Source organism: Ornithodoros turicata, unplaced genomic scaffold (assembly GCF_037126465.1).
Source record: "Ornithodoros turicata isolate Travis unplaced genomic scaffold, ASM3712646v1 Chromosome36, whole genome shotgun sequence".
Classification (NCBI taxonomy): domain Eukaryota; kingdom Metazoa; phylum Arthropoda; class Arachnida; order Ixodida; family Argasidae; genus Ornithodoros; species Ornithodoros turicata.
In genome coordinates this window covers 1,426,978-1,494,956 of record NW_026999366.1, presented here as the reverse complement: position 1 = coordinate 1,494,956, position 67,979 = coordinate 1,426,978, and the positions used below count along the sequence as shown (strand labels likewise).

At 45.9% G+C, this 67,979-nt stretch overlaps 1 protein-coding gene across 1 annotated transcript; it reads right to left on the bottom strand.

Moving 5' to 3' along the window:
• Positions 1-7,848: 7,848 nt before the first annotated feature.
• On the bottom strand, positions 7,849-65,042 carry LOC135373940 (uncharacterized). The gene is made up of 10 exons (XM_064606981.1): positions 64,924-65,042; positions 59,657-59,801; positions 59,119-59,249; positions 52,414-52,570; positions 50,243-50,376; positions 48,511-48,670; positions 45,608-45,732; positions 33,929-34,049; positions 17,334-17,467; positions 7,849-7,973 (listed from the first exon to the last, which is right to left on the bottom strand). The coding sequence occupies exons 1-10, from the start codon at positions 64,964-64,966 to the stop codon at positions 7,849-7,851; spliced, it is 1,275 nt and encodes a 424-aa protein (XP_064463051.1). The 5' UTR covers positions 64,967-65,042.
• Between the last annotated feature and the right edge of the window lie 2,937 nt (positions 65,043-67,979).

Here is a 67,979-nt window from a genome sequence, read left to right as displayed (position 1 = left end):
TCGTTGTTCGGGCGCCCCGTGGGCTTTAGAGATGCATAAGTGTATATATTTATGCATATGAATTTGATTTCATAAGACTTAGAAATGAAACAGAGCAAAAACCGAAGTCAGCAAAGTTCGTGGCATCTAGTAAACTTCTGCGATAGCGCAGGCGCTACATGCATTTCCTTTTTGTTGAACCACATATCGAACATAGTTATGTTCCCTATATGTATGTTTTGCGGGTAGTATTCAATGAACTGTTGATGTCATGACATGATTTTGTCTTCACATATTCCTTCACCTGTCAAGCTATGTGTTTCTCATTCACCGTTCTCACTTCCAATTAAGTATCGCCGTTCTTGACTACCAGAATATTCCTGTCACATACGAACACTTACGAACATTTAAATTTGTCTCGCACGAATGCTTGCTGGTGTTGCAGTGAACAAAAAAACCGAGTCAACACACATGGTTGACAGAATGTAAAATCTACGTTGAATATCGTTGAACAATGTGAAACGTGTTGAGAACGTGTTGAGAAACGTGTTGAGAATTCATGTTGAGAACATGAATTTCACGCAGATTTTACGTAAAATTTCGACATGCGAATTGTAATGCAGGAATTCAACGCTGATTCAACACTCATATACCAGCAGTGGAATGGAGCACGTTATGACAACGTTGATAGTTACGCTGGAATTTAACGTAACCGGAAACGTAGAACGAACAACGTTGTTTCTGCACAAGTTTTACTTCATGATTTCACATGCAAAGTGCACACGTAGAAATCACGTTGATTTATCATACGTAAAGCAACTGCATTATCCAATCCAATCCCATCCATGATCCAATTCAAGTCAGTTCCTTTCAAAGCGAGAATCGGGGAAGCCGCACCAGACGCCATTCTCCTCAGATCGTAACCGCCATGAACTGATGCTTGCGTTTCAAGTTTATTTCGCTTTTGCGGCTCCTTCTTTGTTTTGTAGCTTGTTTTGGTTTCGAACCGGTTTGTGCTGGTGACTGTGATATCGGTAAGCACAGGTTTCACTCACACTGCTGGGATATACGAATCGGGTATGACGGTCACGACGGGCTTTCTACTACCAGGAAGCTGACTCAGAGATTATCGCCGCTGCTAGCAAGTCCAGTGTGTGCGGTTTATGAGTGATTCGTAGAAAGCGCAGGTATGTGCACATCTGTTTTGAGTTCATAATTTTCTTTACATTTGTAGAGTGTGCAAATAGGGCCACTATTACATGGTGGGCTCCCGAATTGTTTTTCAGCGTTGTTGGCCCTTTCAAATTCGTGCGATAATTATCGTCACTTGTATTTCAGGACAGAGAGCGATGCGTGAAAGAAAGGCAGATGTTGAGGAAAGGGCGAGCCTGTACACAGATGTAACGTAAGTTTTCTCTTAGCTGTTCGAATTGATCTTTTGCTTTGTTTGTGTTCACTTTTATGCAGGCGTAGTCGCAAAGAAAGAAGACAGCCTAAATGCCGAAATGACGTTGCTTCCCGCGAGGTTCTAGTGCATTTCAACAATTAGAACGGTCAGTTAACTGCCTTTATTGTTCACAAGAGAGAGCATGGAAAAATGTAGTAGTGCTAATCAAATGTAAGGAGAGTAAAACCTTACGGCAAGCATATTCTTGTGTTATTATTTATGGCTATTATCATGACAATATGCCTATTTGTGAAATAAAAGCGTCGAGAAATAACATGTATTCAATAATAATTAAAAATGTAGTTACGTGTAATTTGCATTTTCATCGCACGTTAATTATACGTTGTCAGTTTGCTGTTGATTATTCCAGTTTTTCAACATTGGTAAACGTTGAATTCACGCGTAAACTACGTTTCAGTTACGTGGAATATGCGTTCTGGTCGCTGTTAATTTAACCCGTTTCTTCCTGTGACATCAGCCAGGCTGAATCAACGTTAATTGTTAACGTTGACCCTGCATTCACATGCAACCTGTTTTTAGCGTTGAATTTGCAATGTTGTGTTGACTGGGAATGACTGCTTTACATAATTAAATAAGTACACGTGTGAAGCAAGGACCCCACACTCTAACAGTAATATCAACAGCATCATTATTTCTGATTGTTGTTAATAGTTCATGGTGGAACAGGTCGTTAACTCATAATGCCCCATACTTCGATTTTTATGTCGCTCTTCGCTGGAAAACAGTCCGTCAACCGACCGGCATAAAAGGGTAAAGTTACACGACCAAAGCGCTGAGCGGCAAAGGAAGAAAGTTTGTTATCACTAATCCGCAATATGGAATGTAAAATGCTAACTCTGTTACGTTGCATGAACAAGATTTTCATAATTTGATTTGCCGAATTGCTTACTAAATTTTTTTTATGCTGTGCACACGCTAGGAATTTCGTAGTTCGCGATGAACACCAGGCAGTTCGCTGTGGATCCTCAGTTTAAATTTGCTTGAATTTTGAACAACGACAACTACTACGGTAAGCTTATTTGCTTATTTGGTGAAAGCATTGGTCTGTGTACACATTTGGCATTGAAATGTGTAATGAAACAATCTTCGGACTTAAAATAACGGTTTGCCGGACGCGCGGGCAAAATGAACTCGTTATTATATAATAATACTACACCAGAATTTCCTATTCGGTGAATACGTAAAACAACGTGCATCAACATGACAGCGGTTACGAATTCCCGACGCCTTTCAAGCACTGAGAACTCCGTGCAGCTGGTGTACACGCAATGCAATAGCCCTTTCGACTTCATTCGTATTACAAATCCCGTCCAACTGGACATTTTGCTTGCGTTTATTATTCGTATAATCAACCACGGAGCAGTGTGATCCAGATAAACATATGTTGTTGATTTAGAATAATCCAGGCCGTACGAAAATGCCACAAACCATCACCGCGCCTACTGTGAACTTGCATTCCGACAGCTTCACACGCAGTCCCCGCGCCGAACGTGCTCGCAGGTGGCGCGCTGTGTCAGGAGTACGGAGAGTGCCTCGTTCGCGCTGGTTCGTAGCTAAAATTCTGCTCTATACGGACATACACACACACACGTACATACATAGAGCTTTTTTCCATTTTGACGCTCCTAACGCTAACGCATTAAAGCACTGTATGACAGTTATAGGTGTGCGCCATAGAGTTAATATAGGAAGACTCTAGAGAACGTACTTGGCGCGCCGTCAATGGGATTTCTCCTATCCCCGAGCGTGACCGCCCGGGCGCAGCCATCCGTTGGTCATGGACAGTGTTAGTGGACGAATTTCAGCCCCCTAACCACAGCGGAGCTGCTCCGTTTGTTGCCAACCCTGTGCAGTCACGTCGGACGAAACACGGGGGAACGCGCCGACGGAGGCAACGGCGTCCACCGTTGGAAGCGAGGCTAGCCGTGTATTTCCGTTGAGTACGCACGAAGCTTCGGGATACATGCAGAATTGAGTAGTGCTATCGGAATCACAAGGTGAACGTTGCCATATCAAACGTGAATCATATATTATCTATGAGATTACCTGCGACATCGCCAACCCTTTGCTTTCCACCGACACGGATGAAGACGTTTACCTATGACGTATTGAAGTGGCGTTTGTATGCTTTGCGAGCGAGATCAATAAATCGTTAACCATCGTAACGAATGTAGGCATGTATTTCCGAAGGCAACAGAATTCCACAGATGAATACATACAGCATGGCACACAGTAAACCGTGATAATAAAGTGACGAACGAACGGCAGCGCACAAGCAAGTGTTGTAGTGGGAAAATATTCAATGCTTATTTGTTTAACGAATACATATGAGATACGCACACAGTACGCCGAATTTAGATAGCAAGTGATGAATTTAGGAAAACGAGCACGTCAAGTTTAGCGGAATGAAGCAGCCAACGGAATGCAACGCCTTCCATGACCAACGGATGGCAGCTGCTCCCGTGTGGTCACGCTTTTTTGAGCGAGTCCGACCCCCCCCCCCCCCCCCCACCTGGTGTGCGCCGAGCCGCCACGGTAAACTTGTGCTCGCCGCCACCGTCCGGTCGCTTCAAACGGCGCGCCGCCGCCGCCGGTTCTGCCGACCTGCGCCCCACTGTCGGGGTACAAAGTTTTAACTTTTACATTCGCATTTTAGAAACAATGGAAGAAGGCGTAAATCTGCCATCATCATATAATTTTTCTTATTTCTGTGGCAATAATAATCCGGCCATTCATTGTATGTAGCAAGCACGTCCATGGTGACCATGACATGATCTTCGACTCTCATATACGTAGTGTTCGCCAATTGTGTGATCAGTGGTGAAGTCGTAAACATTAAGCACAAAAATGGAAGATCAGCGACCAGTGAGTGCTTCCACAAACACTGAGGATAATGGGCGGAGGCAAAATATGTTAATGTGACATCTGCTGTGCATAGTCCTATTGTTGCCAGGAAAACACTTTCTGGAAGGTTTCAGGAATAAATAAGGTAGTAGTGGTACCTTCAGAGATTTATATTCATAAAATAAGGCAGCATGGCAACATTTTCATGAGTGTCACAGGGGAGAGTGTCACAATACAGAGGCGGAGTTTTCGAAAATTGAAGTATTTTGATAGAATAAGATAAGTATCTAAAGATATTGAAACATAAATAATGTATTTACTAAAATACAAGCTTTCGGACCGAGTCCGTCCTTCATCAATAAAATATACTTCTGGTGTGAAACGTAAAAACGTTGTAGCTCGGTAACCTTTAATCACATCTAAATGACCACTCTGTAGGCTCGGCTAAGTGTCATCAAATGCCTGCGAAATGACAACGAACAATGGCTTATGCCTGACTCTGACGGGGACGCGGAGAGTATCGGTTTCGCTGTGCCGACTCGTTTACCTTCAAAAACGGTAGGTTACCACAGAAAATGAAATCATGTTTGAGCATATCCAAACTAAATAATGCTCCACTGGTTTTTGCAAGATCTCTGTAAAAATGGAGAAAGCAGGGGGAGGAATCGGGCGGTTATGCTTAACCCATGTGTCTTGCCCAAGAACAGTGTATTCACGGGAATACTGCAGCTTCCTATGAAATGCGGAAAAGTTACAGTAGATAACCTATTGTTATACGTAACGAAAAATATGTTCGTAAATAGGATACGGTCCTGTCCCACGGGCCGAAAACTAGTGGATTAAAAAAATATACATGCACAGCACTTCCGCAGGACACTGGGGACAACGGTGAAACACTCAAAACGATAGAAGAAAAGGTGTGACCGTACGTCACACACACAAAAATAGTCGTTCAATTGTAATACTTATTCTGGTCAACGTATGATGTTAGGTTACCTCGGGTGCTGCCAGGTTGCCGGGCCTACTGGTGTGGTTTCAGTAGAACAAAATTTTTGTGTTCAGTGGGGTAGGTACCCTACTGTTCGAAGGCTGGTACCATTAAAACCGTGAACTATTCTCCTATCAAAAAATTGTTGTTTGGTGGACGTACTTCGTTCCGCCAAGGCAATTATTTAGCAAGACTGAGCTGTTTCCCCGATAATAACAACACAAAATAGGCAAACTGTTGTACGTGATTGAGGAGCCTGCCTTGGAAAGGGGAATTATTCTCGATCAGTTGACACTTGGCGCGAGAAAGTACCTTCTTTAGAAATTTATGGGTCTGGAAAACACGCACGCACATACTCTCGAATGTGTACGCATGGACCTGCATGTTCTTATTTGGCATCGTCCTAACTCGAAAATCAGCCTTGATTCCGATGCTTGTTCTGTGTTCCAAAAAAGCGGTTGTCAAGTTTCTATGATCATCGAGAACACCCCTCTGCTGTTTGTATTTTTTTATTTTGTTTGCCAGAACCCGGTTTACTTGGTTGCCTATTTCTTTCCAGTGGGTTTTGTTTAAAGTCACTTTCAGTGATACACTGCTCCGTGAATAGATGCGGATTATCCGTGTATGAATGGACATTGTGACATGCGTCTCCCCTCGGGGACTCGAGAAACATGCCATATGTAGGGAACTCGTTTCCTGCTAGCCCTTTCATGTGTTTGTATACATTTCGTTTTGAGCCACTAATGGGTTTTGGATTTGTAACATTCTTTATTTGTGACAATTATCTAATTCTGGGAAGTATCCTTTGTAATTTGCTCGCTTCAGGATTGGAGCATTTTGGAGACCTTCAGTAACGGACCAATCCTGGGGCTGAGAAGTGAGAAATTTACGTGTTTGATTTTGTTTGTGCAATTTGTGGGCGGCACCCTGATTTTGAACAAAAAGGCCCGTCGCCCATGTGTAGGGGTCTCGTGATCTGATCTTTTCCGGACTTTCTTGTCGGAAGTCGTCTTGCTGTATATAGATGTAAATAAACTTGTTCCGCTGCGACCTGGACTGGCCTGGCTCTCTCGCCGCGGACCAGACTCGCGTCGTCCCACCACCACCCTTCACGAAAACTCTCTTCCCAGGAACCCGAGGAAGGAGTTGACTGCAGTTATGTAAGCAACGAAATTAAACAGAGAAACACGGTAGTCCTGGGAAAATCGCGCCAAAAAAAAAAGACCCTCTCCCCGTCATTGGCTCCCTGTTTCCTTTTCGCTACCACTGTGTGCGCAAGCTCTAATTGTGCATTGACACAGGAGGACGTGTCGAATATCATTTTTTGGTTCTCTCACAATCATCTTAAAACCAACAGCGCTAAAACTAAGGTAGTTTAGTTCGCTCCTAAAAAGAATGCCACTATTTTTTGCAACTTATTGCCGCTTATTTCATGCATTGATGAGATATGCCGTGTGGACATTGTTTGTGATCTGTGTGTAACTTTCGACGCCAAACTCCATTTCCGCGAACATGTCATGGCAATTAGGTCCTCAGCGCTACGAGTGCTATACCCCGTGGGAAGAAAGAAAAAGGAGTATGGGAAACTCCCTTGGGGGTGTTCACGACCGTCACACATATGACTTTTTGCTCCCTTGCTTAAGGTGTTCTCTGGACTCCCTTTCCTTAGGGTGTTCCCCTGGCACCCTTCCTGCAGGTGTTCCTTCACTGCCCATTGCAGAGAACGCCAATGCATTCTGTTTTCCTCGTATGAAGAAGAGCTGCGTGCGTGCACGTAGTTCTCTTTTGGCTTTTCATTTTCCTCCGAAGCGGCTGCTTCCGTTCATCTCTATCTGGCTGCTATGTTTCATTAAATGCTTTATCATTCTTGCTACTGACACGTCTTGGGTCACCTCAACTGGCGACCAGAATGGCGACTCCACGTGCAGTAACCCAGCAAAGAGTGGCTGTAGAAGATAGCACTTGGAGGTTTTGCAGCTCAGGAGTGTTCGATCCCTCCAACGAAAAGTGGAATATGTACCCAGTATGGTTTGAAGGAGCTGTTCCTGTGGCTAGGTTCACCGAAGACGCGGACAAATGCAGCCTGCTAATAACGTCTCCGACTCAAGAGGTTTCCAAACATTTGTGCAACCTTGTTCTGCCTCACGAAGTTTTGACCGCGGCATATTTCAGGGCTGACCAGCAGACTTGCTGGTCATGATACTCCCAAAAACAGTTTGAACGCCTCAAGCTTTTCACGACAAAGCAAGGTGGTACGGAATCAGTCAACGCCTTTCGGCCATCATCGCTCACTGTGCATGTGAAACTGAAACGGATGTTCGTGCTTGCTCCTTGCTCACAGCATTCATTGAGAGCATTCGTTCTCTGCGAGACCAACGCGTTCGTGCCAGATTGGTACTGGAAAAGGGGCTGACGCTGGATAAAGATGTTAACTTGGCTGAGAACGTCAGAACCTAAAACAACAGCGCCTCTGCCCTGCCTTCCGCGAAGCCTTCCGCAACATTGTTTACGCATTTTCTTATTTATCACGATGCCGCTGTGAAACCGCCGCATGCACTCGGCAAAGAGCTTACCAGCACAGTCGTTTGTCATTGCCGGACATCAGGCCTCTAGAAATAATGCCATGTTCCTGTTCGTACTTCCTTAAGCACACATCTTCGGCATCGGATATAGTTTTTTGATTGCACTGCAAGCCTGAAAACGAATAAGACGACATATTTGGGTACTCATAAAGCAATTTAGAGTCCCCCTTTTATAACTTGCCTAGGGAATACCCCCTGTTAGTAGCTTGACTTGTCCCATACAGATATATCAGCGGTAAAAACCGGCGACGGATAAAAGCGCGGATATTTTTTGCTGCTCTCGTTAATTGCCTGCCAGCCTTATCCGCAGTGCCACCGAAACGTTAGCAACAACAATAAACAAAAATAACGGAGTAACGAGACAAATAAAATAAGTTCCATGCATGTGTTGACAAACGAAAGTGGATGCTTTTATTTGTTCTGTTTGTTGAGTGCCTCGCGAAAGTGTGTGATGGATAGAAGCGAGGTACTTAGCAATGTTGCCAAATTCGAAAGCGTGCCAGTGCTGCAGATTGCATCACTCTGCGTGCAACCGTCGGCGGCTTGATTGTGGCTAGAGTCAGGCGGACGCCGCTCTCTGGTTTTCGCGATGGTTTTCGGGGGGATTGTCCATGACTGACAGATTGCTACGGCGTGGCGTTGTCAAAGGCCAATGTCTAGACTGCTGGGCAGTATGAACGCGCAGTTGACATCGTGTAACTCTCACCGAACTCACTCGGGGCATCCGTGCACATTTGGCATCCGCCGATCAGTCATGAAAGTGCCGGTACGCAACAGGTGGGTATTGCATGGCTTTCGAGCACGTTTACCAATATTAACCATGCAAATATTAACCATGACCGTGCTTCCAGCACAACCAGCTCTTGTAGTTTGTTCAGACGAAGAAAACGAAGCTCTGTGCATCTATACTGGTAAATTAACCTTCTATGGTTAGGTTGTTACGTTATATTGGACTTCCGTTTAGTTTTTCTCAATGTAAAACTTTTCCTGCTTTCAGACTCAAGTGTCCTGGCCAAACATGACTCAGATAAAAAGGTGCCTTTTCGAGAAACGGGCGCGTAAAATCAGTTTTTTTCTCTCGAAATATTCCAAACGTGTGCCTGTTTCAGCGGATACCTGCACGAGCGATACATTAATTGAAAGAGGCAATAAAATATGAAAAAAAATTCATACCAAGTACAGCAATGGGGGACACCTACAGCCAGCGAAATCATGCCTCGAAGTAGGAACAAAATTCCGCTAGAGAACATATTCGCCACTTTCTATATGACAGAGTGTTCGACCTGCGCGCGTAAATTTGCGCTTGACCTGCTGACATGGATGCATACTAAAGAATAAAAAAAATCGCGTGTGTAATCACCTGCGAAATAATGCGGACAGCATTTCGAGTTTACAGCAGCGGGGCGCAGAATATATTCATTTAATAATCCCGCATTAAAGTATGGCGTTTACAATGAGGATGCAGTATATGGGCTTTCTTTATCTTTCACATTTTTGTAATATAACTCCGACTTCAGAACACAAGACATCTTGCATGACAACGGATGTAACTGCGGAACGACTAATCCTCAATTAACAATAACATCCATTAATTCACTTAATATATATAGTGTGGGAGGTGTCATGTCGCCGTGAAACCCGTTGATAGCACCGGCGCAATAAGAAAATCAGGCTGGGGGCAAACGTGTTCTCACCCGTGCGCATTACGGCCTGCAAAGGAGCCGAAGTGATAAGGAGCGCACTGTTGGGGCTCAGTTGGTGGCGGAAGTGCATGTCTCATGCAAGAAAATAAACCTCGTTCGCCGTTCTGTAGTTGTTGTGTTCGGCTTCTTCGGGGTTACGGCGGGTCGTATTCGAAATCACCACGGGTTTGTGGGCCGCGGACCCTACAAAATTGGCGCCCAACACTGGTGTTTTCGACCTGCCGTACCATTTCCCCGGGGATTCCCCGTGCTTATTTGTTCCCGTCAAATAAGCACACAGGACACAGCCGAAAGCAGCACACAATATTGGGCCCATATTGGCTGGTCATTGACGATACGGGTGGAATATGGGGCCCGTTTCGCCAAAATTGGGAAAATCTTGGCAATATTGGTCCCATATTGCTAAGTTTGAGCCAATATTAGGAAAATCCTGGCAATATGGGCCTCATAGTGCCTGTGTGCACCTCATATTGACTGATATATGAATATTAATTGAAATACAGAAAATGGCAAGTACTCGTGTTGCACAAATGCCCAAGCAGCACAGCAAGATTGGACGTTGAAGTGTGTGGAATGCCCAATTCAGTACATCGTTACATCCAGCAACTTCCCGCAGATGATACAATCGACAATCAACAATCCGAAACAATCAACACACATAGCAATCCCATTGTAACATTCACTCGACAACTCAACTTTCCACATACTGGAAGCAGCCGCCACCTTGATTCGCGATGCCAATGCAACTGGGTCTAACTGACTGAGAGCGAGCGTGGCCGTTTGAGCGAAATCACGCGTCCTACAGCTAATGCGCATGCGCGACAGTAGGATCGGACGTTTCATACCGGCTTCAATGTCTCTGGTTACTCAAATGATAACGGAATCGCGGCAGGTCAAGTAAAAAAACACAAGTTAATGCAAGCAATGTGAATTGCTCTGCAATTGCAAGTGTTTCGCTCCTGTGCACTCTCGGAGCGGGTTGGAAATTTTTGGTTTATAGACCGTTGCGATCCCAATGAAGGCTTCTGAGGGATGTTTGGCACTGGCAATTCCGTGGGACTGCCCGTGTCCTTCAGCAAGACGAGTGTAGCACCCGTTCTTTGTTTTTGGGGCGATGCAGTGTTTTTTTTTGTAAATCTATGGCAATGCGTATCAATGAGATTTGCAGAAATGAAAAATAAAAAAAGGGGGAAGAGAGAAATAATATCAGTTGTGAATGTTAAACCGGATAAAGCTTTATTATTACACGGTCTCCCCGTTGGCATTATCACAGAAATATGGGCAACATTGGCGCAAAATAGGCTTGCCAAGATAGGCAGCCAATATTGGTTCAATATAGAGCCTGGTTGCTCTCCCCATGTTGGTCCAGTATTGAATCAATATTTGAATCAATCAATATTGAATCAATACGCATATATCCCCATTTCTCTCTGAGCACATTTAAGCAGCAGTTTTGGGACGAGTTCCTCCCCCTAAACTATGTGATGCGTATGCGTGAAGAGCTTGCAGCCCGAACGCAGCATAGTGATGAGAGCCGTTTGGAAAACGTTCGGGCGATTCAGGAACTGTTCTCTCAATACAGATTTTTTGGGGGAATTACAGTACATATTTGAAATGCAACGTTAAATTGGTTCTGCCTTTGGATCGCAACGGCAAACCCCTTCCCGTTTCGTCCGCGAGAACGATCGTCACTGAAGGAATTTCGAATTGAGACAGGTTAAAATACTGGATGTTATCTAACATGTAGGTGACGACGTGCTTGTCTTTCTCGTAATAAAAGGGTAGCATTTTTCATATAGGTTTTTTCCCGCTCCCCACGTACGTGGGTTCAACGATACCCGTGTAGACGATTATATTGTGAAACGGGGGTTCCAGGAGCACCTCGACGGAGCTCGTGGCATCCTCCTCCTCCCCCGTGAACACGGTACGCGATTCGAAGTCCAAAAGCACGGCCAGGTACTCGGAAAATCCTAAGGTGGAGGTGCCCTCGGAAAGCCGAATTTTACATTTCTGTTCGGTTCTGTCGAAGCTGAAGCGCACGCGTTCGCCTACGCGCTGGTTAATCGCACCCAGAAGTGCTTGCGGCGTCGCATAATATCCGGAGGGAGGGGCATATGTACTTGCAAACATCGAGGAATTTTCGTCTTGGTCGTGAAAGAAAAGTGGCGCGCTGCGGGGAGAGAGACGCGTAGCGTTTCTCCGTGTCCCTCGACGGGTGTGAGACGTAGCAGGTTAAAAAAGGGTTCCAGTACGTGCAACCCTTTCGACGTTTTCACAGAGTAGATGTTATTCGCGAATTCTAGCGAGGCGTCCAGCTTGTGCGTCTGGAAATACTTGTTGAGTGTGTTACGTAGGAACGTGGTTTCTGAATTCAAAGTGACGTCGCCGAAAGCGACGGGTGCGGCGTGCTCCAATAAGATGGAGGTGGCTTCGCGTTCGCTCAATTTGGGAGGCTTCACCGCACGATCTGCTTCGTGGGACGCTAACGAGGCGTCGAGCGCCTGTGCGAGCCGAGGGTCCAATTCCACGGCTTACACGTCCACGGGTAAGACGAAGTCGTATCGCAATTTCTTGTACACGAAAGAAACGTTAAATTCCGAAAGGGCTTTTCCCAAATCCCTCTCGAGATCCGAGGTGACACAAAAAGTTCTCCCGAAAGTGTCCTCGAAACCTTGATTTCCCCATCTTGCCTTTCGTACCCAACATTTAAAGAATCGTTGCTTATGCTGAGATCCATCAGACCGACTTTATAGCGATTCGAGAGCTGAAGTGGACTATCGAAAGCTACCATGAAGGTGTTCAGTTTATTCGAGAGAAACTTATCCATGCTGGCATTTGACAGCAGGTGGAGGTAGATATCTGACGTCATTTCCCAATCTTGACCACGTCACTGCTTGGAACCCAACTGTCGTGTTCTTTGTCATAACCGAACCAGCGAACCAAGGAGAAGCTCTGATCGTTCACTTGCTTCTTTCTCAGCACTTTCGTTGCTGGCCAGGGCTGATTGGCGTCTCGGGGTATGACGAGAACCTCCTCCGGGTAGAAAGATCCGTCCACTTCCTTACCCTGGTAATCTTCCAGGTGCTGTCCTTGTGAAGCACGGAAACGAAGTGGTATTTTCCGGTTACTCTAAAATAGCGGAATATTCTGTCGCGTAAAGTGCGTATCACACGTTCTGCCTGCGATGCTTTGATTATTGGAGAGAAGGTGGAATACATGTGGACCTTCTTTTGGGACAGGTACTCCTTGACGGTCTTGTTGTAGAATTCCCCTCCAAAAGATGCGTGCAGTTGCATGCGTGCAGTTGCGTGCAAAAGATGCAAAAGATGCGTGCAGTTGCTTTACCTCCCGAAAAAGTCTTATCATGGCCCTTTTCATTTCGGCGGGGTGCTTCGTCTTTAGCGGGAGGGTGCGCAGAAAGCGGGAGAAGGAATCGATCACCACGATAATGTAGCGGTAGCCGCCGTTGAATCACTTGTATTTTGAAAAGTCGGCGAGGTCCATTTGCCACACGTCGTTGATCTTCAGCGTGATGATGCGTCTCCTATTAAACTTTCTTCTGACCGATGAAGCGTGTAGGCATTCAGCTTTCTGAGAATGGCGAGAGGCTTCTTTTTGCTCAAGTGATGCGCTTTTCTATAGCGGTCCACACACCCCAAACCACCCGCTGGTTTCTCATATCCCTCCGTAAGTTGTCCACGCAATGGAGGCTTGCTGCTGCTGTTGAGGCTCGCGAGATTTCGGCAGAGAAATCAGACGCAATAGTTTCGACACTTGGGGAACCAGGAAGGTTTCTTTCCCGTCTTACGTTGCAACAAATAATTGACGGGTTCGTAAACGGAGGACTGCCTGATGGGCTTGCCCGACACGGAGACACAACCCTCGCGATCCCAGGAAAGAACCTTCTTTAATTCCGAGACGACCCTTTCTGCTTCCTCTTCGTCCACCTCTGGAGAGAGGAGCGAGTAGTCAAAGTCATTTGTAGCATCAGACGCCTTGTTTTTATTGCCGTAGGGGTCAAATCCGTACTGCTTGAGTATGCGATACAGTGGTTGCAGTATGAGTTTCACTTTGACGTCGTCACTCTCCTTCGACGAAAGAATGTTTCCGATGGTGGAGGTGGTCACTTCAATTCTCTTGGCCATTGAAGAAAAGGCTCAACACGGCGGAAAATAGGAGAAGAAGAAGGCCCTGTTCTCGCTGCTGAGACAGATAGCTCTTCAAACGTTACGGATTCTTGTGAATCTTTTTGTAGGCGGGCCGTCACAAAAAGCGTTTGTGCTTCTTCAAACGCGCGAACGTGTATGGATCTAGAGCCACCTTTCCGTTTAAAACATTGAGTCAAATTTCGGAGAGGTGTTTCATGTCGGACGAGGAAGACGTCGCGACGCCGCGGAGGGGATAGAGTGGAGAGTACTTTGAGTAAAGTGAGGTGAGGGCGGAGACTCATTTCGGGGCGTAGATATATTAACATTCACCTGGAAAGATATTGCTACGCAACCTGTGATCCTCGTGCGTATAGTTGCAAAGATTCACGAGTAAATAAGCGTGGCGTGACGACATCGCTTGTTTATATGCGTCCAGAAAATACTCCAATATTTTTCTGCCAAATAGCTGTTACCCGAAATGTTCCTTCTTGTGCACGCTGCGCACGGTGCGCCACAGGACGACGTAACTGGCGTTGTAGGATATAGTTCTAAAATGGCTACTGTTGTAAAAGATGTTTTTAATGAGTAAGAAGATCGACGCATTGGCGTGGTGAGAACACCGAATGAAAAGATCGGTGACGTCCTTCAAGGAACCAGTGTCGGTCATGTGATCGTCGACGGCGATCAGCGTAGCGCGCAACGTGTCCCACTCTCGCGGTAGCTCCTTTGTAAATTTTACGGAGTCCCCGAATTCGTCCTGCGTGCTCGGCGAAGCATATTTCTGCACGTAGAATATTTGTGACTGACGCTTGTCCACCATGTCGTTCAGGTTCCTCAGCACGTTAGCAACGAAAGTAGATTCGCCGCACATGGACGGGCCGCTTAAGACACAGCGAAAAGGATGACGGAAACGAAAAGGTTTGGGGGAAGACATGTTGGGTGCGTACACACTGCACGAAGAAAAATTAAGAGACTGAGACTCGAAGAGAAATGCATCGCTTTTATTTACACGTTGTCTTCGTCCTCTAGATCGGAACTGCGTTCCCAATACAGATTATCCAGGCTAAGGTTGGACTTCTTTTTAGTCACCCTGTCCGCTGCTAAGATGCGGTCGAGCGTCTTCATCTTGTCCTGACATTTCTTGCCGTGCTTGCAACCATTCCAGGTGGTCGACTTGAAAGTCGACTGGTCGAAGTGGCGCAGAGGGCGCTAGGAGCGCGCGCGCGAACGCATGCGTAGCTGCCGCGGCGCGTTGCCCCAGTCAGTTGCTGGAGAGCAGACATGTGCTCGGTTGCTCCGCAGTCCCCGCGCCCGCTCAGTTTTTGCCTGGCTGATGAGCAGTCGCCGCGAGGGAAGAGGTGAGTGATTTGCCGCGTTGTTTTACCGCGCTCCTTTTCTCGCATGTTTGCCATGCCCCCCCCCCCCCGTGTTTAGCGGTGACCAACGAGTGATTTGCCGATGTTTGACTGCACTCGTGTTAAGACTTTTCTCGCATGTTTAGACTTGTTCAGCAGTGACCAAGCGTTTTCTCCGTGTTGACGCACGTTTAGCGTTTCCTGCCTTGTGTTAGCTGCATAGTGTTGGGACGCTGTGGTTAGGCCTAACCGATCGCTCCTATTAAGCCTTTTCCCCAATGTGTACTGTTTTCTCCGTGCTGTTTAGCAGTAGCAGTTAGACCTTTTCTCTCGCATGGCTAGGCTTGTTCAGTAGTGTTGCCATTTTTACCTGCCGCTAGTGCCTTGTTCTGTCTTTCTCGCATAGAGTTACAATGGTGACGCCATCTGGTGTGATGCCTTGCAACTAAGTGGTCACCTGTCGTTGACCTCTGCAACTGCTGGCTGCCAACCACCAACATGGCAGGCGGGTGTTGCGGAGCAGTTTCTTGGCTGCGGCATCGTCGGTTTTCGAATAAATTGTTTCTCTCCGCTCTATTTCTTTATATCTATTTTCTACATTTTTTTATTTTTTATGGACTCTCGTAGTGCACAACGCTCAGCTGGTCTGGACACGAGTTTGATGCTCCCCAATTAGTGTGGTACCTCCCTGGAGGGCGCTGATTAATGTGGGGGGTCCCAATTAGCTCTAATTGCTAATTAAGTCGTGTTCAGGACAGTTGAGCATTGTGCACTATGAGAGTCCATACCTACTACTTGTGAAATAAAATTCAGCCAAATGTCTTGTAAAAACCTAATTATAGAGACTGCCTCAGATACGACAGACGAAAATCTGCCTGCCCGGCAACGTGAAATTTCTCAGCAGTCAGAATCCACCCATTTCCCTTAAGGAGCTTGACCAAATACACATCCAATTCCGTCGGAAAAAACCTGATTCGGTCCAAATCCAAATCATCTGCCAAAATTGTGATTCAATCCAAATCCAAATCATTTGTCGAAAATGTGATTCAATCCAAATCATCTGTGAAAAATGTGATTCAATCCAAATCCAAATCCTCACCATATTTTCCCCGTAAATTGAATCCCAAATCAAATCCACGAGCCCTTTGATGGATTTAAATCCGCAACACTGGTTCAGATCTCTCCTCTTTGTTCCCAGCATCGTGTTTTCCGCTTTCTGCATTTAATGCACAAGCTCACGGAGGTGGGCAACTTCACGACGTACACTCTGTAGCAATGTGTGTCCCGGCCCGACCTCTAAGGGAACTCTGCTGACATATGTCTGACAGCGTGTAAAGGAAACACAGGAAAACCCCCAGACAGCTCAACTCGGACCGGCATTCGATCCCGGGTACCTCCCAGTCTCGACGTCACATGGCCACCATACTCAAAGTTGACCAATCGTCGCCGACAAAAACGGCACGCACCACTACCATATGGCTCACAATAGGTGCATCGTCCTGTTTTCGGTTTATTTGCTTAGCAAAAGTTTGCGTAGGTATATATCAAAGTACGTTCGCTTATCGGTGGTTTCATATGGACGATGGATTTCAGTAATGGATGTTTCTCAGAAAATGTGTAACGACTTCGTTGATTATTGAAGTTTGGCTAATTTTTCGTCCAGTACCTGCACACACTGTCCTACAGGTGTTGACCTGTCCGCCTAAGCCACCTGCTAAGATGACATCGGTGCTGCTCTCACAGCTTTTTAATAGAATATGCATCATGCCATATTGTATATCAAACAATTATATATTAACAGGAAATAAATCAACATGCAACAATAATGCAGAAACTTTTGAATTATACAAAGTACACTACGATCCTAGAAACTATCGCAAGTGTGGAGCCGTTGAGTTTCTGCGATTTCTCTCATATGCCTTATTGGGTTTGACACTGACGCATTCAGTTTGTGCAGGATTATCTGATCCAGTAGGGAAACATTTTCTGTTTGGCCTTCTGGTGCCGGTTCTTCGAACACTACCTGCACTGCTGGTAAGGTTACAATACCGCGGTCTTGTTCTGGTCATAAGGCTTGTGTGTCCCCCCAAAGAGTAATCTCAACAACCTTAGACAATCGTTAGAACGACAATGGAAGACAGCAGATGGTGTAACACACTCCTCCTGAGGTATGGCGACCCTTACTACCGACGCCACAAAAACTGCTGTTCCTAGAAGACATGTAGGATGCATTATGCGCCAGCGCTCTTCCTGTGGTTATACTCACAGATCGAGTTCGATGCTGCACATTGGTTTGTCATTTCGCGCTGTATCTTCGCAACATAATTCTGAACAAGTTGTTCACCACATCCTTTAGCTTTTAGTTGGTCTGGAACACAATTCTTCTTGTAGTCCAACGTGCTGCAAAAGATAGCATACAAATATATGTTACATAAGAGGGACCTTTTTCGTGGATAATAAAGTGTCACATAGGCTTCGACTAGAACGGATCGGTGTGTACAGCGGCCCGCGCAGGAGTGGTGGAAGACTCTTCTTTTGTGTTCGGTGCGGCAAGATATGTCACACATGAATACAGATAATTCACGAAAACGCAAATGCGTGCGGCGCAAGGATTCGACCCTATGTTCAGTTTAGGGATGCTATATTTAGGGCACCAAAATGGTGTCGATTCTGGTGTCGACTTATTGTGACTCCGGTAGAGGCTGTACACAATAACAATCATGATTTCCATTCCCTCGTGTTTTTTGTTTTTTTTTCTGTCAGGCATTCATTCATTTAAAGAAGAAGCATTCTCAACAGCTGACTCCGGCCCCACTTGCGACAGGGTGTTTGGTAACGGCAGGTTTTATCTATGTTATTAGTGGGATAGCATTACTGAGCTACCCCTCAGAAATTTCTGTGGCCGGCGTCAAAAACTCAGCTCGGGCGATAGGCGGAGCCACGTCAACCGAGGGCGCAGACGCGTTTATGGCAACGTTTACCGATCGGGTGCATTTGCTAGTCAAGGCTATCACGAGGCAGCTGAGGGCATTGTCATGTTAGTTTAGATTGCATCTTGGAAGCGAGACAGCCGAAGGTCTCCTCTAGCTTTCCACACAGAAGAAATGCCGAGACGAGGGACACGGAAAAACGGGGACAAAAGATTGCTTTCTAACTATTTGATCGCTTCAGTATGGATTTATATCACAAGCTCGCTCTCTAGCTCTCTAGCTTGCCGCTGGTGACCTTCCACTCTTCTGGGGCAGTAGTGCAACAACTGGTGGATCGATGGGATACATGTAGCCAGCAGGTGCTCCCAGACGAAAAGTATCGAGGCTTACTCGGGTGGAGTCCACGTTCTTCGAGATGGTTCAAGTTTCCTTGATGCACGCTAAGCTCAAATGTTTTGGACGTTTGACCTAGGCACGTGTGCGTTTAGGCCTAACAGTTTGGAACAGGTAGGCTCACCTGTGCCATTATGGACCTGAAATCGCTTCTAAAAGTCGATCTCCTGGTATTGTGCGAGGAATTAGGAGTACGAACTGAGAAGTCAATGAGGAAACAGCAGCTAGTAGAGTGACTGCACCCTGCAGCAACCCTCATCAGTAGATGAGAATGAACATCGGGGTACTTTGAAGTTGAAGATAGGAGTAAAATGCAAGCGAGCTGGAGTATACTTGTATACTTCTCCCATGTTCAGGGACATGTCATCAACACTTTGAAGTTCCATAACTTAAAAACCCGAGACTAGGGGACAAAAAAAAACGACAAACACAGACAAGGGACTTTGAGGACTTTGACAAGGGGACTTTGAAGTTGCTCAGCGGTCAAGCTGAATTTGTGAAAAGCCAAAAGCTGAAGTTATTAGTAATAAGGAGCATCGGCCCAGCTAGACCACAATTACGGACGATACAGACACTTACGCCTCAAACGCCTCTTTCACACACAGACGCATAAGGCTCTTATCCCAGAGTTGTTTGAATTGGGAATAAGAACTTTTGGAAAGACAATGTCGTACGGAGGATGTTGCTTCAAGATTTCCCGCTCATTTTAATCCATAGGTCACTCAATTTAATCCAAGCTTTACCGAATTTAATCCAGTGGTCAACCAAATTTAACCCAAGCAACATATGTAAACATATTCCGTCATGGAAATTGTCATGACTGAGACTTTCATGATTACGTGAATGTAGCATGATTTATGGCTACCGATCCAACAAGCCGTGGGTTTTGCAGTGTCATGCGGTGTTTTATGGCAGATTTTTGTCATCATGACATTTCACGGCTATTTTCATGATATGCTCCATGAATTGCTTTTACAACTGTTGTTCTAAGTCAGGGCTTTACGTCGTGACACAAGTGTGATCATGAGCGACGCCAGAAATGGTAGGGTCTCTGGATTGATTTTGCCAACCGTAGGGTTCTCTAACGTGCGCCCAAATCTCGACACATGGCAAAACAAATTTATTACTTTTTTAATACCACTGCTTCAAACAGTGCCTTGCAGTGTTCTGTAACTACCGATCGTCGTCATGAGATTCCGTGATTATTTTGATTATGTGTTTCATGAATCAATTTTATAGGACTACCGCTGTTTCAAACAATGCCATTCAGCAATTCATGACTACCGACGACAATTATGACATTTCATAACTATTTTCATGATACGTGGCATGTATCAATTTTACTGGGCTAGTGCTGCTTCAACTAGTGCCGCAGTGTTTTGTGACGACTGACGGTCATTGACATTCTATGACTATTTGCATGATATGTGGCATGAATCAATTGTACTGGGCTAGAGCTGCGTCAAACAGTGTCACACAGTGTTTTGTCACAACCAACGGTCATTATGATATCCCATGACTATTTTCATGATATGTGCACGAATTAATCTTATCGGAACAATATTGCTTCAAACACTGTCGTATAGTGTTTTACAACCACCGACCATCGACTTTATGGGACTACTGCTGCTTCAACCAGTGTAATACAATGCTGTATGACCATTGATGCTCATTATGACATTACATCACTATTTTCACCATGTGCGCCATGAATCAATTTTATGGTACTCCCACTGGTTCAACTGGTGTCTGCAGTAGTCTGTGATCACCGCGGTCATTATGACATTCAATGACTGTTTTGATATATGTGCCGTGAATCCATTTTATGGGACTACAGCTGCTTCGAACAGTGTTATACAGTGTTTTTTGAGCAGCGACGGTCATTATGACATTCCATGATATCTGACACCGTCTGAAAACCGTATATCTATATAACATATCGGAAAGACCGTCGGTAGCCACAAAATACTATACAAAGGTATTTGAAGATGTGGTAGTCCCATAAAATCGATTCACGGCACATACTTTGAATATAGTAATTGCATGGCATAAGGACCATCGAGAGTCCCAAAACGCTGTATGATACTGCTTGAAACAGGCTTAGTGCCATAAAATTGATTAATGGCACATACTATGAAAATACTCATGGAATGTCAATGGCCGTCGGTAGCCACAAAATTCAGTGGCGATTTAGTGGTAAATGGGACAGTAACGCGTAGCATTAAGCGCCTTTTCCGATTCATACTTGACTTCCGGGTATCCACTTCCCGCCAATACTAGACTTCCAGTATCCAATTCCGATCCAACTCGACTTCCGGTTGTCCATCTCCGGTGTATACTTGACTTCCGGTTCGACACTTTCAATTACTATACTTAAGTACAGTTAATTACCCTTTAATCAGCCTCAATTACTTTCAATCACCATGTAGTTACCCTTTAATTACCTTAGGTAACTGCAGATTACATGAGCTAATCTTGCATTTCATTTAATTCCCTTGAATTGCGGTTACTTGCTTTAATTACTCTCAATTCCGCTTTAGTTGACATTAATTACACTTAATTACCTATGGTAACCTATAATTTCATTTGATATTTCTCTTAATTATATATATATCTTACATTCATTATCTCTAAGCTCAACTTTCTTTCATTAATTGCCTTTAATTACCTCTAATTACCTTAAATTACTCTTACCTCTTACTCTTAAGGTCTCTATTTATATCTATCCTCTCATATCCCCTTACATGGCCACTTATATACCACTGCCTCGGTGGGGCTTCGCAATCTCATATAGACAATAATTTTCGCCGGCTCCACTGCGCGGACATTTTGTAGCGTCTGTGGCGCCATCGTGCGGGTTTTTCCTGCTGGGACTGCGGGCGCTTCGGTTCAGTCCATTGGCGAAGCTGTGCGTTCGAGGTATGAATCGTTGTTCGGGCGCCCCGTGGGCTTTAGAGATGCATAAGTGTATATATTTATGCATATGAATTTGGTTTCATAAGACTTAGAAATGAAACAGAGCAAAAACCGAAGTCAGCAAAGTTCGTGGCATCTAGTAAACTTCTGCGATAGCGCAGGCGCTACATGCATTTCCTTTTTGTTGAACCACATATCGAACATAGTTATGTTCCCTATATGTATGTTTTAACATTGCGGGTAGTATTCAATGAACTGTTGATGTCATGACATGATTTTGTCTTCACATATTCCTTCACCTGTCAAGCTATGTGTTTCTCATTCACCGTTCTCACTTCCAATTAAGTATCGCCGTTCTTGACTACCAGAATATTCCTGTCACATACGAACACTTACGAACATTTAAATTTGTCTCGCACGAATGCTTGCTGGTGTTGCAGTGAACAAAACAATGACTGCTTTACATAATTAAATAAGTACACGTGTGAAGCAAGGACCCCACACTCTAATAGTAATATCAACATGATCATTATTTCTGATTGTTGTTAATAGTTCATGGTAGAACAGGTCGTTAACTCATAATGCCCCATACTTCGATTTTTATGTCGCTCTTCGCTGGAAAACAGTCCGTCAACCGACCGGCATAAAAGGGTAAAGTTACACGACCAAAGCGCTCAGCGGCAAAGGAAAAAAGGTTGTTATCACTAATCCGCGATATGGAATTTAAAATGCTAACTCTGTTACGTTGCATGAACAAGATTTTCATAATTTGATTTAACGCGTTGCTTACTCAATTGTTTTTATGCTGTGCACTTACTAGGAATTCCGTGGTTCGCGACGAACACCAGGCAGTTCGCTGTGGATCCTCAGTTAAAATTTGCTTGAATTGTGAACAACGACAACTACTACGGTAAGCTTATTTGGTGAAAGCATCGGCTGCTGTGTACACATTTGGCATTGAAATGTGTAATGAAACGATCTTCGGACTTAAAATAACGGTTTGCCGGACGCGCGGGCAAAATGAACTCGTTATTATATAATAATACTACACCAGAATTTCCTATTCGGTCAATACGTAAAACAACGTGCATCAACATGACAGCGGTTACGAATTCCCGACGCCTTTCAAGCACTGAGAACTCTGTGCAGCTGGTGTACATGCAATGCAATAGCCCTTTCGACTTCGTTCGTATTACAAATCCCGTCCAACTGCACATTTTGTTTGCGTTTATTCTTCGTATAATCAACCACAGAGCAGTATGATCCAGATAAACATTTGTTGTTGATTTAGAATAATCCAGGCCATACGAAAATGCGACAAATCATCACCGCGCCTACTGTGAACTTGCATTCCGACAGCTTGACACGCAGTCTCCGCGCCGAACGTGCTCGCAGGTGGCGCGCTGTGTCGAGAGTACGGGGAGTGCCTCGTTCGCGCTGGTGCGTAGCTAAAATTCTGGTCGATACGGACATACACACACACACATACATACAGCTAACGTTAACGCATTAAAACACTGTATGACGGTTATAGGAGTGCGCCATAGAGTTAATATAGGAAAACTCTAGAGAACGTACTTGGTGCGACGTCAACGGGATTCTCCTATCCCCGAGCGTGACCGCCCGGGCACAGCCATCCGTTGGTCATGACAGTGTTAGTGGACAAATTTCAGCCCCCTAACTACAGCCGAGCTGCTCAGTTTGTTGCCAACCCTGCTCAGTCATGTCAGACGAAACACGGGGGAACGCGCCGATGGAGGTAACGGCGTCCACCGTTAGAAGCGAGGCTAGCCGTGTAATTGCGTTGAGTACGCACGAAGCTTCGGGATACATGCAGAATTGAGTACTGCTATCGGAATCACAAGGTGAACGTTGCCATATCACACGTGAATCATATATTATCTATGCGATTACCTGCGACACCGCCAACCCTTTGCTTTCCATCGACACGGATGAAGACGTTTACCGCCTATGACGTATTGAAGTGGCGTTTGTATGCTTTGCGAGCGAGATCAATAAATCGTTAACCATCGTAACGAATGTAGGCATGCATGTCCGAAGGCAACAAAATTCCCAAGATGAATACACACAGCATGGCACACAGTAAACCGCCATTTTCATGCTGCTCTCCGAACCAATGGGAACCCGAAATGGCAAAAACGAAACCACCCGCCATTCCATGCTCTGGTCTGTCGAGTTTCGTGATAATAAGGTAACGAACGAACGGCAGCACACAAGCAAGTGTTGTAGTGGGAAAATATTCACTGCTTATTTGTTTAACGAATACATATGAGATACGAACAGAGTACGCCGAATTTAGATAGCAAGTGATGAATTTAGGAAAACGAGCACGTCAAGGTTAGCGGAATGAAGCAGCCAACGGAATGCAACGCCTTCCATGACCAACGGATGACAGCTCCCGTGTGGTCACGCTTTTTTGAGCGAGCCCGACTCCATTAACCCCCCCCCCCCCCCCCCCAGTACCATTAAAACCGTGAACTATTCTCCTATCAAAAAATTGTTGTTTGGTGGACGTACTTCGTTCCGCCAAGGCTATTATTTAGCAAGACTGAGCTCTTTTCCCGATAACAACAACACAAAATAGGCAAACTGCTGTACGTGATTGAGGAGCATGTCTTGGAAAGGGGAATTATTCTCGATCAGTTGACACTTGGCGCGAGAAAGTACCTTCTTTAGACATTTACGGGCTGTAAAACACGCACGCACACACCCTCGAATGGGTACGCATGGACCTGCATGTTCTTATTTGGCATCGCCCCAACTCGAAAATCAGCCTTGATTCCGATGCTTGTTCTGTGTTCCAAAAAAGCGGTTGTTGAGCGGTTTTTATGACCATCGAGAACACCCCTCTGCTGTTTGTATTTTTTATTTTGTTTCCCAGAACCCGGATTACTCGGTCGCCTATTTATTTCCAGTGGGTTTTGTTTAAAGTCACTTTCATTGATACACTGCTCCGTGAACAGATGCAGATTATCCGTGTATGAATGGACATTGTGACATGCGTCTCCCCTCGAGAAACATGCCATATGTAGGGAACTCGTTTCCTGCTAGCCCTTTCATGTGTTTGTATACATTTCGTTTTGAGCCACTAATGGGTTTTGGATTTGTAACATTCTTTATTTGTGACAATTATCTAATTCTGGGAAGTATCCTTTGTAATTTGCTGGCTTCAGGATTGGAGCATTTCGGAGACCTTCAGTAACGGACTAATCCTGGGGCTGAGAAGTGAGAAATTTACGTGTTTGATTTTGTTTGTGCAATTTGTGGGCGGCACCCTGATTTTGAACAAAAAGGCCCGTCGCCTATGTGTAGGGGTCTCGTGATCTGATCTTTTCCGGACTTTCTTGTCGGAAGTCGTCATGCTGTATATAGATGTAAATAAACTTGTTCCGCTGCGACCTGGCCTGGCCTGGCTCTCTGTCCGCGGACCGGACTCGCGTCGTCCCACCACACCCTTCACGACAACTCTCTTCCCAGGAACCCGAGGAAGAAGTTGACTGCGATTATGTAAGCAACGAAATTAAACAGAGAAACACGGTAGTCCTGGGAAAATCGCGCAAAAAAAAAGACTCTCTCCCCGTCATGGACTCCGTTTTTTTCCCCTACCGTTGTGCGCGCCAGGTCTAATTATGCATTGCCACAGGAGGACGTGTCGAATATCATTTTATTTTTTTTTATTTTTTTTTATTTTTTATTTTTTTTAACTATAATGCCAGCCAACTGAGGTCGGCCAAGGCATGAATGTACATACATCATTCAACGTACAACAACATTTCACTGAGTCGTATATGTAGCATGTAATCCATCACAAAAGGACTGCGACGACTGGGCACATACAACACTGTTTGGAAGAGCATTCCATTCAATAGCGGTGCGGTGAACGAAAGAATACTGGTAACAGTTCACCCTCGGTCGAAAAGTGTCTACATGCCGGCAATGGCGAATTCTGCTCTGTTGAGTGGAACTCAGCGAAAACAAATTTCGATAATCAATTTTCAATTCGCCAGCTAAAATCTGAAAAAACATCTTCAGTCTATGCAATTTCCGACGGTGTGCCAACGGCTCAATACTAACCTGTTTGTATAGAGCAGTAACAGATGATCGCATATCGTATGAGCCGCAGATAAAGCGAAGGGCGAGCCTTTGCACGCGTTCCAACTTCGTAATATTGGACACTGTGTAAGGGTCCCAGACCACGTCAGCATACTCAAGGATAGGGCGGACGAGTGATTGGTACGCTGCTAATTTTGTCGTACGGGTACTGTGTCGCATGAAGCGTCTAAGGTACCAGAGACGCTTACTTGCTCTTCTCGTGATGTAATCCACATGGTTATTCCAACGCAGGTCTGAAGATATTATAACTCCGAGATACTTGTAAGTATCGACAACACGGAGTGGCACGTTATTTAGCGAATAGGAGTAAGAAAGGGGGCAGCGTTTGTGTGTAATTGTCATTTGAACACACTTAACCGGATTCAAATCCATCTGCCATTCCGTGGCCCATTCAGATATGCGATCCAGTGAGTCATTAAGTACTACCTGATCTTGCACAGAGTTTATACTGTTGAACACAATGCAGTCATCTGCATACAATTTGCAATGTACTGATACACGTCTGACTAAATCATTAATGAAAATAAGAAAAAGTACGGGACCGAGGACGGAACCCTGCGGTACCCCGGAGCGCACTTCTGCCCTGGACGAACAACAACCATTGACGACAACAAATTGCGACCTATCCTTCAAGTAAAATTGTAACCAATTAACTAAGCGTTCGTTATTGATAATATAAGACAACTTCTTCATAAGTTTAACATGGCAAACACGATCAAATGCTTTCGATAGATCCAAAAAGAGAACATCAACCTGACCATTATTATTCAATACGTCGGCTAGTGTGTGAACAGTTTCAATTAGCTGGGTAATAGTTGAAAACCCACGCCTGAATCCATGCTGAGCATTGGTGAAAAAACCGTCTTGCTCTAGATAACAGATTATGTGATTACAGACATAATGTTCTATTAACTTGCTGCAAACCGGTAGTAACGAAACCGGTCTGTAATTGAGAGGACACAAAGAGTTCCCGGACTTAAAGACAGGTACAACGTGTGCACACTTCCACTGTGTTGGTATCTTGCCTAGACACAAGGATTTGTTGAAAAGCAAAAACAGGTACTTGGCACACCACATCGGGAACCGTTTTAAAAATGCAGCAGCCAGGTCACCTTGACATTGTGATTTTTTTTCAGACAGATTTAACAATGACACCAAAATTCCTTCCTCAGATATAACAAGATCAGGAATGAAAACAGTCTTATCAACAATAGTCAAGTTCGTGTCTCCATTGTCTGTTATAAAAACATTTGAGAAGTAATCGTTAAAAACATTCGCTATAAGCCCTGGATCATCGGTCTCGACATTATTATGCGTGATCCGATTAATGCATGATTTCGGACCTCTTAGGTAACGCCAGAATTTTTCGGGACTTTCTTTAAGGTAATTATGCATGGTAACATTAAAAAATCTAAATTTGGCAGACTTAATCTCTGCCCTCAGTAATTGTTTCAATCTAGATAGACATGCGCTGTCAACCTTACGTTTCCGCATTCTGGAAATCCGCCTCTTTAGCTGTAAGACCTTTCGAGTGATCCAAGGGTTATTTTGCCGCACTTTCTTAACTCTGTATGGTACGAACAGCTGCACACACGTGTCAACAAGACCCTTGAAAGTTATCCAGGCCTCGTCTATGTTATCGCAATTGCCCAACATGTCCGCGAAACCGTCAAAATTGAAAGCAAGGTAGTCGATAATACTTGTATCATCAGCGTGGTTAAAGTCATAGAAGGTTTTAAAGGCAGGGGACGAGCAGACACGTTGTGCCAGTTCGCATGAAACAGACACTATACGATGATCTGATATGCCATCATGTATATTCACGGAAAAGGGCTTGGAGGCGATTCGAGAAGATAAGAAGACAAGGTCCAGAATAGATCCACCGTTTTGCGTGATACGTGTCGGACTGTGGACAATCTGGGACAACATTGACGAGAATATAAAATCGGCAAAAAATACTGTATTAGCACAAGCCCCACTTAGAGGAGTACAACTATCCCAGTCGACACAAGGCAGATTAAAATCTCCGCCTATTATAATAAAAGGATGAGTAGAACAGTACTGAGAGTAGAAACGAGCCAGTGAAGAAAGAACACTAATATCAGAGTTAGGAGCCCTATACACCACGCCAACAATCATCTCCCCAAACGGAAACAAAACTTTCACCCAGAGTGATTCAACGTTTTGAATTTCAGGCATCGGGCTATATTGAACTTCTTTTCTGAGAACAATAGCTACTCCACCACCCCTGCTGGACCTGTCCTTTCGTAAAAGGACATGAGATGGGGGAACAATTTCTCTATCCTGGACATTCTCATGAAGCCAGGTTTCAGTTATCAAAAGTATATCAGGGTTATATACCAACAGTATCATTTCTATTTCTTCGGTTTTGTTAACCACGCTGCGGGCGTTTATCGTTAGTATTTTGAGTCCTGCGTCATCATTGGTTGGGATCGAGTCTGCCTCGAAAAATCCTGAACAGGCAGCCTTCAGGCCAAATCTCTGGCGTATTAATCATTTCAAAATCTTCAGCGCTAGTGGTCAAACAAAATGAGGAATAAGTATTTACCCTCGTTCTGAGTTGCACACAACGGAAGGCTCTGTCACCAAGTGCAGAGCGTGCCACATTATTAATATCGTCAGTTGTAGTTGACGGGTCCAAACGCGTTACAAATAACGACCTTTCTGGCGGCGGGCGCTGAGCGACTCTCAGAGTCGATGACTTTGCCGTACCCACAGATGGCGAGGGATGACGTGGAGGACCACGAAAGTCACTGTTGGGTAGTTTCATTTTAAATCGAACAACGTGTGAAAGTCGTATTTTTTAATTCGCCCAGAAAAAATATATGTTAGAGGACAGCTCAAACGACGCAAATCGCGCCACGCGCGATGCTCGTGCGTGTAGTAGTTTCCGCGTAGGAGAAGGGGAAGTCTGAGGCTGCTTGAGCACGCTTTCTTCTGGACCGACTTTGACGGGATCTAGCACCGCTAATTTTATCTGTAGGAACTGGAGGTTTTTTGTGATCATAGGCTACACCATAGACATTGTCGACAGTCACCCACAGGACTCTGAGAGCCACAGATTTTCTGTTAAAAAATGCCAAACTTGGCGTAAACGTTCAAAACGGCCAAACTTTGTTACCAATTTTCTTCATGACGGAACGTCTGAGAACATCGAGCTTAGTGCCATTCAATAGGACATTGAAAGAGGTTCCGTGCTGTATAGAATTCATTTTCCTCAGCCCAGTTGTTTCTGTGTTATTAGCTTGAGAATCACACATGGTAGGCGAAAATTGCCAATGTTGCATCTCAATTTTCTCAAAAATGCCATCTTCGATTTCCTTGATTACTTTTCAAAAGGTGGCGTCATGTCTCTACTTTAGACGCCAAGTGAGACAATCTTTTATTTTTGCCTGAGAGACGCGCAGCGATTTTTTTTTGTCAAGCAGGGTGCACGACACAGGGGTGGCATCCAATGTATTGCTCCGTAGACGGAAGCGTGGTGGGCGAACGCAATGCATCCTGGACAGGTCCTGGTCGTACGTCACAGCAAACGTCAAAGCGCACGTGACCTTAAAGATGGCGGCGCCCGTGATCGGTCTCCAAACCGTTTGTAAACAATGCGGTTGTTGTTTCTGGACGACGTTTTGGATGTTTTTCGATCACGGTAATTATTTTTATCGGATAAACCCACTGTAAAACGCGCAGTTTTACACATAAAGCCTCGTATTGTTGACAGCTTCCAAAGATGTGATGACGACCGCGCGTTAAGACTTACGAAGCCGATGTGATGTACGTAAACTTTGGTGAAATGGGCTAGCATGTTGCGGAAGAAGCACCGCATAGCTTACGCTGGCAAAATATGGTCATCTCTTGGTGTTATGACGGTGAAAATATGCCGGTAAGCGGCAAAACGACACGTAAAGAAAGTCACATGACCTCAAAATGACGTTTTCTATGACGTGAGACCAGGACAGGATGGCAGTTTTGCAATGGCGGGTTTGTGTCACCCCTGTGGTGCACGAGGCTGCGGCCTTGCGCGCCCCACCCACGAGCACGCGACTTTCAACCTCTTCTTTGCTACATGTGTCCCGCTGACGGAGAAGTCAATGCCACACTGCGTGAGCTTGTTGTAGTGTCCCCAGAGCATCACTTCACGTTTACCCAATGGCCTTCCAGTTCCGTCAGGCTTATTCAAACCGTGGGAGAGTGCATGAGTTGCCTGTGCGCCCTTGACGAGAAGCCCAGGTTCGACGAACATACCGAGAAAGCAGTGAGAAGAAACGAAGCGCTTCGTAGAGATCTTTATCCACTGGTAACATCTTAGCTTTTGTTTCAGGTTGCCACCAGTCCCCCAGGAAGTGTGAAAGTCACATCCTTTTCATTGGTAAAAGAACGAAAAGCGGAAGTTTCCAACAACGTAAAATGTGCCCGCTGCGAGATCCCTGCAGGTGGTGGCTGCTACCATTAAATTAGCATCATCCGATAGCTTTACACGTGTCCTATCACATGATATAAAGTGAGTGGGTTCAAGCGCAGGGATGCCAGAAGGACTACTGAAGACCACACCGAGGGTTTAAGGTACCTACGGCTACTGGAAACGAGGGATTTTAGTTGTGCGTTGTTCTGTCGGAAATTTTGATTCCCACGGCGACACTGACACATCTCGGTGAGGGCGAACGGTTATACTTGAGAGCAGCAACTGTCATCACAGCGGTCTTATGGGTTTTGTACCACTCGTCGTGGTTCCGAAATAACGCTACGGAGCATAAAACTAATTAAAGAGAGCACGCACACCTTCGGAGCTATCACTTATTGCGCCCAAGTTAAGAGGCGACTGCAACCACGCGACCACAAATTTGTATTCTCAGGTGTTGTAACTTTCTGTCCCCTGTGGCCGTAGTTCTGCCTTCTTAATATTAACTCGCACGACAGCCTCATAGCGTGCGTATGTGCATTGCCTCAAGCACATGTGCGGGAGAATAGTGAATATGCGCACGTGGGTATACGCACACGTCGTGCGTGCGACTCCCATGAAAGTGCGTAATAGCAAGTTCAAGTCGCCCACGAAAGTATGGCCCTGCGTCTCCAAAGGAAAAAATAAACATACGTACCATAAGTGCAAAAGAAGTACATAACGCAACATCTGGGCATTAGATTACAAAGCAAAGACTACGAAGCAAAACGCGCTCGTAAACATACGAGAGAAAGCAAAGAGAGCTTTTGTGTGGAAAAATCGCTCCGCGGAAAGGTAGCCCTACGTCTCAATCAAAAAGAGAAAAGGTACTTTACCAGCAGCGCAAAGTACCGGCATAATTCTGCCCCTGTGGAATAAATCGTGAAAAATATGCTTTTTAGAAATAATTAAGATCGAACATGCAAAATTTTCGCGTACCACTCGTGGTTTTGCGATACTAGGCGCCTCTCTCTCTGTGTCTATGTCTCTGTGCTTTGTCGGTGTGTTCGTCGAACTGGGGCTTCTCGTCAAGGGCGCACAGGCAACTCATGTACTCTCCCACGGTTTGAATGAGCCTGACGGAACTGAGAGAACATTGGGTAAACGTAAAGTGATGCTCCGGGGACACTACAACAACCTCACGCAGTGTGGTCATTGATTTCTCCGTCAACGGGACACATGTAGCAAAGAAGAGGTTGAAGGTCGCGTGCTCGTGGGTGGGGCGCGCAAGGCCGCAGCCTCGTGCACCATGCCTGACGAAAAAAATCGCTGCGCGTCTCTCAGGCAAAAATAAAAGATTGTCACACTTGGCGTCTAAAGTAGAGACATGACGCCACCTTTTGAAAAATAATCAAGGAAATCGAAGATGGCATTTTTGAGAAAATTGAGATTCAACATTGGCAATTTTCGTTTACCATGTGTGATTCTCAAGCTAATAACACAGGAACAACTGGGCTGAGAAACATGAATTCTATACAGCACGAAAGCTCTTTAAATGTCCTATCGAATGGCACTGAGCTCGATGTTCTCAGACGTTCCGTGATGAAGAAAATTGGTAACAAAGTTTGGCCTTTTTGAACATTTACGTCACGTTTGGCATTTTTTAACAGAAAATCTGTGGCTCTCAGAGTTCTGTGGGTGACGGTCGACAATGTCCATGGTGTAGCCTATAATCACAAAAAACTTCCAGTTCCTAGAGATAAAACTAGCTGTGCTAGATCCCGTCAAAGTCGGTCCAGAAGAAAGCGTGCTCAAGCAGCCTCAGACTTTCCTCCTCCCCTACGCGGAAACTACTCCACGCACGAGCATCGCACGTGGCGCGATTTGCGTCGTTTGAACAGTCCTCTAACATATATTTTTTCTGGGCGAATTAAAAAATACGACTTTCACACGTTGTTCGATTTAAAATGAAACTACCCTGTTGTCACTGTTTGGATTCTGTGTACGAGGCGCTGATGGCCGGTGTAATTGGCGAGAAGACACCCTCGTGAACGCGGCACTGTCGAGCGATACATGAGGGCTGTCCCGGTTGTCACGGGTTGAATTCTGTGCACTAGGCACAGATGGCTGACGAGAAGACAACATAGGGAACGCGGAACTGTCGAACGGTACTTTAGGGTTGCGGACAGCTGAAACGGATTGCGACGTGCGGCGTTGTAGAGCACCAGAGCCATTATCTTCTTGGTCTTTGGCTACCGAGTTGTCACTCGTAAAACCGGGAATTGTACAATTTCTAGCGAAGACGTCCGCATATGAAGCTCTGTTGGACGAAAACAACGGCTGGGTTGCACGGAGAGTATCAACACGTTCCAAAAGTTCAGACTTTGTCTTTGCAAGCTCTATCCTCAAAAAAGCTGTTTCTTTCTCGAGGGACTGAACGGTACGACAAAGCTGCTCGTTTTTCTGGTTCATATCGTTAACAGTGTGTGTTAGCGTGTCTACCTTTGCCAGGAGAATTGCCAGCACGTCGTCCTTGGAGCAAGTGTCGGTTCCATCATGGGCAGATGCAGACGAGGCAACGGTAACAGGTTCCGTGGCATGCAGGGTGGGCGTATCAGGGCGGGTGCCGTTTGACAAGAGTACAGCATCTAAAGAATTTCTTCGCTTGGAACAGCCAGTGCATTTGTAAATGCACACATCGTTCACAAACAACAAATCATAATCCTTAGGCGCGACATTGGCACACTTAGCGTGGAAGCATTTTCCACAGGGACCTGCGCATATAAGTTTCTTCTGTTTGCTGGATACAGACAGAGAACAGAGCACACAGACGTCCGACCCGCGCGACATCATGCGGCTGACCGCATTTCTTGGTTCTCTCACAATCATCTTAAAACCAACAGCGCTAAAACTAAGGTAGTTTAGGTCGCTCGTAAAAACAATGCCACTATTTTTTGCAACTCATGCATTGATGAGATTTGCGGTGTGGACATTATTTATGATCTGTGTGTAACTTTCGACGCCAAACTATTTCCGCGAACATGTCATGGCAATTAGGTCCTCAGCGCTAGAGTGCTATACTCCGTGGGAAGAAAGAAAAAGGAGTATGGGAAACTCCCTTGGGGGTGTCCACGACCGTCACACATATGACTTTTTGCTCCCTTGCTAAAGGTGTTCCCTGGACTCCCTTTCCTTAGGGTGTTCCCCTGGCACCCTTCCTGCAGGTGTTCCTTCACTGCCCATTACAGAGAACGCCAAATGCATTCTGTTTTCCTCGTATGAAGAAGAGCTGCGTGCGTGCACGTAGTTCTCTTTTGGCTTTTCATTTTCCTCCGAAGCGGCTGCTTCCGTTCATCTCTATCTGGCTGCTATGTTTCATTAAATACTTTATCATTCTTGCTACTGGCACGTCTTGGGTCACCTCAACTGGCGACCAGAATGGCGACTCCACCTGCAGTAACCTAGCGAAGAGTGGCTGTAGAAGATAGCACTCGGAGGTTTTGCAGCTCGGGAGTGCACGATCCCTCGAACGAAAAGTGGAGTATGTACCCAGTATGGTTTGAAGTAGCTGTTCCAGTGGCTAGGTTCACCGAAGACGCGGACAAATGCAGCCTGCTAATAACGTCTCCGACTCAAGAGGTTTCCAAACATTTGTGCAACCTTGTTCTGCCTCACGAAGTTTTGACCACGGCATATTTCAGGGCTGACCAGGTCATGATACTCCCAAAAGCAGTTTGAACGCCTCAAGCTTTTCACGACAAAGCAAGGTGGTATGGAGTCAGGAAAGGATTTCGTGCAACGCCTTTCGGCCATCATCGCTCACTGTGCATGTGAAACTGAAACGGATGTTCGTGCTTGCTCCTTGCTCACAGCATTCATTGTGAGTCTGCGAGACCAACGCGTTCGTGCCAGATTGGTACTGGAAATGGGGCTGACGCTGGATAAAGATGTTAACTTGGCCGATAACGTCAGAACCAACAACAAAGCCCGTGCCCTGCCTTCCGCGAAGCCTTCCGCAAAATTGTTTACGCATTTTCTTATCTATCACGATGCCGCTGTGAAACCGCCGCATGCACTAGACAAAGAGCTTACCAGCACAGTCCTTTGTCATTGCCGGACATCAGGCCTCTAGAAATAATGCCATGTTCCTGTTCGTACTTCCTTAAGCACACATATTCGGCATCGGATATAGCTCTTTGATTGCACTTCATGCCTGAAAACGAACAAGACGACGTATTTGGGTACTCATAAAGCAATTCAGAGTCCCCCTTTTATAACTTGCCTAGGGAATATCCCCTGTTAGCAGCTTGACTTGTCCCACATAGATATATCAGCGGTAAAAAACGGCGACGGATAAAAGCGCGGATATCTTTTGCTGCTCTCGTTAATTGCCTGCCAGCCTTATCCGCAGTGCCACCAAAACGTTAGAAACAATAATAAACAAAAATAACGGAGTAACGAGTTCCATGTATGTGTTGACAAACAAAAGTGGATGCTTTTATTGGTTGTCTTTGTTGAGTGCCTCGCGAAAGAGTGTGCCGGATAGAAGCCAAATTCGAAAGTGTGTCTGTGTGTCTCTGGTTTTCGGGGGGATTGTCCTTGACTGATAGATTGCGACGGCGTGGCGTTGTCAAAGGCCAATATCTAGACTGCTGGGCAGTGTGAACGCACAGTTGACATCGTGTAACTCTCACCGAACTTGTCACTCGGGGCATCCGTATATAGTTGGCACCCGCCGATCAGTCATGAAAGTGCCGGTATGCAACAGGTGGGTATTGTATGGCTTTCGAGCACGTTTACCAAATATTAACCAGGCAAATATTAACCATGACCGTGCTTCCAGCACAACCAGCTCTTGTAGTTTGCTCAGACGAAGAAAACGAAGATCTGTGCATCTATACTGGTAAATTAACCTTCTGTGGTTGGGTTGTTACGTTATCTTGGACTTCCGTTTAGTTTTTCTCAGTGTAAAACTTTTCCTGCTTTCAGATTTAAGTGTCCTGGCGAAAGATGACTCAGATAAAAGGGGGCCTTTTCGAGAAACAGGCGCGTAAAATCAGTTTTTTTTTGGAAATATTCCAAACGTTTGCGTGTTTCAGCGGATACCTGTATGAGCGATACATAAAATGAAAGAGGCATTAAAATATGAAAAAAAAATCATACCAAGTACAGCAATGGGGGACACCTACAGCCAGCGAAATCATGCCTCGAAGTAGGAACAAAATTTCGCTAGAAAGCATATTCGCTACTTTCTATATGACAGAGCGTTCGACCTGTGCGCGTAAATTTGCGCTTGACCTGCTGACATGGATGCATACTAAAGAATAAAAAAAAGAATCGCGTGTGGAATCACCTGCGAAATAATGCGGACAGCATTTCGAGTGTACAGCGGCGGGGCGCACAATATATTCATTTAATAATCCCGCATTAAAGTATGGTGTTTACAATGAGGATGCAGTATATGGGCTTTATTTATCTTTCACATTTCTGTAATATAACTCCGACTTCAGAACACAAGAGATCTTGCTTGACAGCGGATGTAACTGCTGAACGACTAATCCTCAATTAACATTAACATCAATTAATTCTCTTCATTTATGTGGTGTGGGAGGTGTCATGTCACCGTGAAACCCGTTGATAGCACCGGCGCAATAAGAAAATCAGGCTGGGAGCAAACGTGTGCTCACCCGTGCGCATTACGGCCTGCTAAGCAGCTACTTAAGTGATAAGGAGCGCACTGTTGGGGCTCAGTTGGTGGCGGGAGTTTATGTCTCATGAAAATAAATCTTGTTCGTCGTTCTGTAGTAGTTGTGTTCTTCTTCGGGGTTACGGCGAGTCGTATTTGAAATTACCACGGGTTTGTGGGCCGCGGATCCCACAAAATTGGCACCCAACACTGGTGTTTTCGACCTGCCGTACCATTCCCCCGGGGATTCCCCGTTCTTATTTGTTCCCGCCAAATAAGCACACAGGATACAGCCGAAAGCAGCACACAATATTGGGCCCATATTGGCTGGTCATTGACGATACGGGTGGAATATGGGGCCCGTTGCGCCAAAATTGGAAAAATCTTGTCAATATGGGTCCCATATTGCCCAGTTTGAGCCAATATTAGGAAAATCCTGGCAATATGGGTCTCATATTGCCTGTGCACACCCGATATTGACTGATATATGAATATTAATTGAAATACAGAAAATGGCATGTACTCGTGTTGCGCAAATGCCCAAGATTGGATGTTGAAGCGTGTGGAATTCAGTACATCGTTACATCCGGCAACTTCCCGCAGATGATACAATTGACAATCAACAATCCGAAACAATCGACACACGTAGCAATTCCATTGTAACATTCACTAGAACTCAACTCAACTTTCCACATACTGGAAGCAGACGCCACCTTGATTCGCGATGCCAATGCCACTAGGTCCAACTGACTCAGAGCGAGCGTGGCCGTTTGAGCGAAATCACGCGTCCTACAGCTAATGCGCATGCGCGACAGTAGGATCGGACGTTTCATACGGGCTTCAATGTCTCTGGTTACTCAAATGATAATGAAATTGCGGCAGGTCAAGTAAAAAACACAATGTTAGATAGCAAGGGATGGCTACTGTTGGCTAAGTTAGGTGCTTTCAAGTTGGTGCAAGCACTGTGAATTGCTTTGGCGTATGTCTGTCACCGTCAGGAAAGTGTTTCGCTCCCTTGTACTCTCGGAGCGGGTTGGAAATTTTTGGTTTATAGACCGTTGCGATCCCAATGAAGGCTTCTGAGGGATGTTTGGCATTGGCAATTCCGTGGGACTGCCCGTGTCCTTCAGCAAGACGGGCGTAGCACCCGTTCTTCGTTTTTGGCGCGATGCAGTGTTGTTGTTTTTTTTTTTGTAAATCTATGGCAACGTGGACCAATGAGATTTGCAGAAATGAAAAATTAAAAAAGGGGGAAGGGAGAAATAATATCAGTTGTGAATGTTAAACCGGATAAAGCTTTATTATTACACGGACTCCCTGTTGGCGTTAGCACAGAAATATGGGCAACATTGGCGCAAAATGGGCTTGCCAAGATAGGCAGCCCATATTGGTCCAATATAGAGCCTGGTTGCGCTCCCCATATTGGTCCAATATTGGCAATCTTGGCAGCCCATATGGGTCCAGTATTGAACCAATAATTGAGCCGCAGCACTGTTAAGCTCAGCGCGTTTGAGGCGTAAGTCCCAGCCTCAATTTCTCTCTGCGCACATTTAAGCAGCAGTTTCGGGACGAGTTCCTCCCCCTAAACTATGTGATGCGTATGCGTGAAGAGCTTGCAGCCCGAACGCAGCATAGTGATGAGAGCCTTTTGGAAAACGTTCAGGCGATTCAGGAACTGGATGGGGGAACGAACCGTCTCGTATTGGAAAAAGAGGAAGTGACACGCATTCCCGTCTTCTGCTGGAGCGAACAGCGATAAGAGGCAGGTTACTTCGAACCGTGTTGTCTTTTCTGCTAATACAGTGGCTTCGGTCCAGCTTGCCGATTGCAAGATGACATCGTGGTGCGCGTTCAGGGCAAATACGCTGCAGCTTTGGCGGACACCGGAGCAGCTGTTTCCCTGATCGGCGACACCAATCCACGATTAGTGTTGAGGGCGGAACATCTCGGTACGGACGACCAGAAATCGCCTAAGGCTCGTGTGTGATGCGGTTTACCTGCCGGTGGCGCGATACGCCTTACTTCGACCGTCTGTGGATATCGGGTCAGACAACGCTGTGTTTACCTCCATGGAGTGGCTGGAGCAATGATCCTGGGGCGCGACTTCATTATCCGTATGGGACTCATTATGGACCTACATCGCGGAGGATACCAGCATGCATGGAGCTGTACCTTCTATCCATTACTGGAGTGGACGACCCCTGGTGTAGGGCGACTGGCCCCGGCGAAACCGGGAACCGACTGGCAACAGCGATGAACCAAAGCAGCAAGCCGCTGGAGTACCTCGCCTCGCTGGACCATCACTGCACTTTGATGCATCACGGAACAGAATACCGAGAGCCTATAGTTGCAACTGCTGCCTTGGATGAGGGCCTGCGAGGATTTCCAGCTACCTCGGGGCAACGGGAAATGCTGGAGCAAGCATTGCTACCATTGTCATGGATGTTTACTTAAAAACCAGGTTTGACCGATTACTTGGAACACGTCATAGACACCGGCGACGGAAGGCCTTGGAGATGAAATCCTCGGCCGCTTATCGTTCACAAGCGCAAGTTGCTCGATGCCGCGCTTAACGAGATGACCGAGACGGGTGCTGTGAGACCCCCCGCTGCCCATGGGCCTTTCCGCTGGTACTGGCTCCGAAGAAAGATGGAACCGTAAGGTTGTGCGTATACTACCGTCGGTTGAACGAGGTGAGCCTCTATAGGCTCGAACATGTACACGATGGGATCAGCCCGTGTGTTAACAATCTCGGACTGCAGTCAAAGATTCCTTCAGATACCGATAGTACCTGATGATAGTACCTGATGTCGAAAATTCAACATTTACCTGTCATAGGGGACTGTTTGATCTCGTCCGGCTTCCGTTTGGACTATAATAATTATTGGGTGTTTACGTCGCGAGACAACTGAGCTTCCGTTTGGACTGCCGAATTCTCCGGCTAGTTTTCAACGAATGATGGACGAGGTTCTCGGCGATGCGAAGTACAACTTCGCCATGGCCTATATGGATGACGTAGTAATTTTCTCACGTTCATTCCAGGAACATTGCATCTGAAGCAGGAAGCATCTGAAAGTGGTGCTGGGACGCATGCAAGCCGCTGGGTTGACGGTCAATCCTCGAAAGATGCAGTTGGCAACTAACCCAATCGACCCGCTCAGGTTTACGGTGGAGTCCGGCACGGTCAGGCCGGATGAGAACGAGCTGAAGGATATCCCAGACTAGCCTTGCCCGCAGAATGTAAAGAGCTTGCAGCGCTTCCTTGGTATGATTGGATTTTATAGACAATTCATACCGAGGTGTTCGGATATGACTGAGCCATTAACTTGGCTATTGTGGAAAGGTGGGCGCTGGTCATGGGGGGAAGAACAAGATAACGGAGCGAACAGAGAGCTGGCGTGGGGACACGTCGTCAGCAGGGAGGGCATCATCCGATACACTTTGCAGAGCCTCACTTAAAGTCAACTCTAAGAAAAGTGAGTTTTTCAAACATCAAGTTACCTTCTTAGGGCGCGTATTTGATGGCTACACAAAGGCAGCAAAAGCAGAGTCCGTAGCACGGATAACTCAGCTTGCCAAGCCACAAATTTCCACTCGCTTCTTGTTTTTCTTGGTCTGGCTGGACACTTTCGGGCGTTCATCACACACTACGCCAGGAGAACAAAGCGCCTGACTCTTCTAACACAGAAAGACGTACCTTTTGTAGGGACAGCAGAATGCGAAGCTGCGTACAACCAGTTGGTTTCTGACATTTCCTCCGATCCAGTCCTTACGCTGCCAAACTTTTAACTTCCCTTACAGGTACATACTGACGCGTCATACAATGGAACCGCAGCTATACTCTATCACCGTAACTGTACCGCATCTACTCACCAACAATTGCATGTCATAGGATAGTACTCCTACACCTTTACTAAAGCTAAACTCAACTATTCTGTTACTGAAAAGGAAACACTTGCAATCCTTGTGGCCTTCAGGTACTTTCAACCTTAACTGGATGGGAGAAGGTTTCACCTTGTCACAGATAGTGGTGCCCTTACGCATCTACTTCAGACAGCACGACCGAAAAACCGGATAGTGAGGTGGATATTAGAGCTCCAGCATTATGACTGTGAAGTCATACATCGTCCTGGACGACTTCTCCAGGATAGGGACGCGCTCTCAGGGCTATCGCACAACCACAATGTTGACCATTTCAGAGTATTCAACACATCGCAAGACTTAAGCTTCAAAGACGGCAAGTACTTGGTTCCACCGTCGCTACACGCCACAATTCTTTCGCTTTATCACGACACTCCCCTTTGTGGCGACGGATTCTCCCGTACATATGCAAAAATTAAGCAGCGCTTTACTTGGCATGGAATGATGGCATATGTAAATTAATACGTCCAATCGTGTCATATCTGTCAACTCGCAAAAGCGAAATTTTAGCCTCAACCCGACGTAATTACACTCTTCAGTGCCCTTCGAAGTCGTCCACATTGATTTTGCCTAGATCCAGAAGAAGTCAGAGAGTACGAAGAAAACTCAGTCCTTCCGACTGGCCATCGACCAATGCACACGGATGACTGCAGAGCGAGTGGGAAAAGAAAATTCGCACACCATACTAGCCCTTTTGAGCCGACGCATGTTTCAAAACACCAAGACTACAATATGGGGTAACGCTTTCAAGGCTTAACGGCTTTCAAGAGCAAGCTCCTACAAGACTGGGAGAACCAACGTGGCATCACTCTCAGATATGCATCGCCATACAACCCTGCGGGAAATGGTCTTGCCGAACGAGCAATCCGGGATATCAAACAGTACATCATGTTGTACCCCGAGTTCCCGGGAGGCTGAAAATGTTGTCTTGAAGCAGCCGTTTACCACCACAATAGATCAGAAACTGCAGCGCTTGGATGCTCACCACATTTTGCGGCTTCCGGTGGGCAACAGTGTTCCATGCAGACAAGCAACTTGATATCCGGGACGGCGTACTGCTGCATGAGAAACGCACTACCCCTCGTGAAGAAATGAGCTAAAGACAATCAATGAAGATGTCCTACGATAAGCGCCATTCGACCAAGATCCCTGTGCTACGCGTCCAACCGCTCAATAAGTCATGGTGTGACGGCGATTCGGCCCCGTACATGCAGCGAATGCTCAAGAATGTCAACGAGAGAGAAGCAGTGGATATCCTTCACATAGAGGACATACCCCACTTGATTCACGTAGGAGCGGCAAAGGCGATCGCACCAGGATGCGTGGTAGACTTATAGCAGATCGTCTTAAACGCGGGTGCCCTTTTCAAACACAGCAATCGGCTGTATCAGGAGTGTCACGAGCTATGTATTGCCAATGGGATAGCACACTCAGACATAAAAAGCCACCTGTTATTGTACCTCAGCGCTGGTACAGAGTCTGTGGATCGAGAACGCGGTCTTGTTTCTTTGTTGTGTTGTGTTTTGTGTGTGTTTTTTTGATGTGGTCATGTGGGATTAAGATCACGTGTGTCGTGCTTTTGAGTGTAATAATAGTGCAAGATTCTGGGTCTTACGAGAGGCTCATTCACGAGTTGTATTTAAGTACTAACTGAGACTCTAAAGCATATGTGAGCAATAAGAGGCTGAATAAAATACAGTAAGTACAGAGTGTCCCCGCTAACTATGGCTCAATTTTTCATATTTGGACAAATATTTTCTTTTTTTTTCTCGCAGTCATAAATGATCCCAATATGGGCAGGAGCAACTAGGGCACGAGCCTAAGTCGATGTATTCATTTTTTTTTTTTTGTAGCCGGGGTCGGTACTGCCGGCATCCCAGGCGTTTCAAGCACAGCAGAAAGGAAGGGATCGCGAAAGTCGTACATTAATTCGTTTTGATGATGCAGCCAAACGCACCATGCAGTCAAGAGAATACGACGCTGATCAGACGCGACAAAGTTACTCAAATCAGACATGGAGGCGCTGACACAGTACCGAATTTTAATTCATCGTACGTTCTCGCCTTTGCATGCGATGCACAAAGACAAACATTTTAATATAGCACCGTACGATTATTACCTTTGTACGTTTTAGTTAATAGTGACTTCTTCGATTGGAAAGTTTTCGTGATTACGGCTCGGAAAGCATGATAAGGCTGTCGCTTCGAAGCGGGTGACATCTCATTGCTAATCGTGTATCTGATAACCACCTTAACGTATCGCGTTCTTAGAGCTCTCGGGATGTACCCCCCCCCCCGAAAAAAGCAAAAATCACTAAATAGAGTCCCGGTTATATCTACACCTTATGAATTGAACTAGTACGATCAAAGATAAACAAAAAATATAAATGTGTTCACCAACAAGTAGTGTCAATTTCTTAAGCAACAATTGTAGTGCTAAGAGGTAGCATGAAATATGTGTACCGGATAATTTTTTGAAATGTGTTGTGTATGTTCAAAGATACCGCGCTTGACTGTACAATGCGAGCACAGCAGCGCGAGCTCTCGTTCTTTTGTGCTGGTTCTGGAACTGATCGGACGCATGTTCTGCTGAGACGCCCATTGCCTTCGCTTCCAGGGCATTACACCCAAGTGAGCGCAACTACGCGCAGATCGACAGGGAGGCTTTGGCAATCATATTTGGGGTGACCAAGTTTAGGCAATACCTCTACGGACGCAAATTTGTGATATACACAGATCACAAGCCGTTGCTTGGTCTCCTGCACCCACATCGGCAAATGCAACAAGCAATTTCGCCAAGGATGCTTCGTTGGACGCTGACGCTCGGAGCGTACAGTTACGAACCCCGTTACCGGAAGGGAGAAGACATGGGCAACGCCGATGCCCTCAGCCGATTGCCACTAGAGGTGGAGCCCGGAGCCACAGCTGAACCCAACCCTCAGGAGGTTTTCCTTATTGAAGAAGTGCCAGAAGCAGCGATACATGCCAGAAACGTTGCTGCTGCAACAGACAGAGATCAGGTGTTGCTTCGGGTTCAACAGTGGACTAGAGACGGTTGGCCGAAGCCATCACCTCAAGCGAGAGATCTCAAGCCTTACTGGACACGCCGTTTCGAGATATCTATTCAGGATGGTTGCCTGCTTTGGGGAACCAGAGTTATTGTCCCTCAAGCACTACGGCAGGGGATCCTCACCACACTGCATTCAGGCGACGCAGGGATCGTACGCACGAAAGCAATGGCCAGAAGCTTTGTATGGTGGCCGGGGATCGATGCTGACATTGAGAGCATGATCGGTCGGTGCACCCCGTGCTAATTAACGCGAAATATGCCACCGAGAGACACGTCACACCCGTGGCTGCCGCCGCAGAAGCCTTGGTCAAGGCTGCATCTGAATTATGCGGGGCCTTTTCAAGGGCGCACGTTCTTGGTGATCGTGGATACTTTCTCGAGATGGCCGGAGGTGATTCCTGTGTCGTCGATGTCGGCGGCCGAACTGATCCGTCATCTTCGCTGTGTGTTTGCGACGCACGGATTGCCCGATGTCGTGGTTACCGACAATGGCACGTCTTTCACTTCATCCGAGACGGCCGACTTCCTAAGAAGGAACTCGATCAGACACATGTTCTCTCCGCCATACCATCCGCAGTCGAATGGCGTCGCAGAACGTATGGTGCAGAACGTAAAAAACAAGCTTCGCCAACTACGACGCGACGATCCGGACTGTCGTCTATCACGTTTGTTGTTCGCATTACGTACAAAACCATGCGCGGACAGCACAAGATCTCCGGCGCAACTGCTCATGAACCGTAGCCTGAGGACCTTGCTAAGCGATGTCCGGCCAAGACGGCAGTTGACGGAGGAAGCTGACCAGTCACTTAAGCGAAGATTCAAAGCTGGTGACAAGGTGTTCGTACGTAGCTACAGGGGTAACCACAAGTGGCTACCTGCCACGGTGGTTGGCGTCGAGGGCAACTGCACTTTCAAGTTACAACGCGAGGACGGCGAACTGCAAAGAGCGCATGCAAACCAGATGCGCAGATGTCAGGCAAGTTGCAAGAGCCACAACGACGCCAGCAGTGAATGGTGGTTATTTCCAAGCCCAACTCCTACGCCGAGCACAGACAATACAGCATCGCCGGAGACAGCAGGAAACACATTAGTAGATTCTGGTGCATCGGGCCTACGACGCTCCGAGTGAGCTAAAAAGAGGCCGGACTTCTACGGTGTGGTGGTCTCGAAATAGGTGGGGAGGACTGTTGTGTATGTTCAAAGATACCGCGCTTGACTGTACAATGCGAGCACAGCAGCGCGAGCTCTCGTTCTTGTGTGCTGGTTCTGGAACTGATCGGACGCATGTTCTGCTTGGGAATAAAGTAGTGTTGGTTGCTACTCCGACTTGACTCTAGGTCATTACAAAATACTCAATTGACTTCTGAAAGATTAAAACAGTGTGGACAGAAGTTTTGTCATACTGAAGCGGAGCTGCCGCATGGTGCTTTGTTGGTGAGGCTCTGACCCTGGGGATGGGGGCTGAAGAACAGAGTTTCGCGTGATGTTCTGAAGCCCTTTCATAAAACACTGCCCATCTACCCTCAGTCGATAGGATACACATAATGCGGGAACGGCTGTCCATTGTTGCTATGGCTTGATTGAATTATGCCGAGGTTGGCTGTTGTAGCAGATATCTTTCGTATAAGTTCTCGAATATTTTGTACCATACCCTTGAGCAGTAGCTCTGGCGACACAGTTTACGACAGAGTTGTGGTTGCTCTAAATTCAGCACACAAAAAAATCATTTCCTGTCGTTATTATCGGCGGTGAGAGTAATATGGTGCTGCATACGAAAATACGTGCTAATAGGCTTATACTAGCAGCTTTATTCAGATCCAAATCGCCGGATAATCGAAGGAGCAGAATTTGAAAAATCGATAATTTAGAATTGTCGTTAGAATAACAATGCATCTGAGGCAACAGTGCTTCTCAAATGCTGCGACCTTTAAAACAGCAGTCCGGGAACACCGAACACCGAAGTTTTTAATTGTAATGAAATGTCCGATCACTTATCGCGTTTTCACGCAAGAAACATGAGCGTTGGAGTAAAATATCGCGCCCGCGCTCGCGAAATACAGTAAGTCGATTGATTTTCATGTATATTGTGTAAGTTGTTGTGAAGTCGTGAAGTTGTACGTTGCGTCCACTCCTAGGGATCGCAGGTGACCTGAGCAACGATCGGACACCGACACCTGTCAATGTGACGGCGGCCGCCTGCACATCGCCTTTCGTGCGCGTTGTTCTGCCGGGAGACGCGAGCGCATCGGAGACGGCTGCCTTTTTCTTTTACTGCACATGACGACAGAAATATCGCAGTCTGATCAGTCTGCCACAAGTGAATTTTCTGCCGTTCTTCTCGCCTGCACGACAAGGATATGCAGTGCGAAGAAATCGGCAACTCATGTGGATTGAGGGCAGCACACCCTAAAAGGGAACAGGGACGTGCAGGTGCAGTGGGAGTGAAAGTTCCGATCGTTGAACTAGTGAAATAAATTGCAGACAGAAAGAACGCACTTTGTTTGCCTTGTTTTCCAGGAACGAGGAGAGCCGAGTCATGTTCCATCGCTTTGCAAACATGAACAGCTAACCTGCGTAACACCTTATGTGAGACGCTGACTCTCTTCGGTTGTTCGACAGAGAGTGAGATTATGCGTTTAACGGGGATGGTTGGAGACGTATATAATGAACAAACAATAGCTATAAGACACGATCGCACACACGATCGTTTGTAGTTCTGTTTAATGCCTGAAACCAACAGAACATAATGAATAGCTGTCAGCAAGGAGCATCCCACGTCAGAAAGACGAATTTTTCGTAGCGAATAAGATTACTTTTAACGTTTGGCGTCAAAGTCAATGGGAAGTGGCTTGTGGGTCGAGCGCGCGTGTCTCCGGCCACGGGATCGAGTTTATGAAATGAATTGTGCTGTCGATTTTTGAGTCGAAATAATTTACGAGAATGAGTTTTACACACTGCTTGACGGTTTTCAGCCGGTCAAATTTCCTTTCCATGCTCCTTGTTGCAGAAGAGCACAGCCCGTACAAATAGGGCTCTTGCCAACAAGCAAAGAAGTGCCCATTATGCCCCGATATTCTTCTGGTTATTGTACTTACAGACCCACTTGGATGTTCCACATTCTGCGCGTACTTGCTCGAGGAACATTTCAATAAAATCTGGATCACTGCATCTGTCATGTTTGAGAAATCGCGGAACACAAACCTTGTTGTATTCCATTTGACTGGAAGAGGTAGAAAGTGAGGTAGAAAGGGTAAGTAGACAGGCAAATACGAGGTAAAATACTGAGCTAAGAAATTGTCACATTACCATTGATTGGGTCTCTTAGAATAAGGCGCGTTCAGGGAAATTCAGGGAATAATTCGGGGAAAGTCTGTGTGCGGCGCAAGGATTTGACTCATGGGATTTCTGTTTAACAATGTTACCTTTGCACAATAGCGGAGCCAGAACGGACTCGAAGGGCGGTGACTAGCTGGTACATGATTGCGAGAGGACAATACCCGAGACAGGTAATGGACATAGACACACAGAAAAGTTGTCTTCAACACATCCAAGTTTAATAGACGACCAACTATGTATTCAAAAATCTCCGAAGGGGTTGAACATGAATAAGAGAATAATTGATTATGGAATTACTGCGTGAACAGTTACTTGAGGAGTCCTCGCAAGCGGGCCTTTCTTTCCACAAAATAAGGGTTCGTGAATATATGTGTATAATACCTCAATATCTTCAAGTTGTGTCCATTACTTTGGTTCAAGTCATTCAAGCCAGCGTCTGCTTTCACCTGTTGCTTTCCACCTGTTGCTTTCAACAGGTTATTGCAAGCATTTTGTGGTCAAAACATTTAGATATAATAATGGACGTCATGCCGTAAACGCCTTAGCAAAGCAGCCCGTTAAGCTCGGTCTGACCCCAAGAACACACTGTCATCTGAAGGCTTATCCTCACAGTCCCGCTTTCTGTACATTTTGCATTATCAACTAAATAAAGATTACCAAAGATTAAAGGATATTCTAAGAGCACATTGTATGAACAGGGGTGTCACCCGCAAGAAAGTCAAATCTGATCTTCAAACCGTCCGTCCTCATCGTGACTGTGTTGCACGATATGGTATACACAGGATGTCCTCGGACCCTGATTATGGACAAGTTTAGGACAGTGTGATGACACATTAGGGGCGTAATCTAGTTTCGATTAATTGCTCCTTATTTGTTTCTTCCACATGCTCAAAGATGATAAATGATACGAAACTACAAGCAGTCCCGATGTCTTCTGTTTTGCTGATTCGATTCACTTTGGTAAAATGCCGCAATTTAGCCGTCTCTTTCTTGTATTTTCCATAACTGACAACGAGCGCGGCGGTTTCAAAGAGAAGCAGAGAGAAATGCAAAATACAGAGAAAACTCTTGAGGGGCAGTGAGTCCGAGAACCCCACTTTCAAAGGTACTAGAATTCCGTTCTGAAGAGAAAATACATATATACTACGAATACCGATATTACAATTTTCTGCTTGTTACACATCCCTCCGTAAATTCGAAAGTCCTGTTCGCTTCCGACACAAAACGAAGTGTGCGTGGTCCGAGTTTATTTAAATTACGCAAACGAACAATACACAAGCGAGGAACTGCTTGAAGCATTAACTCCCCATCGATGCAAAGTCTATGTTTCTTACTGCCTCTGGTTCGATACAGTCGGGTAAGACATTTGAAAGTGCGCAGGACAGTCAGCAGTGCGACAGAATCGTTTCTCTGACGTTTCTCTGTTTTCCGCGATAAATGCTCAATGTATCATTGCGAGTTTTTTTTTTTTTTTTTTCTTTAGGCAGATAAATCTTACACGGTACCGCTCTTTCTTTCTGACAAATATCACTCGCCTCTAGGCTTGGCCTAGACAACTAAGCTAATGTGTCCTCAGTGGTTCGGCTTTTTTAGCAGGTAAACTGAAGAAATAGCATATGCCATCTTCCTCGGACCCAAGGGACGTCCACAGGACGTACCTGATGACTCTTCACGAAGAATCGGCGAATGTCATCCTCTGGATGTTCCGGGATGCATGTTGAAGGACAAGAACACGATGACACTGTGGGGAGATCATGATCGTGTGCCCTTGTGGGGAAATGACTGCATGGTAGTTTTTATTCCCCCTGGCTGTGGACCCACAACGCGCATGAACCTTTAACGCGTCATCTGTAGCCCCTTAAATATCGTGTCAATTATGAGGACGCTGACTAGTAGGACAGTCTCTCTTCGACATGTCGGCACATCACGTTCTGAGGCATCACCCTTCATGCTTCCATCGCTGCACTTTCTATCCTCCTACATTTGGACAACAAGATTGTGTTCTTCAATGTTTACAAGTTCAGCAACCCCCCCCCCCCTTCAGTTTTCTTCAGCTTCTGATGTCTCTGCTACAAATCGGCGCAACACGCTTGTCTCCTGAAATCGGTGCGTTGTCTGTTGCATCCCGTTTGAGCGTGGTTTGTGTTATGAAGGCTAGAAAGGACGGTTTCTGAATGACCGTATTCGTAAACAGCAGATCAACACTCAAAGAAGCCTCGTGAACTTGTCCCGCATCTCAGTGAATGCAACAATTCTAAATCTATTTACTCTGAAACCCGTGTTTTCTACAAAGAGAGGGCCACTTGGCGGACAATCCTCAGGAAAATTAGGGCGATAACCATACGTAGTAATTGCGTAAGCAACCCATTTGCTTGTTTGAAAGATTAAAAGTCGTTTAAAAGGTCCTGCGTCTTGCTTTTCTCATGCACAATCGGTAAGCTCAGTCGCATTCATGTCCCCCCCCCCCCATTGTCCTCTCAAGTTTCTCGGTTACCAGTCGTTCATTCAAATAGCGGGTGTAGTGCAACGCACGCGAAATACGTGAGGTAGACTTCCTCTAGCAGTGAGTGGAACGGGGTGAGAACAGCTTTGATCCCCATATTCATTATCACAATGCGGCTGCGCAACCTTAACGTCCGCTTGCACGTGGAACAGCGCTTACCAGCAACGTAGTTTGTGCACCTGAGCAGGGCTCAAATCCCTAGATTGTAGGTCTGCACGACGTTTTGGAGCTGGGGTTTCGTGCTCATCCGTATATTTGTAATCGCAAATTTTCATCGCGTTGGATAATTGTTCGTCATCGCACTGTGGTGCAGGGACACCTGAAAACGAAATATGTGGTATAAGCAGAGTGCCTCAACAAACATGCGTGAGGAATGTAAGAAGAGACTGTTCTTCCTAGACCGTTCTGTCCCAAGCATCAGTGGCCCTCTTCCTCGCAGGATTTTCTAAAATTATTTGTGGATCCCTCAAAAACCTTTTAGTCAACCTTACGTCAACTGGGGGCTGGTAAAAGGGAAGCTTCCGTAGATCTGGGACCAATAGGAGGAGACATCGTCCCGTTCACTTCCCTGTTCTCTCAAGCATATTGGAATTCGTTCTCAATCTTAGAATGTCAGGCGTCGATTGGAATTGGCGAAGAGCATGTATCTTATGCTGTTGGGGTATCGCCATGTAAAAGTGCTAGCGCCGAGGACGACAGCAGCATGGACAGCTAGCGAATCTAGCAACATTTTTTTTAACACAGGAGCGACACTCTCCCAAGCTCTGGGAAACCACATCCCTCTGCTCCAAACTCCATAGGCCGAAACGCATGGGACCTTTCTTCCCGCACCGAAACACCGCACAATCGTGAGCCCTTGACGACGTCATGGTCATGACCGTAGCGCTTGCGACTGCCCGAAACGCAAGGGACATCTATAGAGCAAGAGATCCGACGTGCAACGCGTACCAGTTTTTTTAAATACTATATACATTTATAATTTTATATTACATGCCCCACCAACAACAGATGTCGCCTAGACAACTCGAGAATTAAAATTACGTTGCCTCCAGTAGCCGATTCATTCATGAGCAATAACTGGTCGGAATGGAGCAACAGTACGCAGAGAGCAATCTCGCCTGGGTGTGTATTCATCCAGCAGCCTAAGATGCCTTAAGATGCCTAAGATTAGCTTTTCCTGGTTCCTTCCTGTCTTAGGTTGGTCCTTTTAATTCATTTTCCTCCTCTTTTTCTTACCAGTCACCCTGATAGGCACGTGAGTTGTCTCGTGAAAATTAAACTTCTGCTGGTTTGAGTGGTTCATCCCTCTAGTTGTGTTCAGCCTCGCACTTTTTTTATATTACGCACAGAAAATTTTCTGTGATCTCTTCGCTGACTACTCCTGACTGGTTGCTGAAGAACAAGAGATGCAAAATTTTCGGACATTTTGGAGCGCTCGAAGAAAAAAGAAAGCATTTCTCTTTTTTTTCAGAAAAATTTGAAAATATGGAAACAAACGCGGTTACTGCAGAGTCGAAGCATACAATGAGCTACTGCTCATCCTCTAGGCATAAATGCTGAGCAGATCATCCCATGGGACAGCGATAGGTAATTAGAACATCGTGTCCACTCCGACTAGAACTCCGACATTATACGGTCGTGATGGCGATCGCTTGAAGCGGCCAGACGGAGCACTAAGTTGATGGTTGTTGGCGGATTAGAGGTGCCTAAGGCATTGTTGGCGGGTAGGAACCCATCAGAGGACGAACTTTCACATTTTTCAATTTTGTCGCCGGGAAATTCTGGGCTATTTTTCTGGAGACGAGGAAAAAAAACGATTTATTCCTCAAAATTTCCGTTTTTCCCGGGGCTTCGCATCTCTATGCAGAACGTCACTTTCAATAACACCCACCTGTACAGTCCCACTTGGATGTTCCACACTCGGTTCGTATTTGCTCGAAGAACATCTCAAGAAAGTCTGGATCACTACATAAGTACTCTTCTTGGAGTATTTTCGGAACACAATCCTTGATGAATTGCATTAGACTGGAAAGAGTTGCATGCAAAGACGAGGTAAATTGCAGATATTCGTAACGTACTGAGGGCTAAGAAATTGTCGTATGGCTATTGGTTAGGGCTGTTCGAATAAGGATGAAGGCGCGCTGCGCAGGAGAGCTGAAAAAATCGTCTCTCTCTTTCTCTCTCTCTGCATTGACTACGTTAAACGTAAAACCTGATAATTCACGGTAATGTCAGTGTGTGTGGCGCCAGGTTTCCACCCCCGACTCATGGGATTTCCGGTTAGCGATATTACATTAGTACCACATAAGAGTGGTTTTCGCATAAATTATTGTGCCTGAAAGAAGTAGCAGGGCGGTGACTATCTGGTGCACGACAGCGACAGGACTCTCTGAGATATGGAGTAGACATAGACACACAGAAAAGTTCTCTCACACAGCAAAAAGGTTAATTGACGACGAACTCGTACACATTGAAAAACCTCCGAAGAGGGGGAACACGAATAAGAGGGGGACTGCTTACGGAGTTGTCACGTGTTTTTCTATTTTCTTTTGGGGGGTCACTCTCGAGCGGCCCTGTGTTTGCACAAAAGAGATGTTCATGAATATATGTCTATAACGCATCAGTATCCACGTGTTGTATTACGTTGGTTGTAGTCTGTCAAACCAGTGTATGAGCTTTTGTTTCAGTACGCTAGAGCGAGGATCTTACGATCTAAATATGTGGACATCACAGTGGAGGTAATCCCCCCCCCCTCGCCAACCCGCTGGCCCATTGACCTCGCTCGTAAAGGACTGAATGGATATTTTCTTCCCTCGTGCCCTCAATTCGAATGAACCTTTAACGCGCCAACCATAACCCTTTCAATATCATGCCAATGATCAGTACGATTCCCAGAAAAACAGTCTCTGAACTCTTCCTGAGGAACTTTCTTTCATCTTTCATACTTCGTTGGCAGTAGATTGAATTTTCAGTCATTCTACATTTCGACTTCAAGATTGTGTTCTCCACTGTTTTTTAAGTTAGGCAAACTGTGCTCTTCAGTTTTCCATGTCTCTTCTGTGAATTAGTGCAGACCGCTTGTCTTATGTAACCATTTTCGTTGATTATGGTATCCCGTTTGTGCGTGGTTTGTGTTATTTAGGCTAGAAGGGACGGTGTCCGAATGACCATCTCTGTAAACACCAGCTTAACACTGAAAGAAGCCATATTCCCAGCGAGCTTGTCCTACATGAAAGGTGAAAGATGAAGGTCCCTGAAAAGCTTAGCCAGCTGTAGGGCTGGAACCCACACCTTCTGCATCTCTGTGACTGAAACAACCGTAAATCCCTTTTCTAGGAAACCTAGGCAAACAAAGGGCGCTTGCCGAACAACCTTCAAGAAGACTATTGAAAACCATACGTGGTAAACGCGCAGAAATTCCTCGATTATTCCCCCGCTTTTGAAGTTTATGAATATACCGGGTGTTTCTTTTTAGCTCCAATGCATTTTCTTAACAGGGGGAGCTGGCTTAGGAAGCAGTTAGTTTTTTCATTGGATTACTCGGCAGGGGTGCTACTAGGAAACCGTATTTTTTCCCCAATTAGGGGACTAATTAACATTGACTCGAACATTGCCAGTAACTTGAAGGAGCACATTGCAATTGCTATATTAAAGCATGATCTCCTCGTGATCCGCTCAAACCGCTGATGAAGCACAAAAGTAATCCCAGCGTGTGCCACAGACCTAACTATTTCAGCTCTGCCGTCTGCTGAGGAGGGCGTCGCTCTGTTTGAGAAAACTTTTATTGCTGAGTGTTTGTGTTCTCCGTTTCTCCGGTGTCGTACGTCTTGTTACAGTGCCTCCGGAAGCGCTGGGGCCGGAAACTCAGTCACAGACAAGCCCTCTCATTGTCGCTCGTGCTTCTCTGATACTCGTCCATTCAAATATCAGCTATAGCGCAACGCAAAGGAAGTACTCTAGGAAGGCTTACTCTAGCAGTGAGTGGAACGGGGTGCGAGCAGCTTTCATTCACATATTCAATGTCATAATGCGGCTGCGCAACTTGTACGGGAAATCGCTTACCAGCAACGTTTTTTGTGCACTTTGTCTCGGCCCTGATCTCTCGCTTGCAGGTCTGCACGACGCTTTGGAGCTGTGGTCCCATGTTCATTTTTATATCTGTACTCGCAAATGAGTTTGGCGTCGGGTAAGCCTCGCTTGCACTGTGGTGGAGGGACGCCTGAAAACGAAGTATGTGGTATAAGCAGAGTGCCCCAACAAACATTCGTCAGAAATTTAAGAAGAGACTCTTCTTCCTGGACTGCTCTCTGCCCCAAATACCAGTGGCCCTCTTAGTCTTCCAATTGCTTCGGTATCTAAATTTCTTTGAGGATTCTACAAAATTGACTTAGTAGTATATAGAACGAAGTACTCTGCGTCAGGTGGGAGCTGGTCAAAGAGAAACTTCCGTGAATCAGGGGCCAACGCGAGGATATTTCGTGTCTGAAAATACCACTGCGTGGAGTCGCTCGTCCAGTACCTCCCCGCCCATATAGTCCCTTTCTGGTCCCTGATCTCTCAAGCACATGCACATTCCTTCTCAGTCTTGGTACGTCAGACGTCAAGTATATTGGTACGCGACGAGTATATATATCGTCTCTTGGTGGTACATCGCAAACCAAAAGTGCTGAAAGCGAAGAATATACAAACAGCAGAGACAAGACGCGAGTGCTGCACACGAATGGCACGCTTAGAATATATGTAAAACTACATCTGCCTATCCATGACTTGAAAACCCGAGACGACGTAGGGACGAAAACAGACACACACAAACACGGTGACGTCCCTACCTCGTCTCGGGTTTTCAAGTCATGGATCGCCACCATCAGCTCGCTTGCTACCTAACTTTCCTTTCGTTTACATCTGTCTGCTCCAAGGCCCAAAGGGCGAAACTCGTGGGAACTTTTCTTCCCGCATGAAAACGCTACGTGCACATGGCGTCCATGTCAACCCCATAGCGCGCACAAAACGCATTGGACATCTCTAGGGCGAGCGACCTGGAGCGGGACGCGCAGCTGGTTCTTATATTTTTTACAACGCATGTCCCACTTATGACGGATGTCTCACGGACACGTCAAGAATTAGTATTGCCTCCTTGCCTTGTGTGGCATGCTGAATTGATGCAGTCATGACAGAAATCAATGATCGGAATGGGGAAACAACTCTCTCGTCTCGGTGCCCCTATTCACCCAGCCTAAGACACCTTTTCTGATCTAACTGCATTACGGTGTTTCTCTTCCCAGTTAGGGTAACGTTGGGCAAGATGATACACCGAGCAACGTCAACATTTTTTGCTCGACGCCGCCTCTCAGAGACGCATTGCCCCATGCGCTTGAAACTTTCCTCATAGGTGGCTCTGCATGTCCGCTTTATTGCACGCGAGAATTGGTATTTGCGTTGAAGAGAAAAAAAAATTGTTTACTTCTGCCTGGAATGTAAAGACCCAGAAAAAGGCGCGATTTTCTGTAGTCCCTCTTCTTGTCATCTGCGCAGCAGCGTATCGCAGGTTTATTCCGTCAATATAAGTCCAAATCCTATTACTTTATTCATTCAACTAGATATATGCAAAATATGGATACTCTCGGCTATCCGGCCTTTAATTGAAGTATTAAAGCATCCGGTGGTATCCACGGGGCAAGACATGACAACTTGACGTAATTTAGACGTAGCGCAATTTGAATTTAATGTAACTTAGAAACTATTAGGTGGCCTTATGCTGGTTACTCAGAGATTCCTCTTTTGCATACTGTCTAGAATTTTCCTGTGTACTAGAATGTTTGCAGAAGCAGAAGTGCACTCAAAAGTGAGCCACGAGCGACACATCAGACTGGCGGTGCCTTGTTTGCAAAGGACGGTGGAGGGAAATGGCACCAGGTTATGTCTGGTTTTATCGCTCGTCACGTACGGGGTGGGTTCAAGGGGGCCGTGTAGGTGCTTGAATTAGATCTAATTCGTATAGTTAATTTACTACGGCGTGTCTTATCTTGCCCCACGTGCTGCATTTTTAAATTTCTTATTCTGCGTTTATTTTAGAACCTATTACGTGAGTTCTGATTTACAGATCATAAGCTCTATATTTGTCAGAATGTGCCCATGGGTGTTTTTAAAGAAAACACACGAAACATAAAAAAATCCATATGGGGCCAATATGGGGCCAGTATGGGAGTGCAACCAGGCTTGATATTGTCACGGGTGAAAAACAGACGAGCGAGACGGCGAATAATCTGCGAACACTTTATTCAGCTGCTTAGCTGGCTAACACAAGAGCGGGAGCTCTCGGACAGAACTAAGGTAAAGGAATAATGCTCGGACTGGGAGCTCACAAACTTTTATACACAGCGGCGAACATTGTAGAAAGCACGCGTCGGTGGAGAGAAGGAAATACAGAAGCCTCTCCAAGGTCGTCGGCCCGTCCTTGAGATTCATGTGAGCGAAGGAGCAGATGGAAGGATCGCTTGCCATGTAGCGCGACGTGTCGCGGGCCCCAGCCCGTCGTTCGACGCCTCGTTGCCTGTTGTTGATGTTGCTTGTGGTCGCCCCAAAGACGATACGTGGCAATATTAGACCAATATGGTCTCCCCATATTGGCAAGCCCATTTTGCGCCAATATTTCCAATAACGTCAAAAGGGAGCCCGTGTAATAATAAAGCATTCTCCGGTACAATGCCCACCACTGCTATTACTTCTCTCTTGTTTTTGCTTTTTTCATTTCTTCAGATCTTATTGATCCACGTTGTATAGCATTACAGAAACAACACTGCATCGTCATAAAAACGAAGAACAGGTGCTATGTCCCACTTGCTGAAGGACCCGGGCAGTCCCACGGAATTGCCAATGCCAAACATCCCCCAGCAGTCTTCATTGGGATCGCAACAGTGTATGGACCAAAAATTTCTAACTCCATCCTAGAGTACAAAGGAGCGGAACACTTTCGTGATGGTGACAGACATACACATCAGAGACTCACACTGCCTGCAGTAACTTGAAAGCACCTAGCGTTATCGAAGAGATATCCGTTCCTATCAAACATTGTGTGTTCAACTTGACCTGCTATAATTCCGTTATCATAAGAGGAACCAGCGACATTTTAGCCCGAATCAAACGTCCGAACCGAGTGTGTGTTGTGCATGGGCATTAGTTGTAGGACGCGTGATTTCGCTTGAACGCCCACGCTGTCAGTCGGTTCAACGGATTTGCATTGGCCTCACGAAGAAAAATGGTGGCTGTTTGCAGCAAGTGGAAAGTTTAGCTGTTGAGTTCTCGAAAGATATGTATCCTCTGCGGTTTGTGCAAAACAGAAGACACGTGCTGGACAAGATGGCCGACAAGGAGGTGAGCGCGCACATCGAGCAGCGTATTGTCATGAAGTTTCTCGTGAATGAAGGCGTAATGTGATCTGGAATTCAAAGAAGACTTCAGGCTCAGTATGGCCACGATACACTTAGAAGCAGCAAAGGGTTTGAGTGGCGCAAACGGTTCCGAGACGGCCGTACATCAATGCAGGACGATCCCGGCCCGGGCGGCTCAGAGGCCAGTGTCAGAGTTCCTGAAAACATCCAACTTGTGGAGCGCCTGATCCTCAAGTACCAAGGGAAAACATGTCTCGAACTGGCTCGTCTCGAACTTTCATGTCTCCAACTGGCTCGAAAGACGGACCTTTCTGTGGGAACGTTGAACACTATCATTCATGAACACCTCCAGTTTCGGAAAGTTAGTGCCCGTTGGGTCCCGAGGCAGCTCTCCGTGTTTGACCGGCAGAGAAGACTGGAAATCTCCCATAGCTAAGGTACCGTTTCGACACTGAAAGACAGCCGTTCCTTGATCGGATCATGACGTGCGATGAAACGTGGGTGATCCATTTCACTCCTGAGTCTGAACGCGCATCAAAACAGTTGAAGCATCCGGGCTCGCCAGCTCCCAAGAAATTCCAAAGCACCCAGTCTGCGGGTAGAGTCATGACCACGGTTTTCTGGGACAAGGCTGGCGTTGTTCACGTTGATTTGCTGGCCAGTGGTAATGCCATCAATAGTGCATAGGAGCTGAAGCAAAAGCGGCCGGGCCTCATCACCAGAGGAGTCCTCCTCATACAGGACAGTGCACGCCCTGTACCAGGAACTTGGCTGGGAATTGCTGCCACATCCCCCTTCCAGTCCAGACCTTGCCCTCAGCGATTTCTATCTCTTCGGGTCACTGAATGTGTTCCTTGGGGGCCGCCACTCCAGCTGCGACGATGAGGTCAAGAATGCGGTCAAGAACGCGCCGATAAGGACTTCTACGCTGCTGACATCCAAGCCCTCGTGAAACGCAGGGATACGTGCATTAGTGCAGCTGGAGATTACGTTGAAAAATAAAACTAATTTCTCGCCTATAAGTTCATTTTACTTTTTCGAAAAATGGTTTGACTTGAACACCTCTTGTATATTTCCAAAAGTCCTGGAAACAAAAAGGAAAAATAAATAAACACATTTTCGTTGTGTATTTTTTTAAAAACTTTTGTGGTGCTCCCATCAAGTAATCTGTCCTAATGGTCCCATCAAACCGCTAAACCATTGGTCCTATTGAAGATGTCGAAAATTACAATACGCATATTGGTCTAATGGTTCCATTAGGACTTGCTCTGATGGATTTTTCGATCTGGCATGAACTCGATGGCGTCAGGATGCCTTTCAACTGGACGAGGCACATTTGTGTAGTTTCGCCCGCCAAAAAGCGCTGTCCACAACGTTTGTGAGGACTTGCGACAGTAATTCACACCGTCTTGGTAGCTACCGGCGTTGCGATGAACATCTAAGGCGATGCCTATATTACTAGATTCCTATAGTAGTTTTTGAGTTCTTCTCTTTTAGAGTACATTGCGGCATAGTGTTGATGTTGTTTTGAATGTGAAGAGCAGAGCACTCGGCACATTTCTTGAGGTAGATTCTCTTGAATAGTTAACATTCTCCTGGTTCAATATTGTTTACGCTGACTACAAAAACGTTTCACCACACTGGAAATTTATTTTAAGTGCGCTGTTTGTGAAGCCTAACAGTAACGCTGCGCGTTGTACTTCGATGCTTGAAACAGAAACTTGCATAGAAGTAACCAAATAAGTGTTTATGCTGAAGAGAAAGGCCAGCCTACTCGTCTTCTAATACTACTGATGCCACTACATCTTCCCTTTCTGGCCTCGGACTCCCATGTGCGCAACAACTGAGCAAACGCTACTTCTCGTGTCATTCTTAAGACCAATCTCATCCGACACCATCGTGGGGCAAGTTTACAAGTTTTGCCTACTGGTCGACGTTTATACTTAGTGCTATACTTTCTTGTTCATTATTTTTACACGACTAGCAAGCTACACCAGTGGGACGAGAAGAAGCTGAAGATGATGAACGAGCGAGCATGAGAATGGGCATGTGTGAGAGCACGGGAGCTTCTCCACCACATGAGCTTCTCGTAATGTGCACACTAACCACGATGGAGATTGTGACCACAGCAAACCATCGCTCAAGCTCACTTCGTTAGCCTGAACGACTCGTTCAGGAGTCTTGCGCAAGAGCTCGTGTCGAATTACGGGCGGAAGTGATGCATATAACACGCGTTATGGGATAACGACAAGTTGAAGTTCAGACTCGAGCTGTCACGTCTCGTTACGTTGCATGTGCGCCACCAGGACTGACTATCGGAGAAGGAATCTTATCAGATTTCAGATTTATTTGACAATGACAATATGGTACAAGAGGTTATAATGTACATACAGGGGTCCTGTAGATCCTAATCGCACGTTTCAAATATTTCGTGTCACGGGCCGACTTGTCTGCTCTGTACGGTTTTTCGAATTTAATTCGTAGTGAGTCGATGTTGAATATGAAAATTGAGGCTCGGGAGTATCGGGGATTCTACTAATATGCAAAGTGCATATTAGTAGAATGTTTACAAACCGATATCGTTGGCTTCCAGAGGGCGGTGCCCACATACCGCAATAATTTGATTTCCTTTGTTTTTTTTTGTTTTTTTTACAAAGCACAACTTCAACTCGCTGAGTCATTTGTCGCACGTTCCGCTTTCAGAAGTTGTGCTGGGTGCTAGTGGTGCTTTGCGAATTCACTCAATGCGTACCGCGAAATAGGCTAGAAGCACGCGCTTATGTAGCTCTATCGCAAGTTTTACGCCGATGACCTCCGCTTTGAAATTACGTGGGCGGAGGCGAAGATAAAGAGATTGGCAAATGTTAAAAATGGTTAAAATGGTCCAGAAATATGACGTCAGATGCAACCAAATGTCTCCGATATAGGCGCAGCATACAACCGTCTTCTTATATAACGATCAATGAGAAATATGCCGAAGCATAAAATTATATGCATGAGACACGAAACATCGAGGTTTTGGTTGAAGTGCCTTTAAGACACCAGACCACTATGATCATGAGCGACGCCACAGTGGTCTGTTTGCGGAATAACTTTGCCCACCTGAGAGTTCTGTAACCTGCGTTCGTCGCGCTTTAAGCAATCAGCGCACGGCGCTTAATGCAGCCTCTCGGAACAACTTGTCGACTGTCAGGAAATGCTGCCGTCGTCCTGTGCTAGATTGGCAGCTGAAACCTTGGTATCAGCTAACTTCCGATCACGTTAGCAATTGAGTCACCGAGGCCGGTAAAATGGTAACGTTTTCAGGCTGCATTATGCGGTCAGAGGACGCCATTATGATGCATTATAATGTCAAAACTCTTTCGGCTGTTATACTCACATATCGGGTTGGTTGTTGGACAATTTTTCATTCTTGTCTCTATCTCCGTCGCAGATTGTAGAGCAGCAGCGGGGTGGCATCCTTTGTCTTCTAGGAGTTTAGGAACGCAATACTTGTTGTATTTTAACATACTGGAAAAGATGGCATAGAAAAACTTGTTATATGGCAGGGAGCTTCTGATGGAAATTGCAGCCTGACATAGCATTCAGTCGGGTGTATTTAAATTGATGAACGCTGGACAGATGAAGCACAAAACAGGATGGTTCCCGTCTAGGGGTGCTACATTTGCATTAGCGCGACTTCTCCCTTATTGTGACGCAAAGCCCGGCATTCATTCATTTATTCTGACGCTGCCCTAGCGTTGCCTCTTCTTTAGTTACGCAGTTCAGTACTTGTGCCGCAAGGTCGTAGAAATATCAGATTTCCATTACAAAGGCCGTTTCTACAGATGTGGATTGGGGGGGGGGGGGGTGAGGAGGTGCTTTTTTTCTGATGGCACCGCCGTGCAACCACTTCGAGCACGCGAAAAACCACTCACCAACAGAGTAATCTTATATTCCCAGTTGGCTCAATTGGATCATTTGGTTTTCGGGGAAGGCCGCCGTGTTCCTTTTCAAATCTTTTGTAGCAGTCAATGTTGGCCTCGGATATTGTTGTGGAGTCGCACGTTTCTGCAAAAGGGCCTGCAAACGAAGGATATGATATGCGGACACACGTAATGCAAATCACACGTCATTTGAATTCTGCATGCACTTCTTAAACATGAACTTCACCACGTAGCACGCTCCTAGCTAACCATCATCGCGAACGACCTTTTTGCCCCTGATAGTAAACAAGAGGCGGAGCGTATTTTGATCCCATTGATGCGTACTATAAGCTCAGAATAGGGTCCGCCTCCCGTTTTCAACAAATCACGATTCAGAACGTTGTCATCCGAGATGGTTAGCTAGGACGATGCTGTCCCAGGCAATACACCAACATTGGCCGATTATGGGATCAATATGGGCTGCAAGGTTGGCCAATACTGGTCCCAGGTGAGCATGAAAAGTGCAAACAGGCTCCCTATTGAACCAATATTGGCTGCCTATATCGGCAAACCTCTATTTACCACATTGCGCCATCTGTGATAACGTCAACGATGAGCCCGGGTAACGGTAGTAATATTGGTGTCATTTTTTTTATTTTTCTGTAGATTGCCCAGCCAATATGGGTTCGACATTATGTGCTGCCTAGGGTGGTGTAGTTCATTCTAATAGTGTAGAGTTACCAGTGGTAATGCAATAATACTCTATAACACTGTTCACTGTATCTCGATTTCTATCGATGAGGATGCATCATACAGGTTTTTTTTAATGTACGTCATTTTTTCAAAATTATTATGGGGACTAACCAGATGCCTTTTTTTTCTACCAGGCGGACGTCCTATTTGAGAGCCTGTTGGGTTCTAACAGATTGTGGAGGACGGGATAAATAGAGCAGACACAAGATGCCATGCATGAACAAATGAAGCCGCGAGTTGTTTTATGAACGCGAAACTCCAACTGTTTCTTACACCGCTTGCCGAACCGTCAGCACTCGTGTACAGTTTGAGAGCTCCTGGAGGGAGAAGGAGAAAGGGAAAGACGGGGGAAGATATACGGCCAGGGATTCTGTGTTCGTCGCTGAAGATAAAGAAAAAGAACAAGATAAGATATCGATCGACGGGAAAATGTACTGGCGTCATGGTTTCGTCTTCCTGAGTTGCTTGACCTGGTTGATTCTTGTGGTTGCAGGCCTAGGTGCTTGCGTCGTCGTTGTTTGTAGCCCGCCTTGTCTAATTTCTTGTCTAAGTCGTATAAAGAAAATAAGGTGGCGTAGACTGCTGTGTCCCTACAGTAGTCCCCCCTTCCAGTGAGGGAAGGAGCGAAAGGTTATCAACAGGTCACCAAAGGTCGCCATTTTCCCATGTATTTGTTCCTATCCCGATGCGTGCAATGCCGGAGGCCGCCCTTAGATACCCCATTGTTACCAGACGTTGGCTTGCGTTTGATTGTAGCGCGCTAAAGATCCAGTTGGAGCACAATCCAAGCCAGGCCAAGTCACCGAAGGAGAAATGGACGACTGCGCCTGAGGCGCCTGGTACGACAGGTACGCTTTGTGATGCACGCAGCCGTGCACTAGATGCTTCCGATTGCTCAACACGTTTAAAAACGGGACCAAAAAGTGAAACACGACACAGAAAGTTGTTATACGCGTTTTATTTGGACATATTAGGACTAGATTCATTCGCAGAAACAACAAAAACATTTTGCCGCTAAACTTAGCGCGCTGAAGTGATCCGGAACGGCAACGGTGGGGTATCTAGTAGCGGCCTTCTTCGTTGCACGCTTTTCCGAGGTGAGTTAGGGGGACCTGGTTATCAAGACCAGGCGCTGTGGCCATCGTGCTCGTCTGCGGGGACCGATCATGTATGAACGTTGTATCGCCAACCGTACTGTATCTGTCGGCTGCGTAGGAGAGCCTTTAAGAACAGCATATGATTTTTTACTTGAAAGCCGGTGCCGCTCGCGTGTTTAGTGTTAACTTCATGTCACCCGGTGACGGTTGTCGTGAAGCGCTTAGGGCCACGCGTTAGAATGCGTTACAGGCCATCGTTGAGGGAATGCAGTGCTCTCCTTTCCGCGTCGTGGTGGAGGTACACACGTGAGCAAACTTTTCGGGCGGGTCCCGCGCTATGTCAGAGCTTCGCAAGTAAGCTATTCCTCCGCCTTCTCTTGCTAAAAGAGGGCGGCTGTTAAATGGTCAGGGTGCATGCCCACAACCACGTCGCAGATTCAATAAATTGTGTTGCTTGCTCTCATTTCCACGGCAAGCGACAGTCGCATAGTCTGTGCTAAGCAAAACCGCTAAAGAGTCGTTCTCTGCCAGATCCCCCGCGTATAGCCGTTACCCTTGGGAGAGAAGTGTGAACGACGAAAACTAGTTCGTGTGCTAGTTCGCTTCTTGTTGGAAATTCTGTTCGGCTTTTGTCTTTGTGGACCATTCCAGGATCCGTTTTCTGTGTGTGTCTGTGTTTGTTACACAAATGAATCTGCCTTCATAATAATCGTAGCACAGCAATGGCGGGCATCGGGGCCAGAGCCATTTCCGACAACAAAAAGGGAGGGAGAAATGGCAGTTGAGGTTGTTAGCGTTTTCCATAGCCCAAACAGAACACTATCTCCTTCGAACGTTCGAAATAGATCCGAAAGTATATGCACTGAAATGTATATCAGATAGACATCTCTGGGAGCTACGTGAATGGACGCCCTTAATTGTACATCCTGCGGATGTACCGTAACGGGCGTTCGAAGAATTGTCCAGATATGGTCCCTGACGGGATGTTGCAGCGAGCATGGTAAGGTTTGTCGCGTCGTGAGTTTGGCTTTCGCTGAACCAGCTAAATGTCTCAAATCGAACGCAGTAAGAAATACAGACGTTATCGTTAGAGTGAGTTAATACACCAAGCAGTTCTTCAGTCCAGTGTTGCTGGTATACGCAATCGCATTAAAATTAAACACCTCACCTTTTAGCTTGACTCACAGGCAAACGGTACCCTAGAATTGGTGGAAGTTCGCGAGACAATCAATATACAGAGTATGTTTTATTTTGGAAAGGTATGCCACTGGCTTCCTAAGTTCATGGTTCTGAGACCTCTTTTTGCTTTTAAAGCTTCACGCGCAATGTCCCTAACAGAAATACTCTGCAGAAACAAAGAGGACCAGGTGAGAAAGAAAGATGCAGTGGCAGAAGCTGAACCAAAAAGGCATAAAAAAACTGTCTGTCTACTTACGCAACAGCTCAATAAACAGTATCAATAATAATGAGAAAATACAGGGCACGAAAATAGCACGAACGCAAGTAAGCCCTTACAACTTCTCCAGGATCTCCGTGTATCTTCCTGTGAGGGAAACGACGGATATTTGTGGGAAGTCCAAACCATGGCCACTCGGAGATGTGGTGGATGTTTGTCGGAAAAATGTCAGTCCTCCACGGAGATCCAAATGGCCGGGAAAGGATGTCCCCAGAAGCACAGCAGGAAGTTTTCTTCCGTTTGGGAGGGAGACCAGCGCCACATTTTGGGTGATGAAGGTTTATGTAACTGAGGATTACACAGATTACACATGATGACTGCGGACCAATACCGGAGCGCGGACACCGATTTGCTAGTGTTCGTGACAGGAAGTCTCTTTTGACGCTTATGACACTGCGGCTGGCTGTGTCGCTTGTTGATGTCAGTTGCGCTGGCGCTGACAAGGTCAGTGCGAATTCCCGTCATACGACCAGTTTCGAATACTTGGATTAACCGGGAAGGGGTCACGTGATACTCGCATTCCACGGACGATCGAGAGATCTCTGGTGTGCCTGCTATCAACAGTTGGCGCTGTAAAAGTCACAAAGGCGAACAGGTACATGACAGGCCCGATCCTCGAAGTGTTCGCAAAACGCAATGACAAATGTCCGGATAAAAGCCTCAGCTAGAGCAAATAGGAGAGGCTCAGATTGTTCATAGAAGAGCGTACGTGTTCGTGTTGTGAAAGTTTCGAGTTGACGACAGCCATTGCAACAAACAAAAGAGAAGGCCAGCGGTCACAGCACGGCATCGTAAAGCATGTGTGTCTGTGATGGAAGACTGGATGCGTGTCTTACTGGATTGTGCAACTGTCCCTGTACCGAGGGCCTTAGAACAGAAACTCTAGGATTACCAAACGACGAAGAGATCCAGGTTGCCAGATGGGAGTCTGGTGGGACAGTGAAGCTCGTGGCGCCGATAAGCGGCCTCGTCTACGTCTCTTAGGAATTAGAATGGATGAATATGACACTCTCGATTATGGCAGAAAGCTCCAGGGGGAAGTTATACCCACGTTTCAGTATGTTACAACTCAAGCGGGAATGGTAGCACGCTTGATTTGTAAACATAAACGGATAAAGGTTTCCTAAGCTTTTGGTTTGAGACATTCAGGAGGTCTGCAAGCACAGCCTGAAATTATTCAGTAACTTAGTTCTAAATTCTGTCAAACGTCGAGAATGTGTTGAATGTAGATTGCACAATCAACGTAGATATTTGCTACTTATTGATTCACTAGAAACAGTTGAAACAACGTTGATCCAGTGTTATAATTATACATTCAGCTTTGCTAAACATTAGGCAACGTAGATTCTACCTTCAGCCAACACTTGGTGGGCAAGGAGACGTATACTTTGAAGTGAAAGAAGACGAAATAACAATGGAGATGAGGACTCAATGAACGTCCACGGTGGGCTTATTGGGGCTTTCTTCAAGACGATCTGCAAATCTTACTCAGGAGGTAACGACGATCGGGCGCACGAATTGATGCCAAAACCGCCTAGCGCCCCCGCCCGATGAAATTCACGAACATAGCCTAGTCTTACCCACTAACGCTTTTATACCTTTAACAGGGGGTATCTTCAACATCCATTAGGCTTAGCAAGGCTGTCTCAAGTGAATCATATGGTGCTACACAGACGTACATGAAACGGTTCTATACTAACGATCTACTAGGATTCACTTTGCCCGGATACACTTGGTACACGCTAAGAATTCACACAACACAGGGTTTCTGCACAGTAGCGCCAGTTGGTACATGGAATGCAGACTTAATCATCAGGAAGTAAACGCGTTATTTTCATCTCATGAGGGGGCAAACTCACACAGGAGGAACCCTTCTATGTAAGAGGAACATTTCGCGACTGCAGATGTAGGTGAAGATGCAACACCAGTACATTAAAAAATTATGGACATTGAAAAGCTTTCATAGAACTCACCGAAGAAGCAGAGCGATACGAGAGCGAGGATGACTTGCTTCATTTTAAAAGAACTGCCTTTGTCGAGCGCCCACGTAACAGGTGTACTGTACTGCTCAGTCAGCGTATGCAATGTTCCACACGCGCTCGTACCGACAATCATAATAATAATGATAATGATGATTGGATTTCTATGGCACATGCGCAACTAAGACTATAGTGTGCCAACTATTTAGTGTTATTCATAGGCATTTTATTCACAATGCACCACAATCATAATATCTGCTACGGAATTTTGCAGAGGAAAAGTTGCACGATCTGAAACAACGCCTTCGGAAAACACCGTACAGTGTGGTGGTGGTGGTGGTGGTGATAGCGCTTCACCGTACAGTGTCCTATCCCTTCAAACAGTATCCTAACCTCCCATATCCTATGAGATACGTGGTTTTGTGAGGTGCACCTGTCGTTCCATACCTCGCTTCAAGTACATGGCTTCGTTGTTTGTGGAGGACACTTCCCTCAACACGACGTCTCCATCCGAGCATGCTCTATACGGCCTCCGAGCTCGCAGCTGTAAAGGTGTAACACGGCAAAGACAGTGCGCGCTTGTGAAAGTTTGTGAGAGTCGTGCGCGCTTACGACAGGACTGAGAGATCAGGTAGGATTTTCCTTCCAAGTTTTTCGAAGAAGGCCAGAGAAACACTTCTGGGTCCCCTTCTCATCTGATGTGAGCTCATGGCCCATCTCCACCTGTGCCGATGGGGCAAGAAGGACAATAACTCGCTTGTGACGTTTCGTATGCCGGTGACCTTCTCGTTGCAAACATGGGCGAACCTACATAATAGAAGCCGTCACAGAGAAGTCTTAATTTGAGACACATTTGAATAGGGTGACTAGACGTCTCTTTTCTTGTAAAAATTATTTTTGTTCTATTTCTTCCTGATCCCGACTGTGTTCTTTCTGGCATGGCGACGAGGAAAAATGGGCTGGCCTATCCCTTAAGGAAAAAAAAATTGTCGTTCAATACACTTTCTATGAAAAATGCCCATGCAGGATATAGACGAGGAGTGGAGCTCGTATTGACTCCATTTAGACGGCAATTTTTCGTTTCTTTTTCTTCCGTTTAGCTATTTGGTGCAGGTTGGCTATAGACGAAGAAAGTAGGAAGTCACTGAAAGGTTACACAGCTGCGGGGCCAGCTGGCAGCTTCGGTGTTCCGGCCTCAGAAAACCAATTTCCATCGTGATTGTCTGTAGACGTCCATATGTTCAATAGAAGGGCTATACACCATTTGTCTTTTGGGAGTTTATATGCAAAGGATGAAGCATGAAAATGTAATGTTAAAACTTTTAATTTTTAACTTTAAAAAGCATTAAAAGCATTAAGCTTTAAAAGCTTGTAATACTCAATTTTTGGCAAATTCTGTCATCCCAAGCCATCTTCACTTGGACTGTGTATGATGGCAATTGATATTCTGAGGCTGGAACACATAGAAGGGGCAAATACATACAAAGCCTCAAGTGCCTAAGAAATTCAGGATGAAAGAAGGAAGTCACTGAGTAGGATGGTAAGCTGTAGGATTCGAACACACATTTTTCTTTTTGCTGCGCAGGAGCCTTTATGCAACAATCTCGTATTATTTATTTTTGATTGGATGATTCTCTATGTGGCTGATTCCAGGCACAAAACGGGGGGGGGGGGGGGCTTCCGAGGTGGAGTTCGCGAATCATGCCACTCGAAGTTCGAACAATGTGTTGGGAGCAATCTTCTTGCACTTGGAAAACAGTCACAATCGATATGAGCACAAGGAGATTCAACGTTTACCCGCCGAAAGAACTGCCCTCTTTCAGGCATGCGTACAGAAGAAGAAACGACTGGAGCTGTTCAATGACGTCAGAGCACCAAGGACAGACCTCAGGCAGCACTCCAATATTGGCCTAATATTGCACCAATGTGGTCTGACAGGTTGGCCAATACAGGTCCCATATGGGCCGCCAATATTGGTGCAACATGAAAAGTGCAACCAGGCCCCCTATTGGACCAATATTGGCTGCCTACATTGGCCAAGCCCATGTTGCGTGAGTTTTCCGTGATAATGCCAAAGATGAGTAGTAATAAGAACGCATTATCCGATGTAATATCCACCACTAACTGTAATAAAATTTTTCTCATCTTTTCTTTTCTTTCTCTGAAGATATTTTGATTGATCCACCTTGCATCGCTTTAAAAAAAGACTGCCTCGTCCTAAAAACAAAGAATAGGTGCCGTGGCCGTCTTGCTCGATGATCCAGGCAGTCCGAGGAACTACCAATGGCAAGCATCCGTCAGAGACATTCGTTGGGATTGCAAGTGTGCCAGTTAAGTTACAGTGCATGTTACAGTGGGATTGCCAGGTATGTTGACTGGAACAATGTGTATCATGTGCGGGAACTTCATGGATGTAACAACGAATTGACTTGCGCATTTCACACGCTTGAACTTCCGATCTTGCCGTGCTGCCTGCGCATTTGGTACAAGTACCATTTGGGGTACATCCCATTTTCTGAATTTTTATTCCATATGGGGTGCACATGGGCAATATGGGGGCATTTTCCCATATTGGTTCAAACTCGGCAACATGGAGCCCATACTGGCGGCATTTTCCCAATTGCTGGTTCAAACTTGGTAATGTGGGTCCCATGTTGCCAGGTTTGAACCAATACGGTGAAACTCGTGGGAAAACGGGTACTGCCAACACCCAGTGGTTATGTGCCCAATATTGTCTGCTGCCTGGGACGAGAGTCAGATTTCATGCTTGGCCAGCAGCACCGTCTGGTGATCAGGTGTTGAACGCGTGATCTAACGCATGCTTGACAACGATACCGTAGTGGGGGAAGCGTTTGTTTGTGTGTGTTGCTCCTCATCCAAATTGGCCATCAGCAGTTGATCGATGTATTAGAAGCAATATGGAACATCCCGTGCGACTTAGTCTACGAAGCATTGGAATGTCTGAGCGGCATTCCGTAATCCCAAAGGCACTCTCAAGTACTTGAAATAACGGAACGAACTTCTAATTGCTGTTTCAGAATGTCATCTGG

What these genes read in the sequence shown, in the direction of transcription:
- LOC135373940 (XM_064606981.1), bottom strand. Translation starts at nt 64,966, where the DNA reads ATGAAGCAAGTCATCCTCGCTCTCGTATCGCTCTGCTTCTTCG. An exon ending in CGTATCGCTCTGCTTCTTCG is followed by an intron (nt 59,802 to 64,923) that starts GTGAGTTCTATG and finishes CTTCGTTTGCAG; the next exon opens with GCCCTTTTGCAGAAACGTGC. An exon ending in TCCAACAACCAACCCGATAT is followed by an intron (nt 52,571 to 59,118) that starts GTGAGTATAACA and finishes CTTCGTTTTCAG; the next exon opens with GCGTCCCTCCACCACAGTGC.